We start from the raw sequence: 71,895 nt of genomic DNA on the forward strand, positions 1-71,895 counted from the left end.
CATGACAATTTCAAGAAATGTCATGTTGATTGCTACTGTTTTTTATGTCAGATATCTAACTCCTCTGATACCGCGAACACTTTCTAAGTATTTCAATCCTTGCTATGCCATTGCTAGATTAAAACCAACTTGTGTCAGCAAGGTAAACACAGCAGTCCAGTTAATTAATCTTGGTGGCAACTTGTTTGGCAGCTCCGGTTGTCGGCAAAGTCATGCCGACAGCGTTTATCTTCACAGACTGTGGTGTTTCACAGCTTTCACCACAGCTGCATCAGCTACAGTTACTATCATGGAAAACTGTTCAGGTGATAAAGGCAGATGAAGGTCGTCCATCATCGTTAGCAAGGAAGCAATATACATCATTGGCAGTGGGGCCAGTGGAAATCCACAGGAGTTTCCCTATTCTGGTATTCAGCTTGAAAAAGGACTTGTCAGAACAAACCATAATATCAAAATTTAAGTAATGTGCATTGAAAATAAGCTTGATCATGAGCATATGCAGAATTTCCAATGTATTTTTAAATACAAATAAAACTATTATTTAGAATTTTGTATCTTAGGTTTCTTAATTAACTTATAAGGAACCAATTATTCCAATTATTGCCAGTCATTTTTAAAATTAAAAAAAATAAATCAGAGCATGGAAACTAGAGAATTGCCACTTCTCTTTAATAGAATTTAGATTGCTCACAAAGCACTAGGGAATTTCCTGGTTTTAAATATACCATATTTTGCAGTGTATAATGAGCACTTTTTTGCCCAAATTTGTGAGGGAAAAATAAGGATCCCCATTTTACATGGGTAGTACTGACTCCATATCTATATAAATGTTTTTAATTATTTTATTTATGCTTATGAGTTAAAAGTGTAAAAATAAATGAATAAGTAAATAAATGCTAAAATTCCTTTATAATAGAAAAAAAGTACATAAAGATAAACAAATACAAATTTGAATTAAAAAATTAAAACGAAAGATTTTTTTCCCCCTGAAAGTTTGGGCCAAAAACGTGGATGCGCCTTATATATGGCAAAATATGGTATATCCTACACAACTTGGCTGCACAGTTTTTATTTTGTTTGTTTGTTTTTTTAAAGATTTTATTGGGGAAGGGGAACAGGACTTTATTGGGGAACAGTGTGTACTTTCAGGATTTTTTTTTTTCCAAGTCAAGTTGTTGTCCTTTCAGTCTTAGTTGTGGAGGGCGCAGCTCAGCTCCAGGTCCAGTTGTTGTTGCTAGTTGCAGGGGGGCAGCCCACCATCCCTTGTGGGAGTCGAACCGGCAACCTTGTGGTTGAGAGGACATGCTTCAACCAACAACTGAGCCATCCAGGAGGCAGCTCAGCTCAAGGTGCTGTGTTCAAGCTTAGTTGGTGTTCAAGCTTAGTTGCAGGGGCGGAGCCCACCATCCCTTGCTGGACTGAGGAATTGAACTGGCAACCTTGTGGTTGAGAGCCCACTGGCCCATGTGGGAATCGAACCGGCAACCTTCCGAGTTAGGAACATGGAGGCTAACCGCCTGAGCCACTGGCCCGCCCGGCTGCACAGTTTTATGTTTAATTTGATTGGTGTACATATTAATAGTCCATATGGTTAATATTTGATCATTTAGGATAATGACAATAAAAGTAGCTTAGTTGTGAATGAAGTAAACTAGTAAAGAGATGATAAATGCCCTAAGTTTTGAAAATAGTAAGATCAAAATAGAAAGTATTGAAGTTCATGTTCAGTAGTCCTCCAAGCTCTCAGGTACCTAATAGTTTATGTATCAGGATAACAAGTAACAGAGGTAGTTGGACTATGAAAACATATCCATGAGCCTACACCATCCAGCAGGCCTTCCTAGTGTATTTCTAACATAGCAATATTTGTGCAATATTGGAACCTGTACTTATGTTATTGTAAATAATACGAAACTGTATATTTTTCAAAGTTTTTTTTAAACTTTGGGGAATATTCTTTTATTAAGATATTAAAGGAATAAAAAAACTGGGGGGGGGGAAGAAGCATTTGATTTACAAAATCCTGAAACAATATTTAATTTTAATTTTAATTTTTATATGTATGTAAATTCTGACATTCCTCCCTTCCAGAGATGGAGTAATTCCTTCTTTCTTGAGTGTGGGCTGGACTTAATGACTCACTTCTCATCAGGTTGATGTAATGGTGTGAGACTGAGTCTAGGACATAACTCACTGCAGCTTTCCTCTCCCCTCCCCTCCTGTCCTCTTCCTTCCCTTCCCCTCTTCTTCCCTCCCCTCTCTGCCCTTAGGGTAGAAGTTACCTAGTCATTAGTCACCTTATGGAAAAGTCCCCATAGCTAGGAACAGAGGAATCCTGGGACCATCCAGGAAGGAAATGAGGCCCCTTCCAGCAGCCCTATGAGTGAGCCATGTTTCCTGTGAGTCCTCCAGCCCCAGTCAAGCCTTCAGATGAGGCAGCCCTAGCTGACAACCTGACTGCAACCTTAAGAGAGGCCTGAGCCAGAAGCATCAGGGAAACCTCTCCTGGATTCCTGTCCCTGGGAAACTTGGAGAAAGTACACATTTGTTGTTTTGAGCTGTTAATTTTTGGGTAATTTGTGATGCTGCTGTATGTGACTAATATGTCCAAAGAGAGAATGAATTATCGGACTTTAGTTTTGATTTGCTCTAAATTAACTGTAAGCTATAAAACATATCATCATTTAGTTTTAAGATATAGGAATTTCCATGGCTATGTGGACGAATACATGTCATTAACATTCACAACAACCTATTTGAACTTCAATTTCCAACTGTGACCCAATTAAAAACAAAAAGAAGAAATAGGCTGTGCTAGGCAGATTCTAAGATGGCCTGCAATAACCAATCACTGGTTATTCACCTTTTCCCAGATATTTAATCAAACATGAATCCAGGTGTCACTGTGAAGTGATTTTGCACATGTAATTAAGGTCCATATCAGTTGAATTGAAAATAGGGACTGTCCTCGGTAATTCTGACCTAATCAGATGAACCCTTAACAGGATTAGATTTTTCTGAACAAAGAGATTGGAAGAATGAGTGGGATTCAACATGAGGGAAGGCTTGAAAGGGGAGTGGGTGTCATTGTAAGAAATACTGGTGATCACAGGAGGTGGGAGTAGCTTCCAGAGACCAAGCACGGGCAGGGGTACCTCAGTCCTACAACTACAGAAAACGGCGTTCTGCCCACAGTTGTGTGTAGCCTTGGAGGAGGACCTGAGGCTCCAGTTGCAAACACAGCCTTGTGACACACAGGGCAGCACAACTCCACACCGTGCCTGGACTTGCAGAACTGTGAGCAGATAAATGGGTGTGTGTGTGTTTTTAAAGCCACTGTGTTTGTGATTTTATGCAGCAATAGAAAAGTAATACACAGACTACTGTGCAACACAAGCACAAGACATTTTCTCCATTGCAATGAATTTATGAACTGTCACATGCACTAGTTATATGAAATAAAACCTTTCCCAATTCTTGTTTATGCATATATTTTTCATTTTATGATTTTTATGTGATGCAATTAAACTTTACTACAATCAGATTTATTATTCACTTATTCAACAACAATTAGTTTAGTGCTCACTCTGTCCCAGGCATGGCTCTAAGTGCTGGGGACACAACTTTGACCTAAACAGTCCAAAGCCCCCGTGCTTATGTGCCTGACATTCTAAAACCTTCCCAGAGTGAGACGGAGCCACTGGAATGTGTTTAGTGAAGAAATGACACAGTCTGACTCACATTAGCAGGGTGGCTGATCTCTGTGGGGACAGTCTGTGGGTGGCACGGAGGGGGTGATGCTAGTGCCACAATTCAGGAGACTAAAGGGAGAAGAGGGCCTGAGGGGTTAGAGAGACAGAGAAGGGCTGGAGAAGCAGGAGGTGAGGAAAAGAAACAAAGGTAAAGAATTCTAAAGCAGTGGAACTCTCAGATTTAAATTAGTTGTAATATAGAGTTTTAATACATATCTGTCTATAGGGTTAAGCACGATATTCTCTGCGTTCTGTGGGTCCTCCTAAAAACCAGTTGCCTCCTTATGTTAATGAGAGTAAAGAAACAATACCAAGTGCCCCAATAAAATATGCACCCCTCCCCCCTTTAGGTGTTAATTCATAAACAGGTAGTGTGAGCACTGGTGAAGGGCATTTGGACTGCATCAAATACTTGCAATTTGAGGTGATTAAAGCTTGTACATTCTGGTGGAAATATATTGTATTAAGAATATTTTCTTTTTGTTTATTCCAGAGAAGTTTATATTTGGGCCTTAAACTTTTGAAAATAAAGTTGAGACATAGCATATGAATACTACTGTAATACACAGGAAATATTTTTATCAGACCCTAAAATTTAACATACACTTTCTCATAGTCAACAAACAATAGTGGCCAGGTGCCAATTTTATTAGATAAGTTGGTTACAGTGTTTTAATTATCATTTTACGTCTATCTAGGTGTAGCTGAAATTCAAAATGCACATCACAGTAAAACTATATCACAACTCAGTGGCATACTAAATGTATTTGGCCTCTGCAGAATTCTCGTCGGATTTCATTCTGACTCCCTTCTCACGGCCCAAGTGGCTCTGATGGGAATGCGGCCTTAGTGCTGCCCATCACACATACCACTTTCTTTTTATAACTAATACAAAACTTTAAGGGGAGATGGTGGCATTAGCCCTGTGCTTCTCTTTTGATACAGATCGCCTTCGTCTAGACTTGGATCTTGACCTGCTGCTCCTTCTGCGTCTTGAACGTGACTATGAACACGTTTGAGAGCAACGAGACTTAGACTTAGATGGTCTCTTCCTGGCCCTAGAACGAGATTCACTGGTACGCTTCCGTGACTTGTGTGCAGAAGATTTGGACCGCTTGCTTCGAGATCTTAATGAACAGTCTTGTTTTTTCTCTTTCTCACCTTTATCACGGTTCTTATTTTTCTTGCTTTTTTCATGTTTGTCTTTAACTTTTACAAAATTTCACAATCATCTTTTTCCTCCGAAGAACACTCTGAAGCTCTTTCTGGTATACTAACTACAACTGGACTGGCAGCAGATTTATCACGTTCAGCTTCACTTGCAAGGCTTGTAAGACGTTTCATGTCCTTAGGAAGTAATGGTCTTACTAAATCTGCTTCGTTAATATCATCAATACTGGCAGAAAATTCTGAACCAGATAGTTTCTCTTTAGTGGAAAGAGGTACTTCTTTACCTGCAGTACTTTCTTTAGGGCTGAGAGCAACTGCTCATGTCTGGTCACTCTCTTTCACAGGTAATGGTTCTTCTGCATCATTACTAATAAAGTTATTAGACAGTAAGTCAAGATGAATGTCTTTAGCAGGCAAAGGTCTATTGCAGCCTCACTACCACCACTGGGGCTTGTGGAAATTACCATGTTATGTTTTGTATCTTGAGTATTTAAAGATTCTTCAACATCTTATTTACTAACTGAACTGAGAGCAGATACTGTAGCAAATTCAATACCCTTACTACTTCCCAGAGTCCGGTTCAAGAGCAAGGGGGCCAGTAGAAGAGAGAGTTCCTCCTACGTCAGCTTCACTAACACTCGGGCAGGTATCCAATACTGTGCATTGTTTAGCCTCACTGATGAGCAAAATTTTCTCGTCACCAACTTCACCAACAGCACCAGCCCTGGCAGCAGGTGCTGTGCTATGTTCCGTCTCATTAACAATTAAATGATTCTTTATATTAAGGTACATATTTATGTCATGTTCACTTTCATAAGAGTTGTTCTTCAGGTGTCCTTCAGCATGTGGCTGTACATCTGAATGCACAGGAATCTTCTGCATGCCAGTCTCTGGAGCGTGATTTTCATCACCAGACAGTAAATTTATTCCTTTTAGAACACTAGACTCAAGCATCACTGGTGTCCACTCTAAAACCATCTCAGAAGGTGATTCTTGAGTCTACTCTGAGACAGTGACAGCAGGCTCTGAAATTGTCACAGTAAATTCTTGGACAGAAACATATGGTTCTGAAACAATTATGTTAAGCTGAAGGAGCGACACTGCTCCTTTAGGCACAGCAGTTTCCAGGGCAGAAACTGGCACAGGAATGGCAACACGCTCTGGCTCAACCACGACCAGGGGCTCTGGGACAGTCTCAGCCAATGGCCCCGGGACAGCCATGGCTGGTGGCCCTACGACAGCCACAGCCAGAAGTTCTGGGACAGCCTCAGCTGGTAACTCTGAGACAGCCATGGCTGAAAGCTCTAGAGTGCTCTGTGATGGGTCTGGAATAGTTACTGCAGACTCTAGCATAGACATAGATACCGCTGAGGCAACATGTCCTGAACCTCTCCTGGAAGCAAAGTTTTCTGCTGTCTTTGACATAATAGAAATCTCTGATGTTAACACAGTTGGTTCTGCTGACATGGGACTTTCAGATACCATATAAGCCATAGGTTTTTCTGGAACAATTTCATATCCTTCTGCTACTGCAGCAGACTCTATAGGTGTAGATGTGACAGAAGACTCTGGCTCTAGTCGTGGCTCAGGAACAGTCACGGCAGCCTCTGATGCTAACACTCAAGGCTCTGATGCTGACACTGAATAATTAGCAGGTACTACTGAGGCAGGTCAGTTAGCATGTTGTTAGGTAGACAGGGGGGTCCCTGGTGGAATGAACAAAAGGCAGCCATCTCCTGAAACTGTAGATTCTGAAATGTCTCCTTCTTCCAGGACAAAGATTTGAGAATGCGCCTTGAGGTTAATAAATTATCTCATAAATCCCTTTTGGCCTGACAAAGGAGAAGATCTGATAGATAGGAATGGGTTATTTTATTAATCCCTTAAAGATGGGCAAACAGGACAAACCTGATAGACAAGTTTCATTAGAAGGCAACAGCCCCCTTCCCCAAGCAGGCAAGGGAAGGTATAAAAGTAAAAACTTTTGCCTCAGTCACTGGGCAACCCGGTTGGGACTCTCTCTTGTTCTGAGAAATGCGGCTCTTTACTCTTTACTTTTAATAAACTATCCTCTTTTAAAGGACTCTCTGCTCATCACGCAGAACAGCTAAGAGACTCGTTCAAGGATTACTTGAAGGTGGGCAAACTGGGCGAGCAGGGGAAGAGGGACGGGAGCAGAGTGGAGACATGGTCTGCATCTGTGGCGGTGGAAATGCTTGAAACACAGCTGGCATCTGCAGCTGCAGAGACACAGGGGCTCCCAGGATGGAAAAGAGAACACAAAAGCCAGGAGGTGGGCTCTTTCCCTGCGTCCCACAGCTGATCTCTCCCGCCGAGGGGGCAGCATATACAGCATTTGAGGCAATAACCTCAGCTGAGACCTTCAGCTGGGCCCTAGGTGGGACAAAGGACACCAATTCCCCTGCTCTTCCAATCCTACACCCGCCCTTCCAGAGACTTAAACTGGCCCCTGAACTGAGGAGTAGTCTCAGATTACAGAGGAGCCTTAGTGCTCAGGTTCTGGGAAAACCGGCCTGCGGCTCTGACCCAGAGAAGAGGCTGGGAAGAGTGTGATTTTTGCTGCGCTAGGAGAGAAGAGACTCCTCCAACCCCCAGCCACCACCTTTTCTGGCCTGCAGAAAAAGTGTGACATGGCTGGGCTGAGAGAGAGAAGACCCCTCCATCCCCAGCCCTACCTTTTCTGGCCTGCCTAGGGCGGGGCAATTACAACTGCGGAGGCACTCCCAGGGATCAGCAGTAGGCGGCAGACACAGCTCGGGGCTTTCATCAGCTTAAAAATCTCCCGCCCGCCACACACACACACACACACACACACACACACACACACACACACATACACACACACAGAAGAAGTGCCCTAAGACTCAGGAGAACTGGACATAGGGCTGGTGGTGCTACTCTCAGTGTGCATATGTGCAGGTAAGGGCAGAAACTACACTGACTTTGTAGAAACTACCATCCAGACCCCTCAGCCCCACGCATGTAAATCTGCAGTCCCAACGTCACTCTGGGGACCAGGTGACCGGCTCTGCCTGCACAATACACAGATGCCTCTTTGGTACAACAGAGGACAACCTGGAGATTACTTGGTGGGCTTAAGCCAAGAATGGCACTGCTTTTTTTTTTTTTGCTTTGTTTTGTTTTGTCTTTATATCTTTGATTTCTTTGCCTGTGTTGAGTGGGGTTGTCGGTTGTTTTTACATGTGAATGTATCTGATTTTTTTCTTTATTGTTGTTGTTGTTGTGTTTGGTGATTTGCTTTCTTCTGAAATTGCCCTACCAGGGCTCAACTTGAGAGGCACAAGATTCAACATATCCAGAGGCCAACTCCAGACCAAACCACAGTACTACCAGGTTTGACCTACAAGTTACACACCCAGAGGGAATTCTCTACAGGCATAAGAGCCCATAGAGGCCAAACCACATTTAAGTGATCAACCCTCACGCAGCAGAACATCCTGGGGTGGGCAGAGCCAAGTCTCATAGTAGTTAACCCCACCTACTCACAAGCAAAAAGCAATTAAAGATCTTCTTTAACAGGACAATATACACAACACAAGAGTCACCTTTGGAGCACACGCAGAGGAGAAGAATGAAGAAGTGCAAGTCAAATATAAAGGACACATACTATATAAGATAACCCAGCAAGAACTAAGAACTCTAGGGGATCTACCTAATACATCAAAGCAAACACAGAGAGTCAGCCAGAATGGGGAAACAAAGAAACATGTCCCAAATAAAAGAACAGAAGAAACCTCCAGAAATGGAACCAAATGAAACAGAGGTAACCAACCTATCAGAGACAGAGTTCAGAACACCGATGATAAGAATGTTTAAGGAGCTTAGAGATGACATAAAGAAGGATATAGAAATCATAAAGAACAACCAGTTAGAACTAAAGAACACAATTACCGAAATAAAGAACTCACTTGAAGGAATTAACAGCAGGTTACATGAAGCAGAGGATCGAATCAGCAACTTAGAAGACAAGTTAGCAGAGATCACCCATCAGAAAGAAAAAAGAATAAAAAACAAAGAAGATGGTTTAAGAGACCTCTGGGATAACATCAAGCGCAACAACATGCGCATCATAGGAATACCAGAAGGTGAAGAGAGGAAGCAAGGGATTGAGAACATATTTGAAGTAATAATGTCTGAAAACTTCTCTAACCTGATGAAGGAAACCAGCATACAAGCCCAGAAAGTGCAGAGAGTTCCAACAAGGATAAACCCAAACAGGTCCATACCAAGACATATTATAGTTAAAATGGCAAAGCTTTAAGACAAAGAGAGAATCCTAAAAGCAGCAAGAGAAAGACAGAGGGTTACATACAAGGGAACTCCCATAAGACTATGAAATGACTTTTCTACAGAAACATTGAGGCCAGGAGGGAGTGGCAGGAGATACTCAAAGTGATGGAAAACAAAGGCCTACACCCTAGATGCTTTATCCAGCAAGGCTATCATTTAAAGTTGATGGAGAGATAAAGCGATTCCCAGAAAAGAATAAGCTGAAGGAATTTATTAGCACCAAGCCAGCATTGCAAGAAATACTAAAAAGACTTCTGTACATAGAAGAAAAATGAAAACAATCTAACTATAAATTTAAAAATGCCAAGAACTATGTACCTATCAATAATCACTTTAAATGTAAACGGATTAAATGCTCCAATCAAGAGACTGATTGGATAATGAAGAGACTGATTGGATAAGGTGGCTGAGTGGATAAGAAAGCAAGACCCTTGTATATGCCGTATACAAGAGACTCACCTCAGATCAAAAGACACACACAGGTTGAAAGTGAAGGGTTGGAGTAAGATATTTCATGCAAATGGAAATGAGAAAAAAGCTGGAGGTGCAATACTTATATCTGACAAAATAGACTTTAAAATGAAGAACTTATTAAAAGACAAAGATGGGCACTATATAATAATAAAGGAATCAATCTGACAAGAGGACATAACCCTAGTAAACATCTACATTTACTAATAGAAGCACCTAAATATATAAAACAGATATTGACTGACATAAAGCACCTAAATATATAAAACAGATATTGACTGACATAAAGACAGAAATCAACAGTAACACTGTCATAGTAGGGGACTTCAATACATCTCTGACAACAAGGGACAGGTCTTCCAGACAGAAAATCAATATGGAAACAACAGCCTTAAATGACACATTGGATTACTTGGATTTAATTGGTATTTTCAGAGCATTTCACCCCAAAGCTGCAGAATACACGTTCTTTTCAAGCGCACATGGAACATTTTGCAATATAGACCATATGTTAGGCCACAAAACAAGTCTTGATAAATTTAAGAAAATTGAAATCATACCAATTGTCTTCTCTGACCACAGTGCTATGAAATTAGAAATGAAATACAGGAAAAAATCTGGAAGACACACTAATTCATGGAGGCTGAATAACATGTTATTAAATAATGAATGGGTCAACCAGAAGATCTAGGAAGAAATCAAAAGATATTTTGACACAAACGAAAATGAAAACACGACAACCCAAAATCTATGGGATGCTGCAAAAGCAGTCCTAAGAGGGAAATTCATAGCATTGCAGGCCTACCTAAAGAAACAAGAAACATCACTAATCAACAGTTTATCTTCACACTTAAGGGACCTGGAAAAAGAACAGCAAAATAAGCCCAAAGGGAACACAAGGAAGGAGATAATAAGGATCAGAGCAGAAATAAATGAAATAGAAACCAGAAAAACAATACAAAAGATCAATGAATCCAAGAGTTGGTTCTTAGAGAAGATAAACAAAATTGATAAACCTTTAGCCAGACTCATTAAAAAAAGAGAGGACCCAAATTAATAAAATCAGAAATGAAAGAGGAGAAGTGACAACAGACACCGCAGAAATACAAAATATTTTATGAAATTACTATGAGCAACTATATGCCAACAAATTTGACAATCTGGAAGAAATGGACAATTTTCTAGAGGCATACAACCTTCCAAGGCTAACTTAAGAAGAAACAGAAAACCTGAATAGACTGATTACCACCGGGAAATTGAATCAGTAATCAACAATCTCCCAGCAAACAAAAGCCCTGGACCTGATGGCTTTACAGGTGAACTTTATAAAACGTTCAAAAAAGAATTATCACCTATTCTCCTCAAGCTCTTCCAAAAAATCCAGAAGGAGGGAAGGCTCCAAAACACTGTTTACAAAGCCACTATCACCCTGATGCCAAAATCAGACAAAGACACCACAAAAAAAGAAAACTACAGGCTGATATATCTAATGAACATAGATGCAAAAATCCTCAACAAAATATTAGTGAACAGAATTCAGCAATACATTAAAAAGAGCATACACCATGATCAAGTGGGATTCATCCCTGGTATGCAAGGCTGGTTCAACATCCGCAAATCAATTAATGTGATACACCACATTAACAAAACAAAAAATAAAAATCACATGATCATGTCAATAGATGCAGAAAAAGCATTTGATAAAATCCAGCAGCGATTTATGATAAAAACCATTAAGAAAGTGGGAATAGAGGGATCATATCTCAACATAATAAAGGCCATATATGATAAACTCACAGCTAACATCATACTCAATTGGGAAAAGCTAAATCATTCCCCTTAGCATCAGGAACAAGAGAAAGTTGCCCACTTTCTCCATAGTGCTGGAAGTTCTAGCCACAGCAATCAGACAAGAAAAAGAAATAAAAGGCATCCAAATCGGTAAGGAGGAAGTAAAATTGTCATTATATGCAGATGATATGAAACTATATATAGAGAACCCTAAAGACTCCACCAAGAAACTATTAGAACTGATAGATGAATTTAGTAAAGTAGCAGGATACAAAATTAATATTCAGAAATCAGTTGCATTTGTATATACCAATAATAAAACATCAGAAAGAGAAATTAAAAAAAAAAAATCTCATTTACAGTCGCTTCAAAGACTATAAAATACCTGGGAATAAGTTTCACCAAAGAAGTAAAAGATGTGTACTCAGAAAATTATAAGACACTGAAGAAAGAAATGAAAGAAGATACAAATAGATAGAAACACATACCATGTTCATGGATAGGAAGAATTAATATAGTTAAAATGTCCATACTGCTTAAAGCAATATACATATTCAACACAATTCCTATCAAACTGCCAACGACGCTTTTCACAGAAATAAAACATATAATCCTAAATTTATATGGAACCATTAAAGACCCCGGATAGCCTCAGCAATCTGGAGAAATAAGAACAAAGTGGAAGGTATAACAATACCTGACATCAAATTATACTACAATTCTACGGTAATCAAAACAGCATGGTACTGGCATAAAAACAGACACATAGATCAATGGAACAGAATAGAGAGTCCAGAAATAAATCCATGCCTATATGGCCATTTAATCTATGACAGTGGAAGCAAGAATGTACGGTGGGGTAAAGACAGTCTATTCAATAAATGGTGCTGGGAAACCTGGACAGACACATGCAAAAAAATGAAGCTGGACCACCTCCTTACCCCATATACAAAAATAAATTCAAAATGGCTTAAAGAGTTAAATGTAAGATCTGAAACCATAAAATTCCTAGAAGAAAATATAGGAAGAAACTTCACAGACATTACCCGGAGTAAGATTTTTACTGATATATTCCCTCACACGAGGGAAGTAAGAGAAAAAATAAACATGTGGGATTATATCAAACTAAAAAGTTTTTTCACAGCAAAGGAAACCATCAATAAAACAAAACAGGATCCTACTGAATGGGAAAAGATATGTGCCAATGATATATCTGATAAGGGGTTAATATCACAAATTTATAAAAAGGTCACTCAACTCAACTCCAAAAAACAAACAACCCAATTAAAAAATGGGCAGAGGATATGAAGAGATATTTTTCTAAAAGGGACATACAGATGGCAAACAGACATATGAAGAAATGCTCAACCTCACTAACCATCAGAGAAATGCAAATAAAAACCACAATGAGATACCACCTCACCCCAGTCAAAATGGCTATCGTCAATAAATCAACAATCAACAAGTGCTGGCGCAGATGTGGAGAAAAGGGAATGCTTATGCACTGTTGATGGGATTGCAGATTGGTGGAGCCACTAAGGAAAACAGTATGGAGGTATCTCAAAAATCTGAAAATGGAACTACCTTATGATCCAGCAATTCCACTCCTAGGTATCTATCTGGAAAAATCCAAAACTCTAATTCAAAAAACTTTGTGCACTCCTATGTTTATTGTAGCACTATACACAATAGTCAAGACGTGCAAACAAATGAAATGCCCATCGGTTGATGACTGGATTAAGAAACTGTGGTACATTTATACAACGGAGAATTACGCAACCATAAAGAAGAAGGAAAACTTACCTTTTGCAACAATATGGATGGACCTAGAGAACATTATATTAAGTGAAATAAGTCAGACAGAGAAAGACAAATACCATATGAGCTCACTTATATGTGGAATCTAAAGAAAAGAATAAGTGAATGAACTAATCAGAAACAGTTTTGGAGACATAGAGGAAAAACTGAGGGTTGCTAGATGGAAGGAAGGTGGGGATAAGGGCGAAAGTGAGGGGATTAGAAAACAGTTGGTAACCTCAAGATGGCTACGGGGTTTTGAAAATTAATTTGGGGAATGTAATCAATAATGTTGTAAAGATTTTGTAGGGTATCCTACGGACACTTGTTTCATTTGGGAGAGCACTTCAGGGATGGTGTAGATGCCTGATCACTGCACTGTACACCTGAAGCTGAAGCTCAACATTAATGAATGTCAGCCATAATTATATATACATATGTATATGTATGTATGTATATAGTTACAAGAAGCGGAGTACAGCATTAGGAATAGAGACAGTGGAAATGTAATAGCTCTGTGCGATGTCAGAGGGATAGTGGATGGGGGGAGGAGGGTTCACACAGTGTGAGGGATATAAATGATAAACGTCTAAGTATTACTTTGTCTTGTGCACCTGAAACTAATAAGAAAAAAAGACAGGAAAAACAACAACAACTATCCTCTTTTACAACTCTTTCACCTCTCCTTGGTCTGTGATTTCATTCTTCAGTTTCACAAGATAGGATCCCGGCACAAAGAAAATATCCTACATCACTACTACAGAAGGCTCTGAAATCTCACTTTAATTCACAGGAGATTCAGGCAGTGGTGCAGACTCTTCAGGAGGTAATGTTGGCTCCTCAGTAGGCCAAGCATTTTCAGCGACTGTTAATGCTGACTGCTCAGTGGATAATGCTGGATCCTCCAGTGGTTCCTTAGGAGACAATGGTGGTGTCATTGGTGGCTCCTCAGGTGGAAATGGCAGCATTGTTGGAGGCTCTTCAGGAAGCAAAGGTGGCATCATATATGCCTCTGTGTATGTATCAGTATAAGAATCGATGTAAGAATCAGAGCCATAGACATCACTGAATAATCAGCAGTATAAGATGACATCACAGACTGGTCAGCAACAGAGTATGATGACATCATAGACTGGTTGGCACCCATGGACATCATGGAGCACTTGTAAGCTGACATCATAGAGCGCTCAGCCCTAAGGGTCATCACAGACTACTCATAAGACATTATAGTGTTCATAAGATGACATCAATCATAGACCATCTAGATGCTAGCATCAAGGGTCTAGGTGCTAATCTATATGGTCTGGTAGCTATTCTATAGGACCTGGGTGCTATCCTTTAAGGTCTACATGACATGCTATAGGGATCGGCAGTTAGTCTGTAGGGATCATGGCCTAATCTATGGGGATCTTGCCCTAACCTATAGGCATCATGACCTATCCTGTAAGGGTCGTGACCTAACCTAGAGGGATCCTGAGCTAACCTGTAGGGATCAGGAGATTTTGAACCCAACATAGCAGAACCTTGGGTACTAGATGCTAACATCTGGGTATCCATGGTGCCGTAAGCTAACATTTGAGAGTCCATAGCGCCAGATGCTAACACCTGGGAATCCAAAGAGCTGATTGCTAACATCTGGGAGTCAATGGAACTGGTTGCTAACATCTGGGAGTCCATGGATCTGGTAGCAAACATCTGGGAGTCCATGGTGTTGAATGCTAACATATGGGTCTCCATGGTGTTAGAGACTAACATATGAGATTCTTGGGCCATCAAGGGATGCATCTTACTGTTATAGAAGTCTCTTCCACTAATGTAGTAAGCAGCTCCTATGCTACTACCTAACTGGAAATAAGCTCTAGCATAATTGTTTAGGATTCTCCTAATATAAGCCCTACCCCAAATATAAGCCCCAGTTAAGCTTGTCAGCCGGACGGATGCATTTAGTATGTCTGTTGCAACACACGATGGACATATTGAATTATAAATTAATAATAATATATAATTAAATATAAATAAATAATATTATTGACATGAATACTTAAAATAAATGATAATATAAATTATAATTAAGTATTTGTAAATACCCAAGCGAGCACCTTTGGACGAGAGGTAAATGCCTATGTAAACAGATGAACTCGAGACTTCTTGCCAAATGACCAATTGGAGTACAGATACAATGCATGAACAATGTGTACACTTGATAATGAAAGGATGTGTTTATGTCTAATATGAATCTTCATAATTCAATATGTCATGCATTGTAACAGATGTACTTAATGCACTCGTGTGAAATAAAGAAACGTTTTCTGAATTTTGGTGCCTGCAATTTTTTGTCGCTTTTGTGTGGACCATCATTCTTAGCTCTATTGCTGGACATGAGAGATTGGGGCCACTGGTTCTACAGGAAATGGAGTCGCCAGAAATTCAGAATTCAGAATTCGGGGTTTGGAGAGTTTTGATGATGTTCCAGAAGGAGATGACATGACTGTATTTGAATAAATGTAGATTTTTGTACACGAATGAATGAATAGATGTATATTGTTGTACATGAATAAATGTAGATTGTTGTACATGAAAAAATAAGACCTCCCCTGAAAATAAGCCCTACTGCGTCTTTTGGAATTAATCAAAAATTAATATAAGATCTGGTCTTCGGGGAAATACAGTATAGGATTCCAGCACTGTCATCAAGGGCACCTCCAGGGACTAAAACATGGTCGTCAGCGTTGACAGCTCCGTTGTCACCACACACTGAACAGGGATCTCCAGCACCACAGCTGCCACAGGTTGCCCAGGCAACTCCAGCACCATTGCTGCCTCAGGCTGCCCCAGCAACCCTTTTGCCATTGTCACCTCAGGCTACCCAGGATGTTCCATCGTTGTCATCCCCACAGGTTGCTCTAACTCTCGTCGTCACAGGTTGCTCGGTCAACTCCGTTGCTACTCTTACAGCTGCTGTCACCACAGGCAGCCCTGGCAACTCCTGTGCCAACACAGGTGGCTCTGGTACCTCCTGTGGTGGCTTGAACAGCCCTGGAGGTGCTGGAAGCCTTGGTAATTCCTGTGAAAACTGTGGCACTGATGTCACAGAGGGCCCTGGCAACTCAGGCACTGGGGTAGAAAGGGGCCCTGGTAACTCCATCGCTGAGGCCACTGATGAATCGAGCAGCTCCAATGCTGTGGTCTTGGGCAGCTCCAGAAACTCCTGTGATCTTGTCATGGATGAATGTGCAATCTCCGATGGTACTTCTACAGGCTGCTCTGGTAATCTTAGTACTTCAGTTGCAGATGACTCTGGAAAATCCATTGTTGTTGATGTGCTTGGCTCAGGGTATGCCTCAGGAGGTGTCTCTGATGATACCGCAACGGTTTCTGATGGCTCCTGCACTTCTGCTGCTGGAGGCTCTACCATGATCTTTGATGGCTCTGGAGGTGTGCTCTCTGAAGATTTCAGACTTCATCTGATACGCCACTGACACTGGTACAGCTGGTTCAGATGACGTTAGCGTAGATGGAGTAGGCACTGGTGCTGTTGCAAAAGAATCCAGGGTTTTTGTCACGGATGGTTCCAGCGTTACTGCCACAGACTGCGCTGACTGGGCTCAGATGCCTGGTGAAGATGCAACTGACGGCTCTGCAGTTTTCGTAGCTTCAGAATTCCTCAAGTGTGTGGCTGTGATTCCTCCACTGACACTTGTCGCGTCCCGCGCAACACAGGCAGTGGGATGCGAGAAGGGGCGGCTTTGGGTTAAGTTTTAAGAAAGAAACAAACAGACTTAATGTAGCTTAAATCTCCGAAGGCCAGGAGTCTCTCAGTCTCAGAGGCCTGGAGCCCAGAATAAAGCCGACTGGGGGTTTTATTGAGAGGTCTACAAATACAAGAAAATAACATTGTTTCTTACACGGTCTGTGAGGCTCATACATCATAGCAGAAAAATGTTTATTCCAATCACCCTTTGTCTGTAACAGCCGAAGCACAAGGTCCCAGGATGTCTTACCTAAGGTATGTACCCTCTCAGGGTCAAGTCTCTCATGTTGTAACAGTTCCGTTGAGATAAGTGAAGAGAACTAATCTTTATTGTCCTCATGACTCCTCTCACAATCAGGTGAGAGAGGAAAGCCAGAGTCAGCAATGCTTTTCCCAGGCAAAGGAGAAGGGCAGGCAAGGCTCCTTTTTGGATCTTCCAAGGCAGCTCATTGGGGGTTCCCACTTGGTTCTGCCTGGCTTGGGTTGTTCCCCCTGTGGGGAATCTTACTCATCATTGGCTGCAAACCATCTTTTGGGAACCAGAGAGAGAGACATAAGGTGTAAAACATAAAGATAAGCAAAGTCTCAAAGAGGCACAGTCTTACAGACTTTTCTTTCCTTAAGGAAAGACACGGGGGACAGTCGGCTAGGCTGTTGTGTGACTACAGATACTGTAGGAGGTTCCAGCACAACTGCAGGAGATTCACTGATCTCAGACAGGCCAAATACTCTTACAGGATGCTACAGAGCCATAGCTGAAGATTCAGAATCAAATTTCAAAAAAGAATCCAGGGCCGGCCCGGTGGCTCAGGTGGTTAGAGCTCCGTGCTCCTAACTCCGAAGGCTGCCAGTTCGATTCCCACATGGGCCAGTGGGCTCTCAACCACAAGGTTGCCAGTTTGATTCCTCAAGTCCTGCAAGGGATGGTGGGCTCTCTCCCCTGCAACTAAGATTGAACACGGCACCTTGAGCTGAGCTGCCGCTGAGCTCCCAGATGGCTCAGTTGGTTGGAGCACATCCTCTCAACCACGATGTTGCCGGTTTGACTCCCGCAAGGGTGGGCTGTGCCCCCTGCAACTAACAATGGCAACTGGACCTGGAGCTGAGCTGCTCCCTCCACAACTAAGACTGAAAGGACAACAACTTGACGTGGAAAAAAGTCCTGGAAGTACACACTGTTCCCCAATAAAAGTCCTGTTCCCCTTCCCCAATAAAAAAGAAAAAAATCTAAAAAAAAAAAAAGAATCCAATTTTAAATCCACATTCCCATCATGATGTGATTTGGGATTTGATTCAGATTATTCTGGCTGTCTTTTATATTTTGTTTCCTTTTCTTCATCCTTTTTATTTTCGTGCATTTTATGCTTGACTTTTGGTGGGAATTTCATCAGTAGGATCTGTTTGTACAGATTCACATCTACTTTTTCTGGGGACCTCCCTGAAGTCTGGCTTATATCGTAGTTCTGTACCTTAGGCTCCAGAAAGTACTTCCTCTATCTTCTGAACTATTTCTCCATTTGGTAGACTCCTGGCAGGGGCAGCTGCATCACCTGACTGGTTTCCTTCAACAGATGTATTTGTTTCACCATTGAGCTGGCCTTCACTCCTTCCACTTGAAAGCTCCTTTTGAATTTCCCAGAATTTACTAACCCAAAAAGATCTAAAAATCTACTCGATGTTGATTGCCATGGAGCCCACCAATAATATTTTCTTATTTTCTGCATTCCTAATGCTCTGGTATTTGTGTCCTTGAAAATGGGAGGAGACTGCTCCTTCCAGGATTAGCCATTCTTAGAGACAACAAAGGGCTTTTCCAGGAGCATGACTTTCCTTTGAAAACTAAACAGTCGAGAGCTCATATTCTGACCACCTCTTCTCTCAGGCTCTCTTCCACTCCAGGAGGCAATATTCCTCTGTTTGACTACCAGAGAGCTAGAGACAACCCTTATCATGCAGAGCCTGCCAATGACGTTTTTTCAGACTAGTCAATCCTCTTTCCCCAGCCCCACCTTTCTCCAGGAAATCACAATAAAGGATCGGAGCCATGCTTTTTTCCCTCCCCTTCCGCCCCCTGACCAGCCTTGGTGTTTCCCCACGTGGTCCTGTGTGGTGTGCCACCCCCTCCTCTCAGGAGATGTAAGTAATTAAAAAAAAAAACAAACTTCTTTCAATGGCATTAGCCTCTCCAGGCATCACTCAGTCACTTTTATAAATAAAGGCCCAGGCATAGATAATACCCAGTAACAAACTACTTCAATATGCTGTTTTGTATTGAGGATATATATGTCTGGACTCACACAAACTCCGGGCTACAGAATGAAGATAGTTTTAAAATATGAAAACCTGGAGCCACAGTTTGGGAAAGTGAAAATTAGGAGCTTGGTTTGGTCATTGCAAGGCTGTTTAGACACATTTATATATGTAGGGTGAAATCACTACTTTTACAGATTTCTGATGTTCAAGGGTTATCACAATGGTGTTACCTACTGTGGTTAATAAACAAGGAAACTGGTCTCTATGGGAATCTCTAGTGGTGACCCCAGGCACTACTGCCCCAGCCAGATATATTGTTTCTTCACCAACTTTCCCAAGGACAGCTTCATGTTGACGTCATATTCCCTGAATGTTCTATGAGAGTCCAGGGGGAGAGTTAAGGAGTAGGAGTACAGTTCAGGTAGAGAGAATCCGGGAAGAGAAGAGGAAAGAGGGCTGGGCTCAGCCTGGGGGGTCTCTCCCTGGTTTCCTCAGACAGCCCTTGGACCAAGACTCAGGGAGACAGTGTGACAAAGAGCTCTCCATGCCGGAGGAGGGGTCAGAGCAAAGTCTCCGAGCCTGATGGCTCTCAGGATCTCAGGCCCCAGGGCGATGTCGGAGGCTGGCAACCAAGAATTGGGGATTCCCCATCTCCCCATGGTTTCACTTCCCCGTCTCACAACCTGTGTCAGGTCGTTCTTCCTGGACACAAATGATGCTTCTCTAGGTCTCGGTCCCATTGGTTTCTAGAGAAGCCAATCAGCTTCACCGCAGTTCCGGATTTTAAAGTCTTAACCGACCAGCGGAACTCATTTTCACCAGACCCTCAGGGTCTGGGTCATGGGGCTCCGAACGCTGCTCTTGCTGTTCTCTGCGGCCCTGACCCTGACCGAAACCTGGGCGGGTGAGTACGAGGTCGGGAGGGAACGACATCTGCGGGGGAGGAACGAGAGGGCCGTCGAGTGGGGACGCAGGACCCCGGGGAAGGCGCGTCACCTCTGTGTCGCCTCGCCCCTTTTCCGTGGGACGAGCCCCCTCGCCCCTTCCGTCTTCCCGGCCCATCGCCCTCGGACCCGGGACCCGCGCCGGGATGAGGGTCGCCTGGGTCTCAGCCCCTCCCTGTCCCCAGGCTCCCACTCCCTGAGGTATCTCCACTCCGCCGTGTCCCGGCCCGGCCGCGGGGAGGCCCTCTATATCTCCGTGGGCTACGTGGACGACACGCAGTTCCTGCGGTTCGATAGCGACGCCGCGCGTCCGAAGGTGGAGCCGCGCGCGCCGTGGGTGGAGCAGGAGGGGCCGCAGTTTTGGGAAGCTCAGACTGAGATCGCCAAGGTCCACGCCCAGACTTCGCGGTCGAACCTGGAGACGGCCCGTGGCTACTACAACCAGAGCGAGTCCGGTGAGCGACGCGGGCCTGGGTCGCAGGTCACGACCCGTATCCCCCTTGGAGGAGCCAAGGTCTCCCCGACTTTCAGGGCCCGAGATTCACCCCCAGGCCAGGAAGAGCCCGCGGGAATTTACTCGGATTTTGTTTTCAATTTAGGCAGAAAAGGGATCTGACCTAAAGAGCGATTGCTCTCGGGTTTTAAACTACGTGGGCGGGGCGGGGCTAAGTGGGCGGGGCTGACCGCGGGGGCGGGGTCAGGGTCTCACACTTTCCAGTGGACTTCTGGCTGCGACGTGGGGTCGGATGGGCGCTTCCTGCGCGGTTATGAGCAGTTCGCCTACGACGGCGCCGACTACATCGCATTGAACGAGGACCTGCGCTCCTGGACCGCGGCGGACGAGGTGGCACACATCACCCGGCGCAAGTGGGAGGCGGCCGGATTAGCTGAGCGCTACCGGGCATACCTGGAGAGGGAGTGCGTGGAGTGGCTCCGCAGGTACCTGGAGAACGGGAAGGAGACGCTGCAGCGCGCAGGTACCAGGGGCTGGGGGGAAACCTCCGATCTCCCCTCAGGCTGGCTCTGTACCTCCAGCTGGCCCAACCCAAAGGGGAGAAAAATGGGATTGATACCAGAATTTTCCCCCTCCCCTAGAATCTGAGGATGAGGATTTCGATGGGTTTTCAGATCCTGTACCTTGAGTAGCACGCCCCAAAGGCCCATCGTCCTCTCAGGACATTGAAGGAATCCAGTCTCTCCAGAGATGGAACAGGAGATCTCTGAAATAATGATTTTTTTGACCCTGGCCTTGGGCAGTACTAGGTGACTTGTGCTCTCTGCCCCACGCCCAACTTCACTGGAGGTCTGACTCCATGTTTTTTTCATCACTCTGCCTCCACGAAAGTCAGGATCAAAAGTTTCTGTTATCCCACTCAGAGACCTGGAACCTCCTACCTAGGTAGGCTGTGTTACCCTGACTCTAGAATTTTATGTCGACTGGACAAAATAATTTTCTAGGTAGTCCGCTAAAAAGAGGGTTTATTGGGGGGGGGGGGAAGGAAAAAGCAAAACTATCCCAGCTGTGTGAGAACGTGCACCCCGCCCCCCCCAGCCAGCCGCCGATGTGCAACTTTCCACCCCTCTGCCAAAATGGCCCCTATATTTATATCCCCCATCCCTGGGAAGTTAGAACCATAAAGTTTTAACAGGAGGTCAGGACTTCAGGACTAGAGAGTAACATAAAGACCAGCTCCATCCATAGACCTCTTAAAGCGCCAGTTTCCTTTTATCATTTCCAAGGAGTAGAGAGGGTTATCTCAGATCCCAGAGTCCAGTCTGAGGTGAGCTTTGCACACTTTGGTGCCCCCCATCAACTGTCCTCTCCATCCTCAGGATTGTCACATGAATGCTGTTTCAGTAGTCCATAGGAGGTAATACAAAGTTCCTAAAATTTCTCACCCTTCTCAGATCCCCCAAAGACACACGTGACCCACCACCGCACCTCTGACCGTGACGTCACCCTGAGGTGCTGGGCGCTGGGCTTCTACCCTGCGGAGATCACCGTGACCTGGCAGCGCGATGGGGAGGACCTGACCCAGGACACGGAGCTCGTGGAGACCAGGCCCGCGGGGGACGGGACCTTCCAGAAGTGGGCAGCCGTGGGGGTGCCTTCTGGAGAGGAGCAGAGATACACGTGCCATGTGCAGCACGAGGGGCTGCCCGAGCCCCTGACCCTGAGATGGGGTACGGAGGGGGCCGTGGGCACAGGGCCTCTTCTCAGGGAAAGCAGGGGCCTCTGGAGGACGTCAGGTGGGGGCTGAGGCCTGGGGTCAGGGCCCTCACCTGCCCTTCCCTTCCAGAGCCGCCTCCTCAGGCCGCCATCCCCCCTGGCATGGTGATGGGCGTCATTGCTGGGCTGGTCGTCCTTGGAGCTGCGGTCACTGGAGCTGTGCTGTGGAGCAGGAAGCGCTCAGGTAGGGAAGGGACGGGGACTGAGGTGTCCATGACTAGGGTGTTCCTTTAGGACCTCATGGTCCTGCCTCCTTCCTGGCTTCTCACGTGATGTTTTCTTCCCACAGGTGTCTTGTCCCACTGGGGGTTTCAAGCCCCAGGTGGACGTGTGTTCTGCCTTGTTAGTGGGAAGGACCATCCACACACGTGTGCTTTCCCTGTATGGGGCCCTATTTGCTAACACTCACTCTTTGTTAACGCACGTGTGAAAATGAGGGATAGATTTATCACCTTGATGATTCTGGTGATGGCGACCTGATTCTCAATAGTCACAGGTCAGAGCGGAAGGTCCCTGCTGAGGACAGACCTCCAGGAGTGCAGTTGGTCCAGTCCCACACATGTACTTTCCTCATGTTTCCTTATCCTGTTGTGGGTCTGTAGTCACAGTTCTAGAAACTTCTCTGGGGTCCATGACTAGGGTGTTCCTTTAGGACCTCATGGTCCTGCCTCCTTCCTGGCTTCTCACGTGATGTTTTCTTCCCACAGGTGGAAAAGGAGGGAGCTACGCTCAGGCTGCAGGTAAATATGGGGGGTTGGTGATCCTTGAGACCCTTGGGATAATACAGACAGGAGCCCATGGGGGGAGCTCACCAATCCCCATAGTTCCTCCGTTAACCACATCCTCTGTGGGCTGTGACCACATCCTGTTTTGTTCTCCCCAGGCAGTGACAGTCCCTAGGGCTCTGATGTGTCCCTCATGGCTTGTAGAGGTGAGACCTGGAGGGCCTGAAGTGGGGGGGGGATTGGGGTAGAGGGGACAGGACTGGGTGCTGGGGATTCTTTGGGACAGTTTGAGAATGTGGTGGTCTGTTGAGAATGTCATCACTTATGTGATTGACCTGAATTTATTCGTAACTATTTTCTTTGCCAGTGTGAGACAGCTGCCTTGTGTGGGACTGAGTGATGCAAGATTTGTTCAGGCCCCCACTTTGTGACTTCAGGATTCCCTGACTTTCTTTCTGCAGCTGGTATCTGAATGTGTTCCATTTATTCTAATATGAGGCGGTCGAGCGACTGGCCCACCCCCATCTGCCATGACCTGATCTTCTCACACACACCATCATACACATTGTACACATGAAGTAAGTACATTCTTTGTATATCAGTGATATCTCAGTAACGCTATTTAGAAAATAGTTTCATTTTAAAAAACGTGTTTTGAAATTGGCTGGTTGCTTCTTAATTTAACTGTTACCATTTGAGATCATATGTTCGATTGGCAAAGTGCTTGTAATTGTTATGTATTTTATTTTTTCAAAATAAATGATTCATTCTACTTTCTGATAAAATGTAACGTTAAAATCATCGTGTGAGCAGTTCAGCATTCAATTCATTATGTGTAACCCTGTCTTACAGAAGCTGTGTGTGTACAATGAAGCTTACAGCGTATCAATAAAAAGTGAACGCTAATCTTGAGTTCCTAAATTACAAACTAAAAGGACATTTTACCAACTGTAACAATCTTCTCCTTTCATGCTAAACTAGCTTGTGGTAGAATGAATGACATGTGTACAGGTTTGGGTTTGGACATAAGTTTTCAACTCCTTTGGGTAAAGAGCAAGAAACAGTTGCTGAATCAAATGCTAAGAGGATGTTTAGTTTTGCAAGAAACTGCTAAGCTGTCCTCCAGAGTCGCTGGACCATTTTGCACTCCCATCAGCAATGAAGGAGAGTTCCTGTTGCTCCACATCCTCTTGGCATTTGGTGTCAGTGTTCTGGATTTGGGCCATTCTAATAGCTGTGACGATAACTCATTTTAATTTACACTTCCCTGATGACATATGTGATGTAGAGCATTTTTCATATGCTTACTTAACATTTGTAGGTCATCTTTGGTGAGGTGTCAAGGTCTTTGACCCATTTTGTGTGTGTGTGTGTGTGTGTGTGTGTGTGTGTATGTGATTTTATTTTTTCTTATTTTTAAAAATAATTAAAATTTTCAATTGCAGTTGACATACGATATTAGTTTCAGGTGTACAACGTAGTGATTACACATTTATATAACTTATGAAGTAAGTGATCACCCTGATAAATCTAGTACACATTTGACACGATACATAGTTATTACAATATTATTGACTATATTCCTTATGCTGTACCCTACATCTGCATGACTATTTTGTAACTACCGATTTGTACTTCTTAATCCCTTCCCCCTTTCACCCATTTTCCCAACTCCCTCCCACTTGGAACCTTTGGCATTTTAATTATGATGTGTGAAGTGTGGAGCCTCTTTGGGTTCGTCTTGTTTGAGACTCTGCTTCCTGGGCTTGTATATCTATTTCCTTCACCAGATTAGGGGAGTTTTCAGTCATTATTTCTTTAAATAAGTTTTCAATTTCTTGCTCTCCTCTTCTCCTTCTGGTACCCCTATGATGCGAGTGTTGTTACGTTTGATGTTCTCCGAGAGGCCACTTAAACTATCCTTATTTTTTTGGATACTTTTCACTTTTTGCTGTTTTGATTGGGTGTTTTCTGCTACCCTATCTTTCAAATTGCTAATTCAATCCTATGTTTCATCTAATCTGTTGTTGATTCCCTCTAATATACAGAGGGTACCAAAAACTGTATACACATTTTAAGAAAGGAAAAAACTATTAAAATTGTAATACTTAGTATATACCGATAACAAAAGATGAATACAAGTCATGTGTATACATTTTTTTTGGCACCCCCAGTAGTCTTTATTTCAGTTATTGTATTCTTCATTTCTTACTGGTTCTTTTTTATGTTTCCTATCTCCATCTTTATGTTTTCTATCTCTTTGTTGAAGTTCTCTCTGAGATCACTGAACATCCTTATAACCAGTGTTTGGAACTCTGGGCCTGGTAGATTGTCTCCATTTTGTTTAGTTCTATTTCTGGAGTTTTGTTCTGTTCTTTCATTTGCAACAGATTTGTCTTCTTTTTTGGCTGCTTCCTTGTGTTTGTTTCTGTGTCTTAGGTAGGCCTGCTCTGTCTCCTGGTCTTGGTAGAGTGGCCTTAGGTAATAGGTGGCCTGTGAAGCCCAGTGGCACAGTCTCGCTTGTTACCTGAGCCAGGTGCTACAGGTATATCCCCTGTGGGTTGTGTGTGCCCTCTTGTTATAGTTGAGCCTTGGTTGGTGTTTTCATGTTGATGGGAGGAATTAACCTTTGGGCTGATTGTGAGGACTGCCTGTGCCTACAATGGAGGAGCTCTTGTGCAGGGGCTGACCCTATGGAGCAGGATTTACTTTACCAGGGCTCTGGGGGTCTGCTCTGTGTGCCACATGTCATCCACAGAGGCAGCTGGGTAGTGCTCCGGCTTCGTCCACCTCTTGGGAGGGGCCCTTCTGCAGGGCAAGTTCAGCCATAGGCAGTGCCCTGCCTGGGGGCACCTGAAATGAGCCACAAAGCAATCTGTAAATGGCTATCTGTGCTGGGCTTGGAGGTGCCTACAAGGTGCCAAGCCTTGAACCGAGGCTGGCTGTCACCAATGCCAGGTTTGGGGCTGCTCAGCAAGAAGTATGGGGCATGCTGAGCCCAGATGCTCTTGTTTGGGGTTGAGATTTTAAGAAAGTACATAGCATGAGCCAAGACAGGTAGTTTGTGTGGAAAAGCAATGGATGTGGCTTGGGTGGGCCCACAATTTGGGTGGGGCGGGTTCTCAGGGAATCACTTGGGTGGGTGAAAGTTGTTAGCCAGATTGATGGACTAAGATATGGCATCCTATTAAGTAAGCACACTGGAAGGTAGACGGGCTCAGGAAGAAAGTTTCCCCTCCAGCCCTCATCCTGAAGCCAGAAATCTCACTTTCTCTCTATCTCCCTGGCACCTTTTGAGCTGCTGCCCCAATGCTGGAGCTCAGAGAGAGTAAGTCCATCAGTGAGTAAGTCCATGCACAGTCCCTTTAAGAGGAATGCCTGGGCCAGCAGCCACCTTCTGTCTCACTCAGCCACAATCTTTGCTGGTTTTCACAGCCAGAAGTTATGGGGACTTTTCTCTCTAGCTTTGGAACCCTGGGCTGTGGAGGCTGGTGTGGGGTTGGGACTCCTCACTCCTCAAAGAAGACCTCCGCAGCCAAGATATCCCTCCCAATTTTTAAATACCACACATGGATGTTGGACCTGCCCTTTCTGTGTCTCCACCCCTCCTACCAGTCTGGAGGTAGCTTCTTCTGTATATCCTTAGTTGTAAGGCTTCTGTTCAGTTAGACTTCAGGTAATTTTCAGAGATGGTTGTTTTATAGTTTAGTTGTAATTTTAATGTGGTCGTGAGAGGATGCAAGCATAGTGTTTACCTACTCAGCCATCTTGACTGGAAATCTCATTTTTGACATTCTTAATGAAATAAATTTGAAAATTCTAAGAAAAAATATAGTTATTGTAAAGGTATTTTGTCATGGTGCTCAGTCTTTAAACTATTTGATCTAGCTACTATGTGTTTTCAACTTTGTTGTCGTTTATTGTAGGGAACATGGTTAATAAATGTATCTGTAATAAAAAACTTACAAATATGGTTGTATTTCTTTTCTCTGGCTCAAATTTTTAATCATGACTTTCCAAAAGTGAACTTTAAAGCATGAAAAAAAATCACATAAAAGCATTTGATTTACAATATCCTGAAATAATATTTAATTGTAATTTTTATATGTATGTAAATTCTCTGACACTCCTCGTTTCCAGAGTTGGAGTAATGTCCTTTTGAGTGTGGGCTGCACTTAGTGACTCACTTCTAACTGATGTAAGGCTCTTGTAATGGTGTGTAACTCAGTCTAGGACATAAAATGCACTGCAGCTTCCATCTTGGTGTCTCTTTCTCTTCTATCACTTGCTCTTAGGGAATAAGCTGCCTTATGGAAAAGTCCCCACGGCTAGGAACAGGCCTCCTGGGACCATCCAGGAAGGAAATGAGGCCTCTTCCAACAGCCCTATGAGTGAGCCGTGTTTCACGCAAGTCCTCCATCCCTAGTCAAGCCTTCAGATGATGTCCTGGCTGACAACTTGACTGCGACCTTGAGAGAGGCCTGAGCCAGAAGCGCTCAGGGAAACCTCTCCTGGATTCCTGACCCTGGGAAAGTGTGGGAGATAACACACATTTGCTGCTTTGAGCTGCTAACTTTTGGGTAATTTGTCATGCTGCCATACATGACAAATAGTGTCCAAAGAGAGAATGAATTATTGTACTTTAATTTTCACTTGCTCTAAAATGACATTAAACATGTTACTTGGTTTTAAGATTTAAGAAGAATTTTCATGGCTAATAGACAAGATTTATTGTATTACCATATACAACAATCTATTTGAACTTCAATTTCCAACAATGCCCCAATTAAACTTAGAAGGTAGAACAGGTTGTGCTAGGCTGACTCTATGCTTGCTCATAATAACCACCCTTGTTATTTACTTTCCAATTATTCAGAGAAACACTAAAGTAGGTGGTACCAGGAAGGGATTTTGCAGAGGTATCTAAAGTCCCAAATCAGTTGACCTTAAGGTAAGAGGGCTATTTTGGGTGCAATTGCCTTAATCAGGTGAGTGCTGATTGGGGTTTCTCCTGGGCAAAGATTCAAAGTGTGAGAGGGGTTCAATGTGAGGCATTTCTCTACTAGGGGCTTTGAAAATGAAGGGCCACCTGGGAAAGCTGCTGGTGGACAGTAGGGGTTGGGAGCATCCTTCCCATGGCTCATCACTGAAAGCTGTCAAAGAAACGGACCTCCGTCCTACAACTGGAAGAAACTGAATTCTGTTAACAGCTCTATGTAAGGTTGGAGGAAGATCCTGAGCTCAGGAGGGGAAAAAACTTTGTGACACCCTGGCCAGAGAACCCATCCACACTGAGCCTGAATTTCTGACTAAGGAACTGTGAGCAAATAAGTGGGTGTTCTTTTGAGCCACTCAGTTGTGATAATTTGTTATGCAGCAATAGAAAACTAACACACAGGCTCAACTGTGCAACAAAAAAGCACACAGCATTTTTTCCACTGGAATGAATTTATAAACTGACATGTATACTAGTTGTATGAAATAAAATTCTAACATTTTTGTTTTTTAGTTTATGGTTTTTACATGATGTAATTAAATTTTAATGCAATCATCATTATTTCATTCATTCATCCATTCAACAATTAATACCTACCATGAATCAGGAATGGCTTTATGTACTTGAGATACAATTTTGACCTAAGTAGCCCAAAGCACCTGTGCGTATGTGCTTTATATTCTAGAAGTTTCCCAGAGTGAGATGGAGCACTGGAGTATTTTAAGTGAAGAAATGACACATCCTACTCACATTAGCAATATCGCTGACCTCTGTGGGAGAAAATCCCATGGGTGGCACTAGTGCCACAATCAGGAGTGAGAAAGTGGTGGGGACTAAGGGGGGAAGAGGGCCTGAGGGGTGAGAGAGACAGAGAAGGGCTGGAGAAGCAGGGGGAGGGAAAGAGGCACAGGCGAAGAGTTCTAAAGCAGTGGAACTCTCGGATTGAAATATGCTGTGTGCTGGTAACCATAAGATGGCCTCAGGGTTTTTTGAAAATTAATTTGGGGAAGGTATTCAATAATGTTGTAAAGATTTTGTTGGGTATCCGATGGACATGCGTCCTATTTGGGAGACCACCTCAGGGATACTGTGGATGCCTGATCATGGTATTGTACACCAGAAGCTAAACATTAATGAATGCCAACTATAATCTTATAATGTGACGGCTCAGTGTGAGGTCGGAGGGATAGTGGATGGGGAGAGGAGGGTTCACAGTGTGAGGGATATAAATGACGAACGTCTAAGTATTACCTTGTCTTGTACACCTGAAACTAATAAATTTAAAAAATTAAAAAAGAAAAAAAAGAAAAGGTAATTGCAATGGAATAATGTAGGGAATAATAATTGAATCAGAAAAATGATTCTTATCTTGGGTTAAAAGACAGACTAATTATGTCTCAAGAAATAAATTTCTCTGTAGTTGGTGTCAAAAAAAAAAAAAAAGAAATATGCTGTGTTATAGATCTTTAGTAAATTATCTAAGGCCCAGCGGGGTGCTCTGTGGAGCTGCCTAAAAACTAATCACCTCCTTATGCTAATCAGTTTAAAAACAATGTGCGGATAAAATATACACACAGCTTAGATGTGAATTATTCATAAAAATAGGCAATGCAAGAGCATTTTAACTGCATTGAGCTCTTGCAGCTTTGAGGTTGTACATGCTCCTGGTTGAAATACACAGTAACAAACTGCTTCCACTGCTTCTTTGTATGGAGGAGGCGGGGACTCAACAGACAACTCAGGGCTGTGGAACGAAGACCATTTTACAGTAGAAACATCCGGAGTCACAGGTGTACCCTCTGGGAAAGTGAGACTTAGGAGCTTTGAGAGTCCGACTGCAGTGCTGTTTACACACATTTCTGCACCAAGGGGGACAGATCACGGTTTTACAGATTAGCTTCCTGGTGATCAGGGGTTTCCAAGGTTGTTCCCCACTGTAGTTAATAAGCAACAAGGAGGCTGGTGTCTATGAGAATCTCCAGCTGGTGTTTTCAGGCACAATCTCTCCAGGATTAAAGAGAAAAGCCCTGTCCTTCCTCTATTCCCAGGGCGAGCTCACTCTGGGGCACCAAGTTCCCTGGGGGTGTCTTCTTCCAGGAGAGTCCGGGGGAGACATACAGGGTGGGAGGCAGGGCGTGCATTTCAGGGAGAGGGATTCCGGGAAGAGAAGAGGAGGGAAAGAGGCTGAGCCCTGGTTCCTCAGACAGACCCTGGGCCAGGACTCAGGGTGACAGCGTGACACAGAGCGCTCCGTTCAGGAGGACGGGTCAGGGCGAGTCCAAGGTCCCCTGAGAGCGGAGTCTGGGGCGGGGAAGCTCAGTGTCGGGGAGTCCCCAGTTCCCCGCAGTTTCACTTCTCCTTCTCACAACCTGTGTCGGGTCTTCCTGTTTGGAAACTCCTGACGCGGCCCCAGTTCTCACTCCCATTGCGCGTCCGGTTTCTAGAGAAGCCAATCAGCGTCACCGCTTTTCGGTTATCAAGTGTCCCCGGACCCGCCCGCACGCAGACTGTCCCCAGAGCTGGAGACTGCGGGTTATGGGCCCCCGAACCCTCCTCCTGCTGCTCTCGGGGGCCCTGGGCCTGACGGGGACCCGGGCGGGTGAGCGCGGGGTCGGGAGGGAACGGCCTCCGCGGGTGGAAGCGAGGGGACCGCCCGGTGGGGGCGCAGGACCCCGGGGAGGAAGTGTCCCCACCGCCGTGTCCAGACCCCAGACCCTCCGGCCCCGCCCCGCCCTGACCCCGCCCCGTGCCCCGCCCACTCCTGTCACCAACTGGGGTCTCCCGCCCCCTCCCCTACGTCTCCCCCTTTGCCGTCTCCCGGGCCCCAACCCCTCCCGGCCCATCGCCCTCGGACCCGGGACCCGCGCCGGGAAGAGGGTCCCCTGGGTCTCAACCCCCCTGTCCCCAGGCTCCCACTCCCTGACGTATTTCATCACCACCTGGTCCCGGCCCGGCCGCGGGGAGCCCCGGTACATCACCGTCGGCTACGTGGACGACACGCAGTTCGTGCGGTTCGACAGCGACGGGGCGAGTCCGAGGATGGAGCCGCGAGCGGCGTGGATGGAGGGGCCATGGGTGGAGCAGGTGGAGCCAGGGTACTGGGACCGGAACACACAGGTCTGCGACGACAACGCACAGACTGCCCGAGTGAACCTGAACATCCTGCGCGGCTACTACAACCAGAGCGAGGCCGGTGAGCGACGCGGCCCGGGTCCCCGTCACGATCCCCTCCCCCACGGACGGGCCGGGGTCCCCCCGAGTCTCCGGGTCCCGGCTTCACCCCGAAGCTGCGGGACCCGCCCGACCCCTCAATCCGGGAAGAGCCCGCGGGGCCTTTGACCTGGTTTCGTTTTCTGTTCAGGCTCCATCACTGCTGGGTGGGCGGGGTCGGGGCTGCCCGCGGGGCGGGGTTAAAGGGGCGGGGCTGTCCCCCCGCGGGGCGGGGCTAAAGGGCGAGGGCTGGTCGTGGATGGGGTTGAAGGTCGGGGTTAAAGGTCGGAGCTGACGGCGGGTCGGGGTCAGGGTCTCACACCATTCAGAGGATGTTTGGTTGCGACGTGGGGCCGGACGGGCGCCTCCTCCGCGGGTACAGGCAGGACGCCTACGACGGCGCCGACTACCTCGCCCTGAACGAGGACCTGCGCTCCTGGACCGCGGCGGACACGGCGGCTCAGATCTCCAAGAGGAAATTTGAGGTGGCACATGAGGCGGAGCGCCTGAGGGGCTACTTCGACGGCTCGTGCGCGGACTGGCTCCGCAGATACCTGGAGATGGGGAGGGAGACGCTGCTGCGCGCAGGTGAGCGGGGCGCGGAGCTCCTGCGGGAAGGGGAGGACATGGGACCCACACCCGGGCCCCCCTCCCCGACCCCGGGGGATGGAGTCCGCCCGGGTGTTCAGATCCGGTACCAGAGAGCGACCCAGGGGCCCCTTCTCTCAGGGATGGTTAGGGGTGCAGTCTCTCAGGATGGAGGGGGGACCATCTCGGAAATAACCGATCAGCGGTTCCCTGTGACCCTGGCAGCTGCTCTGGGAACCCGGGGGACTTTCTCAGGGTTTGTTCGCTCCCTCACAATGTGACTGAGCTCTGACCCCAGCTTTTCTGAGTCATTTAGCCTCCACCCAGGTCTAAGCAAGAAATCCCTTTGCCTCCATCACAGACCTGTCTGTGACCCTGGGCTGTATCAATCTGATTCTAGAACTTTCTAGAACCCTGGGGGACTCTCTCTCAGGCCTTGTTCGCTGCCCCAAACACAGTGTGACTGAGGTCTGACCCCTGCTTTTATGAGTCATTTGCCTCCACACAGGGAACAACCAAGAATCCCCCATCAGAGACCTGTCTTTAACCTTGGGCTGTCTCACCCTGATTCTAGAACTTTCTAAAGACTAGAGATTATCCCGGATGCCTGTGTCCAGCCTGGTGTCTGGGTTTTGTGCTCCCTTCCCCCACCCCAGTTGTCCTGACCGCTCTCAGGACGGTCACGTGACCACTGCTGGAGTGTCCCCTGAGGGGTGCAAAGGTCCTGAATATTCTGACCCTTCTCCTCAGACCCCCCAAAGGCACACGTGACCCACCACCGCACCTCTGACCGTGACGTCACCCTGAGGTGCTGGGCGCTGGGCTTCTACCCTGCGGAGATCACCGTGACCTGGCAGCGCGACGGGGAGGACCTGACCCAGGACACGGAGCTCGTGGAGACCAGGCCTGCGGGGGATGGGACCTTCCAGAAGTGGGCAGCCGTGGGGGTGCCTTCTGGAGAGGAGCAGAGATACACGTGCCATGTGCAGCACGAGGGGCTGCCCGAGCCCCTGACCCTGAGATGGGGTACGGAGGGGCCGTGGGCACAGGGCCTCTTCTCAGGGAAAGCAGGGGCCTCTGGAGGACGTCAGGTGGGGGCTGAGGCCTGGGGTCAGAGCCCTCACCTGCCCTTCCCTTCCAGAGCCGCCTCCTCAGGCCGCCATCCCCCCTGGCATGGTGGTGGGCGTCATTGCTGGGCTGGTCCTCCTTGGAGCTGCGGTCACTGGAGCTGTGCTGTGGAGCAGGAAGCGCTCAGGTAGGGAAGGGACGGGGACTGAGGTGTCTTGTCCCACTGGGGGTTTCAAGCCCCAGGTGGACGTGTGTCCTGCCTCGTTAGTGGGAAGGACCATCCACACACGTGTGCTTTCCCTGTCTGGGGCCCTATTTGATAACACTCACTCTTTGTTAACGCACGTGTGAAAATGAGGGATAGATTTATCACCTTGATGATTCTGGTGATGGGGACCTGATTCTCAACAGTCACAGGACAGAGCGGACGGTCCCCGCTGAGGACAGACCTCCAGGAGGGTGGTTGGTCCAGTCCCCACACATGTACTTTCCTCAGGTTTCCTGATCCTGCTCTGGGTTTGTAGTCAAAGTTCTGGAAACTTCTCTGGGGTCCAGGACTAGGGGGTTTCTTTAGGATCTCATGGTCCTACCTCCTTCCTGGCTTCTCAAGTAATGTTTTCTTCCCACAGGTGGAAAAGGAGGGAGCTACGCTCGGGCTGCAGGTGAGTATGGAGGGGGAGTGATACCTGAAACCCTTGGGATAGTGTAGATGGAAGCCCTTGGGGGAGCTCACCCACCCCCATAATTCCTCCTTTAGCCACATCTGCTGTGAGCTGTTTTGTGAGCACATCCTGTTTTGTTCTCCCCCAGGCAGTGACAGTACCCAGGGCTCTGATGTGTCCCTCATGGCTTCTAAAGGTGAGACCTGGAGGCCTGAAGTGGGAGGGGTGGGGCAGAGGGGACAGGACTGAGTCCTGGGGATTCTTTGGGACAGTTTGAGCAGCAGTGAACTGTTGAGAATGTCACCACTTACAGCCACTAACCTGAATTTGTTCATGATTATTTTCTTCTACAGCGTGAGACAGCTGCCTTGTGGGGACTGAGTGATGTGAGATTTGTTCATGCCCCCACTTTGTGCCACAGGAACCTCTGAGCTCTCTTTCTGCAAAGGGCATCTGAATGTGTCTGCATTCCTCTCGCATCATGTGAGGAGCTGGGAGACTGCCCACCCCTGCCCTCCATGCTCCCTCCCCACACTGACTGAGTCTCTTTCCTGACCCTATCTTCTGTTCCAGCAGAGGCTGTTTCCATCCCCTCCTTTGCTTCATGTTACACTGAGCGGCAACTTTTATTTTCTTTGGAAGTAAGAATCTGGTTTTTCAATTCTTGCCATGAGGGGTTGATGGGTTAATTGAAGGAGAAAATGCTAAAGGTTGAGAGGAAATAAATGGAAGACCTGAGAACCTTCCAGAATCCGTGTGTTTGCTCTGCTGAGTCTGTTGCAGGTGGAGACAGGAGAGGCTGTGAGGACCGAGGGTGGACGCGGCCTAAGCCCAGTCGGGACTCAGTGCATCGTGGGCTCTGACGTGGTCACTCCTCGGCGGGGTCACCTCTCTGCCCCTTTGTCCTCGTCCCTTCAGCAGAACCTTGTCCCACTATGACCTGTGATGTCAGGGACTCAAACATCACCCAGGTCTGGTCTTGTCAGTGAGGGCTCATGTGGCCGGGTCACCAAGGCTCTGCCTGCTCCGGCCCTCAGCCCCCATCTTCCAGCTGTTTATTTGTTGTTTCTATAGAGGAATATGACTTTTTGTTCTTGTTACAAGTCCTAGTCTCATTCTCCTCTGGGTGTCCCCTGTCTGTCAGCAGCACGAGGTGTTTTGCCTGTCATTGTCCCCACAAGACCACGGGGACCCTGCACACAGGAAGGAGTCCGTGGCTTGAGAGATGAACTTGAGATTAATCCAGCTCTTGCCTCCTTCTAGGGCTTGATTGTTATTTCCATCTTTTCCCAAACTATCAGAGGAACCAGATTCGGGAATGAGCAGACAAGGGATCCTGTAATTTCTTATCTTACCTAAGTTCCTGCTGGAATTCTGCTCTGCTCGCTGCCTGCTCTCCCTGCCCTGAGCTAGTGCTGGCTCCAGTCCAGACTCAGGGGTTTATGAAGCAGAGTCCGCTTTAGATTTGTATTTGGGTGAAGAATAGGACCCATAAGTAGGGACTCATTGTTTCCTGAAGAGGGAAATATCACTGTATTGTGATGTGCAGGTGGGCAGGTGTGGGAGAAAGAAGGGGGTAGGGGGGAGGAGCACGTGTGAGAAAAGTGGAGGTGGCACTGATGCCAGTGAGGGGAGTTTGTGCTGTAGCTGCCACACAACAGAATTTGACCTGAGGCTGCATTAATAAAGACACTGTCTCTAAAACAGAGAGGCGCTGTCACTGATCATTCAATGACATTGGGCATGTGCCAGATGTGAGACAGTGTCTGCCTCTGGGAAATATCACTGAAGTAAAGTAAAAAAAATGGCTGCCCTCCGGGAGGTTCTGTTTCAGTGAGAAGAGATAGACTGCATCCTTATAAGCACAGTAAACGAGGAAGGTGTGTATGTGAGAAGGAGATAAGTGTTCCGGGAAAATGCAGTGGGGAAGGGGATCCACAGTGTGGGGTGTGGGACCAGGGAAGATGGCTGTTTTGATTGGGGTGGTCAGTGGGCCTTACAGGGAAGCTGACCTTGAAGGAAGATGTGAAAGACACGAGGAATTACCCACGAGGACATCTGGGCACGTTCTTTCCAGGCAGGGAACCTGCAGTGGGAATGCCCTGGGGCAGGAGTGTGTCTGGGTTCTGGGAAGAGCGGGGAGGCCGGTGTGGCTGCAGCAGAGAGTGATGAGAAGAGACAGGTGCGGCCAGGCCACGTGGCCGGGAGGGTGGTGGAGGGTGGTGAGCTGTGCTCTGAGGGAGGGGGGGTACAGGAGAGTTAGGAGCAGAAGGGGACATGGTGGGGCCTCCTTTCAGAGGACGGCTGGGGCTGCGGTGCTGAGTACATACTTGGGGCAAGGGAGGCCGTGGGGAGCTGGAGGAATCTGCAGGGTTGGACATGCTGCTACTGGGAGTGAGTGGTGGAAATAGTGGGAGTGGGGATCTGGGTACGTCCTGAAGGGGGACATTACAGCATTTCCTAATGGGTCAGTCTGGGGCGTGAGAGTCAGGGACACCCAGAATCTCAGAGGATACAAGTAGAAAGATGGAGGTGCTGTCAGCAGAGATGGGGAAGGCTCTGGAAGGAGCATATCTGAGGGGTGGAGGGCATCACAGACATTCATTTTAAAGATGCTGGGGCTGAGATGTATGTCAGAAATACAAGTGAGGTCATTGGACTGGCAGCTGGACAAATAAGTTTGGAGATTAGGGGAAATGTCTGGGCTGGAGAAAGACTAGGGAGGTGACACATATAAATGATATTTGAAGCCTTGAGCACAGATGATGTCACCAAGGGAGTGATGGCCGCAGAAGAGAAAGGAACAGGACTGAACCCTGGACCCCCAGTGCTATGATCTGCTCAGACCACACACCCTGCAGACGGCACAGTTCTGGCCCCACGTCGATAAGACACGTAGACCAGGGGGTCCCCAAACTTCCCTTGGCGGAAATCACCTGGACATATTGTTAAGACCCAGAATATCTAAAGCAGAGCAGAGACTCTGGATTTATAATGAGGTGAGAGCTGCTGCTGGCCTTCAGATCACACTTAGTAGCAAGACTTTCACCAGGATTCCCACAGGGCTGTGCGTCAGCTTCACCTGCAGGGCTTGTTACACAAGTGGATCCTGGTCTTGTGTCTGATTCTCTGAGACGGTGGGTCTGGGAGAGGACTGAGTGTCTGTAAAGCCCACAAGCTGTCCTGGGGCTCAGCCAGTTTGGGACCCTCTGAGGTCAGTGATGGAGCTCAGGGTGGAGAATGGTCTTATATACACTTTTTAAAAAAAATTTATTGGGGTGCCAATTTTAAATACACTTTTAAAGGTGTTTTTCCTCAGAAAGGGGAGGACATACATCGTCAATTATGAGACGTGATGTTGGGAGTTACATGTCCTCTCTACCAGGGGGCAGTCAGGTGGGAGATTTAGGAGTGGGTCACAGGTCAGTATAATAAAATCTCTGAAGGCTCGCTCCTGAAACTATTCCCCAGATTGATTTCTGGGAGCAAACAATGGAATCTAAATTTTTTCTAACTTAGATATAAAGTAGTTATCTATCTATCTATCATCTATCTATGATATTGGGGTCTAGCACTATTTCAGGGAGGCCAGAGAACAGCCTTGAGCCCACACACCAGGAACTGACCCACAGCCCCCCCAGGTCGGGTCCCACGTGGCAACCACGGCCCCTGCTGCTGGGCACACGTGTCACTGCTCACACCACTGACATCCATGTGGACCCCGGACCCTGCGGCCATGACTGCTGTCACTGCTGCTCCTGGCAGCTGGTGTTACTGCCAAATGCGTTCTGCACAGTTCCAGCCTTTGTGTCACCACGTCCTGAGTCAGAGACTGGCATGGGGTCACCTGATGGGGGAGCCTTGTGCCATGTCCAGCTGCAAGAGTGTTGGGGACAGTGGGTTTCCCTCTTTTATGGAGTGAAGTGGTCTCTGCCTCCCACCAAGACTCTATGTGTGGAATTTTCCTAATGTAGGAAGAGAGTTTAGGTGTTCAAGGTGAGGGATGTGAAAAGAATGACTAATTTCAATTCTCAGACCAAAGATCTGAGACTAGAACTTTCTCTGGTACTTTGTAGGCACTCAGGTTTGGCTGGAAGAACAGGGACTAATAAATGACATCGTTCAACTTAATCTCTTGATAATCAGTTCTGGGATGCAAATTTTGACTGCTCCAGTTTATACTTACAAATAAGTGGAGTGGCTTTGTAGGATGGTGAGACGATTACTCAAAACATCTCCCTGCCTCTGTCTCTTACTAGGATTAGAGCCCCCAGATCTGGAACAGCGGGCCAATGTGTGCCCTGATGTGTTATGTTCATATTTGTATTACCTTGTATATGGTGGTAATTTCTGGGGAGGGGATCTAACATCATTTATTATTAAACCACCACAAAGGACTGAAAAACAAACACTGTCCTAGCTTTCAGGCTTATATGCAGTTCCATTCAAAGTCTGGACCATAAGCAGCTGATAGCAGACCCGAGGACCTGATACAAATGTTTATATTTGCTGATCTTTTGCTCTGGGATAACATAAGGTAGAGGTTTCCTTGCTTATTCTTCCTCTCCATTTCTCTTTGTGGGATGGTGAGGGTTTTTTCCCTTCACCCAACCAATTCTCTGATGCTCTGCCACCACCCGAGTGTCCCCCAATCAGGGAATCCTGCCACTATCTGGAGTTATAATAGCATCAGACCCCACAGTGTATGGGCTCCGTCCCACAGCTGCCCTCACTTAGGATGCAAGTCATAAGTTTCAGGTCCCCATGTTACCTGCACTTCTAAGTTTGGTTACTAAGTTTGGGTCTGTAATGACGAGCAGGGAAAAGAAAGAGGAGGGACACCGGCTAGAGTGGGACTAATGAATTTATTTAGCAATGTCTAATCAATGTATTTAGCAATATGCAATAGCAAAAGACAAAGGCAATTAATAGAATGTGCTAATGACAGAAAAGAAAGGTGGTTAAGACTAAACTATATACAATGATACCAATGTCACGTCAAAGGAGTACACACACTTATAAGTTTAGGAGATGCCAACATATGTTTACTATTGATCAAAGATCACTTGGCTAGGGCTGGCCTGGTGGCTCAGGTGGTTGGAGCTCTGTGCTCCTAACTCCGAAGGCTGCCGGTTTGATTCCCACCTGGGCCAGTGGGCTCTCAACCACAAGGTTGCCAGTTCAACTCTCGCAAGGGATGGTGGGCTGCGCCTCCTGCAACTAAGACTGAAAGGAGAACAACTTGAAGCTGAATGGCACATTGAAAGGACAACAACTTGACTTGGGAAAAAAAAAGTACTGGAAGTACACACTGTTCCCCAATAAAGTCCTGTTCCCCTTCCCCAATAAAATCTTAAAAAAAAAAAAATCACTTGGCTAAACACACAAATAACATCACTAAGGAGTATCCAAAAGCAGTAATAAGCTCTATAGGATAGCAACTATTACAGTAGATGCCACAAGCTCACCAAACCGGGGTGGAGAACAGCACTGGAAAAGTCATAAATCAAAACCTTGCCACGTCTGTAGTTGAGAGAAACTCAGGCATCTCCCACACCGCTGCTTGTTAGTTCCCAAGAATGTTGTTGTTTTGTTGGAAGTCAAGGCTTCTTCTAATGCTATAAGCTGCAAGCTGCATGCAAGTTTTCTAGATGCTAACAAGTTCTCAAGAAGGCTAACCATGGGAAACAAAACTAGAGAGGTGGGGAACCAGCCAGCCCTCACCAGGTTCGTGGCTGCAAATCTGGACATCCCCTGGTGTTGTAAGCTGCATGTTGCTGGACGTCTTCAAAATGTTAGAACGATGAAAAATCACCAATGACAAATGACCAAATGACAATAATAATAATTATACTGCCAACTGAGGTCTGTCTTATATATTTTCTCAGATATACCTTAGAGCAAAGTTTTTGTCCCTGCGTCCCCCTCCAGGAATGGCCAGTTCTGGGAGGGTCCAGCAGTTACTCATATACTGCCCATCCGGCCGAAGGGCCAATTCATCCTCCGGATAAGCAACAAGGGCTGGCAATGTGGTTATCACGTTGTCCTGATATAACTTAGCTACTTCTTTACTTCATCTGCTGATGTGGGCAAAACAGACAGAACAGAGGGAATTCTCTCAACCCCTGATCAAAAATGTCTTTAACCCTAAGTTAACCATCACCTCACAACACGGACAGAACAACAAACATCATCTCATGTTTCCCCTGCTCGGGAGAGTGAGACCAAAGGGAGAATTTAATCAACCCCTGATCACAGCACAGAAATCACCTCTACATGCAGGAACACATAAAAGCTAATAGACAAAAGCTCACATCAACCAATGAAGGCAAATTTTCTTCAACATCTTCCCTACAGGGTCCCCCCCTTTCAAGTTCGATAATTTGCTAGAATAACTCATATAAGGTGTGACAATTAAGTTTGAGAACCCATCCTAGAAAAAGTGCTACATACCTCATTGCTCAATATCACTATGGTCACCTTCAAAGTACTCTCCTTGGGAAGCTATGCACCGATGCCAGCACCTAGTCCACCCCTCAAAGCAATTTTGAAACTCTTTCTGGAATGGCCATCAGAGCTGTCATCATATTAGCCTTGATGTCCTGAATATCATCAAAATGTGTTCCTTTCAATATTTCCTTCATCTTCAGGTAAAGAAAGAAGTCATTGGGGGCCAGATCAGGTGAGTAGGGAGGGTGTTCCAATACAGTTATTTACTGGCTAAAAACTCCCTCACAGACTGTGCTGTGTGAGGTGGTGCATTGTCGTGATGCAGGAACCATGAATTGTTGGTGAAAAGTTTAGTTTGTCTAAGTTTTTCACGCAGCCTTTTCAGCACTTCCAAGTTGTAAACTTGCATATCTGTTTGCCAGTTAGTACAAATTCATGATGAATAATCCCTCTGATATCAAAAAAGATTAGCAACATCATTGTATGGATGGAAAAGGGACCACATATTAAACCTGACAAGCTCAGGAAACTGAAAATAACCACATAAGATGGCGTGAGCGTAAAAAAAATTTCATAATTAAGTGTGCCATGGCGGGAAGTCATATCTTTAGCCAAAAGCTTCCTTCATAAAGTTAATCTGTCCCTTTAAGTGAGTCTGTCGGTTGTCTTTTTGCACCTAAAATGACATCCTTGGAATGTCAGTAATCCCTTTTTTCCGGACCACAGCAGGAAAGTACAGAATCCCTCATTATTCTTCTTGTCCCTTGATTAACATCTCTATGAGAACTGTTAACTATCCTGTACCCACCTATGTGACAGAAGGACCTGTCTCTCCAATTTACTTTTATCCAATCCCAGAGATTTCCCCGCTTTGCTTTCTCACCCCCTTAATCTATCACCAGTGGATTTCATGTAACCCTCCTCCTTTGATTCTATGTATAAAATAAGCTGCAAACCGCCATTTCACAGAGCATTTTCTCAATTCATTGAGATTTTGCTTCCCAGCAATTGTCATCAGTTTGGCTCAAATAAACTCTCATAAGATTTCTCTTAGACTGGATGTTTTTCATCGACACTTGCAACAAGTTTGTGAATTTAATTGTGAGATCTTCTAGAACTCAGGAAAATGCTACGCTTACTGTTGTAGTTGGTTATAAAGGATACAAGTGAGCAGCCAGGTGAAGAGGTCCGTAGGGCGAGAGGTCTGAAAGGGTCACTAGCACAGGAGCCTCTGTCACTGTGTCATTGGCGCATGTAGGACCACCCCTCCCAACCAGCATGTGATGTGTTCACCAATTCAGAAGCTCCCTGAACCCCATCGTTAAGGGCTATTTTTTTTTTTGGAAGTTTCACTATGTAGCATGATTGATTAAGTCACTGTCCATTGGTGATTGAACTAAACCTTCAGCCCCTCTTCCCAGAGTTTGGATGAGGCTGAAGTTCCAACCCTCTAATCACAGCTTGGTCTTTCTGGTGACCATCCCCATCCTGAAGCTGTCCAGGACCCCTCAGCCAAGAGTCATCTCATGAGCATCCCAAAGACACTCTTGTTGATGTAATTGATGTTGGATCTGTTGGCAGTTTCTGGATGTGGGCTGGGATTGTGTCTTGTGAAGCCAAAGAATGGACACACTGACCAGGGAGAGGCAAAGAGTTGTAAAGGAAGATATGTAGTTTATTAGAGGCAGAAGAGGTTGCAGCTCCCGAGCGGGAGGGGGTACCCGAAACTGGGAAGCCCAGTGACAGAGGCAAAAGCTCTTACTTTTATACCTTCCCTTGCCTGCTTGGGGAAAGGGGCTGAAACCTTCTAATGGAATTCGTCTATCAGGTTTGTCTTGTTTGTCCATTCTGAACAGACTAACGAAATAATCTATTCCTATCTATCAGATTTGCTCCTTTGTCCGGCCAAATAGGATTTGAGATAATTCATTAACCTCAAGGCATATTCTCATTTCTTTGTCCTGGAGTGAAGGAGACATTCCAGGGCCTGGAGTTGCAGGATGTGGCTGTTTTTTGTTTATTTCACCAGGGACCCTCGTCTACCTAGCAACATGCTAACAAACCTCACTGTCACTGTTACCGGAGAGTGAGCCCTCCTCAGTCCAGTGTCCAGGTTCTTGGCATCTCGAGCAAAGAGTTGAACGAGACACAAAAATAAAGTAGTGAAAGAGCGGTTTATTAGAAGAAAAAAGTACACTCCAAAGAAATAGGAGTGGACCCGAGCAGTAGAGAGTGGCTCAAGGGCCATTATTAGAAGAGAACGTACACTCCAAAGAGATTGGACTGAGCCCCAAGCAAAGGCAAGGCTCAAGATGCACTGACTGCCCAGGACTTGGAATTTTTATCCCTTTTTTTCCTCTGGAATTGGTCGTTCCTTTCTGGGCATGGAACCACTTGATTGACACCTGTGATGGACAAGAGGCTATTACCTCATGTTTTCAACTGTGCATGTTCCTTCCCAGAATTCAGTCTGTTATAATGATATTAATGAACTTCTGGTAGTTGTGGCCTTTGCTGCGCAGGTGTGAGTGACAGTTTAATCTAATTGGATATTGTGTACCCATTTGTTTCCTCATAGGGCTAGATAATTACAACGAGAAGGGGGAGTTTTGGGCCAAGAGGGGAGATCTTTTGGGCGGTTGCATTCTGTGGGTGATGTTGGATGTGCAGGAATGCAGACACCCGATGTCTATCTCTGACTGCCTGCCTTGTTTTCTCCTTGAGAGACATGATCCCCATAAAATCTCTATAGGAAGTTGAGGGACAGAAGGTCTTTTCTTCTGTATCTGCTTCCTGCTGGGCAGGGCCATAGAGCTGTCCCTACCTATTGGGGGATTCATGGAACTCTCACCCTACCAGATCTAGACGAGAGGAAGGGGTCTTGAGATCCACCTGGAAGATCGTGTTGGCTTCTTTGGTTGGGACTGGCAATCTTGCTGGGGTATCCTCTGTATTCCCAAGGCCCCTAGATGAGGAGAGACAGATTTTGGTTAAGCAGAGTTAAAAGTATTGACCCAAGAAGCAGGACCCAAAGCCATCGATGCAAGGTGGCTGTGTGATAGAAATTCTGTTTAGCTTCAGGGAGCCTGTGATCTTTTCCTCTGGTTAATCCGGTCATTCAGGTGGTGTTCACCCAGGTGCTGGACCTGGGATGGCCTGGAGCAGAGGGCAGGGGACTTCCTAAGTTAGGGCTGTTCAACCAGAGGAATAGGACACGCTCAATCCAGATGCTATTTGTCTGGGTTCTGTGAACGCTTGAGAGTCTAGGAAAGTATGCAGCTTGAGCTGAGGCAGGCAGTCTACACGAAAAAGCCCCTAAAAGCAGCCTGGGTGTGCCTGAAAGTAGGGCAGGGCCAGGTCTCTAATCACCAGCACATGAGGGAGGAACGCTGGAGACTTCACTGGAGATATGGCGGCTGCCTGCATCAGCAAGTGGGGAAGGGGGAAAGCTCAGCAAAGAAACAATGGCCTCTGTCAGCTTCCCCCTCCAGGAGAAAGCCACGTCTGCAGCCCCTGTTCCAAGCCAGACGACTCAATTCTCTACCATTTATCCCTGCCTCCTTTTCAGCTGCTGCCCCAGTGCTGGAGCTCAGAGCCAGTGATTCCATTGGTGGGTAAGTCCATGGATGGTCCCTTTAAGAGGAGTGCCTCTGAGTGCAGCTGCATTCAGTCTCACTCTGTCACAATCTCCGCTGGTTTTCAGAAACAAAAATTATGGAGACTTCTCTCCCTGGCACTGGAACTCTGGGCTATAGTGGGGCTGGGATCTCTCGCCCTTCTAGGTATGGGGAGGGACCCCTACTGCTGAAATAGCCCTCCCAATCTTTAATGGTCACAAGCGGGAGTTGGGCCAGCCTGTTTTGTGTCTCTGATCTCCCTACCAGTCTGGAGGTGGCTTCTTCTGTACATCTTAGTTGAAAGGCTTCAGTTCAGCTTGATTTTAGGAGATTCTCAATAATGGTTATTTTGTAGATTGGTTGTAATTTTGATCTGGTTGTGAGAGAAGGTAAACAGTGTTTACCTACTACACCATCTTGGTTGTCCAGCAAGGATTTTTATAATATATTATTTTTTTTTGACTCCTACTGTTGAAAGAAATCTCTGTACAATTGCTAACTGACCATTGAGCTAATGGAATAGAGATTGTAGTGACCACACATGACAAAGAACAGTCTACAAAAGTAATTTAGAAAAGTCATTAAGCCAAGAAGCAGCTATAGAGTTCCAGTCAAGATGTCAGAGTAAGTAAACTCTATGCTTGCCTCCTCTAATGACCACATAAAAATTACACCTAAATTATATTAGTAGAATAACCATCATTGAGAACCAGCAGAAGACTAACTGAACAGAAGTCCTTTAACTAAGGATATAAAGAGGAAGTCACCATGAAACTAGTAGGAGAGGCTGAGACAGAACAGGCAGGCCCCACATTCATGCTGTGGCAATTAAGAATCAGGAGGGATGTCTTGGCTGTGGAGGACCCCCCCGAGGAGTGAGGGGTACCAGCCCCACACTGGGTTCCCCATTCTAGGGCATCAGTGCCAGGAAGAGGACTCCCCATAACATCTGGCCACCTTGCCAGCAGGCACAAGGGGGCTCCAAATCTGGGATCTCTATTAACCTGGCTAACACCAGGCTGATCCTCTTTCACCAACTTTTCCACACAAGTGACCTGCCTTGGCTCACTGGCTATGGACTTTTCTAAACTCTCTCAAAGGTCCATCGTCGCGTCCCGCGCAACAAGGGCAGTGAGGGTGCAAGGAGGGGTGGTTTGGGTTAAGTTTTTAAGAAAGAAACAAACAGAGACTTAATGCTGTTAAATCTCTCCGAAGGCCAGGGGTCTCTCAGTCTCAGAGGACTGGAGCCCCGAACAAAGCCGACTGGAGGCTTTTATTGATCAGCATGGAAGGGAGTAACAGTGTTTTATGGCACGGTCTGTGAGACTCATAAACATCCCAAGCCAATTTATCTTAGTCTTTAAACAGCCGAAGTATAAGGTCCCACTATATCTTACTTAAGGTAAATATCTTCTCAGTGTTAAGTCTCTCAGATATAAGAGATAACTAGTCTTCGTTCTCCTCATTACTTTTCTAACTGACAGCTGTGAGGGAAAAGCCAGAGCCGGCAACAGACTTTCCCAAGCAGGGGGAAGGGGAGGCAAGGCCTTTTCCCATATTTGTTTAAGGCAGCTCATTGGGGTCCCCACTTGGTTCCGCCTGACTTAGGTAGTATCTCCCGTGAGATATCTTACCCATCTTTGGCTGCAAACCATCTTTTGGGGACCAGACAGAGAGATACAAGGTGTAAACACAAGGATGGAACAGAGTCCCAGAAAGGCACAATCTCACAGACTCTTCTTTCCTTAAGGAAAGACATGGAGGGACATTTGGCTAGGCTGTTGTGTGACTATATCTCCCTCTTTTTTGTTTTTAAAGTATGAGAGACACAGACCGTGCAGTTTCTTCATTTATAGCCAGTCCGAGGGCTATTTGTCCACATCTGAGGACTAAACAAAATGAACAAAGAATAATAAACAGAACAGCAATAACCCCAGCAAACCCTCCACCCAGAATTTTTATCCATTTAACAGGGTTTAAATTGGAAAGTCCTTCTGCAGCCGCAGAAAGTGTCTCTTCTCCAGGGAGGAGCCGAAGCTTGGCGCTGGACATTTGATCCACTTCTTGGTGTAATTGTGTAATGTCCACAGTGAGATTAGGCATATGTCCCAGGAGATGGGCTTGCACCTTAGACCAAGGGATACGAGTTTGATTATAAGAAAATGGGGTTACACAATAAGTGGATACATTCCAATCACATTTTAAGGTAATCATAGCGTGAAGATTTTTTACTTGATCACCAAGAAATACAACAGTGGTTTCTAAATCTGCTAATCTAACATTAATTCCTTGATCTATCTTGATTTGTTGATTCCAAGATTTACTAGCATTTTCATGCCATTTTTGTACAAATTCTGTAGTTTGAACAGTTTGATGTAGAGCAACATCAGAAACAGCAGCGACAGTGGTTATAGCAATAATATCCATAATAGCAGCAATCAGCAATCCTACAAATCTTTTAGTTCTATGTAAAATCTTATGAAGCAATTGAAGAACAATATGAACAGTGGGAGAGCCCTCCCACACTCGAGGGGCTTGGACAGGAATCCATAGACCCCGTCTCCTCCTCAAGATCATTATCCGATCCTGGGAGGAATTATAAATGGAAGAATCCATGCAAGTGAACAGACGACACTGATGGCATTCAGCTGTTTTTAAGGTTGAATCAATTGTGAGCTTTCCCACCAGAGAAACAAAAGGAGTTTTAAGACAAACTTGTAAATTAAACATCTGTGTTTTTTCAAACTTAAAGGTATATTGATTACCATTATCTTTAGTATAATTTCCATTCCAAATTTGATTTTGACCTAACCCTAAAGCCACTTTCCACAGGGTCTTTTGTACAGGACCCCGAATAGGAGTAATCATTTTTAACTGAGGTGGTGCTAGAAGCTTATTTTTCCAAACAATAGAAATATTATACGGTGATCTAATGGTCTTTGGGAAATTAAGTTTTGACAGTTGACCTCTTAGGGATTGAGGTTCATAGCATTTTACTCTGAAACATACATGCACAGCAATCCCATAAGGTCCCCAATCGACTGTAATACCAAAGGAATTGCTAAATAACACTCGATCTAAGCTTCCTCTACATTCTTCCCAATGAATGTGGGAGTGTGTGTCAACAACACACACGGATGAAGAAAAGGAGGAAAAAGATGAGTGCTGAACTCTTGAGTCTGAAATCCTCGACCTGAAAGCATAAACAATTTCTCATAAGTGTCATTTCCTTCTCCCTTGGGAATTACCCAAGCTTGATCAGAGAGAGGAAGACATGGAGGAATAGGGCCAATGCAGATAGGTAGATGTTCAAAACCTAAGGCAGTGTGACCAGAGAGTATAAACTCTCGGCCTTCTTCATCAGGGAACTCGGGGCCTCTTAGATCCTCAGGTCCCGGAATCCAGGAGCTATCATTAATGTAAATTAAAGGAGGATCATCATTCCAAGTCACAGGTGTTAACAATGGAGGGTTAGGAACATAAGCCCAATAGGTAAAATTATCAGCATAAACACTCATTGGAAGACAACTCACAATGAAAAGAATAGCCACCCTGGAAATCAACATTTGGTATCTGTTTTTGGGAATATTTTTTTCAATTAAATTTTTATTAGTCTCTCGGGACAACTTTCCACGTTGTCTCCAAGTAAGGAGTGTGGTAGCACTCAGGTTAGGAGCCATAGTTGAAGATGAAGCAGCAGGCACCGGAGCAGGACGGCTACAGGTGTCGCGCTGTTTCATATCAGGTGATGGAAGTGGAGTCACCACAGGCGGCTGCCGACGGGGCTGGCGCGGCATCTTGGGAACTGGTGGCTGACAACGGGGTCCCATGAAGCGATGAGGCCAGTGGTACCGGTCCCTCTGTAGACTCACACTGGTGGTCGGTGACGATTTTGTCCGGCGAGTGATTATCACTCTGGACTGGGTGCGAGGTCCACAGCATGGCTTGATGCCCCGACTGGGCACCCACAAAGCACGTTCTTTTGGTCCTGGAGAGACGCAGGCAAAACCTCGTCCCCATGTAATAAAGTCCCTAACTGCCATTGATTAGTCTGAATGTCCTACCACCAAATGGGCACGTCTTCCAAAGCCTTAGGACTATGGATGTTGTTAAAATGTCTTTCTGCAGCTGTGCGCCCAAGGTGTGGCTCTGCATTACTGCTAGAGCCAGAAGAATTCAAAAAATTTAAAGTAAACATGGCTTTGGCCAGTTGTGTTTGTGGAGGATTGTCTCCCCTGTTTTGTTTTTGAAGTTGTTTTTGAGAGTACAATTAGCACGTTCTACAATAGCTTGTCCTTGGGCATTATAAGGAATCCCTGTGGTATGATTAATTTTTCACTGTTCACAACATTTTTAAAACTTGTTACTAGTGTAAGCTGGGCCGTTGTCTGTTTTAATGGCTTGAGGGAGGTCCATAATGGAGAAGCAGAAGTAAATGTCTGCAACAGTGGCTAGCATTTTCGCCACTTTGGGCGGTGGCCGAGATGAAACCAGAAGATGTACCGACCGTGACATGAACAAAAGATAAACGTCCAAACGAAGGGACATGAGTTACATCCATTTGCCAGTTTAGGTAGTAGAGTTGACCAGATGGAGGAAAGAATCAGTGACATCGAAGAGAGAAATCTGGAAATGACATGAATGGAAGAAGAAAGAGACTTGAGACTGAAAAGAAGTGAAAGAACTCTAAAAGAACTTTCTGACTCCATCAGAAAGAGCAATATAAGAATAATGGGCATACCAGAAGGCAAAGAAAGAGAGAGTATATTCAAACAAATAGTCGATCAGACCTTCCCAAACGTGTGGAAAGAATTGGATTTTCGAATCCAAGAAGCAAATAGAACAACTAATTACCTCAACTCCAACAGGCCTTCTCCAAGACACATTGTATTGAAGCTGTCAAAAATTAATGACAAAGAAAGAATCTTCAAGACAGGCAGAGAAAAGAAGACTGTAACCTACAAAGGAAAGCCCATTAGGTTATCATCAGATTTTTCAGCAGAAACTCTACAAGCCAGGAGGGAGTGGAACCAAATATTCAAACTATTGAAAGAGAGAAATAATGAGCCAAGAATAATATATCCAGCAAAGATATCCTTTAGATATGAAGGAGGAATAAAGACCTTTGCAGACATACAGAAGCTGAGGGAATTTTCTAATACACGAATTGCACTACAAGAAATACTAAAGGAGGCTATTCGACCACCATCACCAGGGACAATTTGTGGCAACCAAAACATAAAAAGGGGGAGAGTAAAGGCCTGAACTGGAATATGGGAATGGAGAAAGTAAACGTGCTGAAGAAAATGGAATACTCTAAATATCAAACTTTCTTTTACATAAACCTAATGGTAACCACTCAAAAAAATCCAGAACTGAAATATATAACATAATAAAGAAGAAACAGAGGGAAACATCATAGAATACCACCACACAGAAATAATAGACAAAAACAAAAAGGCAAAGAAACAATGGAGACACAGACTTGCCAGAAAACCAAAGATAGAATGATAGGAAATCCTCACATGTCAATAATCACCCTAAATGTAAATGGACTGAACTCACCTATAAAAAGGCACAGAGTAGCAGATTGGATAAAAAAACTAAACCCAACCATGTGCTGCCTCTAAGAGACAGATCTCAGCTACAAGGACAAGCATAGACTCAAAGTGAAAGGGTGGATATTAACACTCCAAGCAAATGGTACCCAGAGAAAATCAGGTGTAGCCATACTGACATCAGATGAAACAGACTTCAGAATAAAAAAGGTGACAAGAGACAAAGACGGACATTTCATAATGCTAAAAGGGACTATACAACAATAAGATATAACAGTCATCAATATTTATGCCCCCTATCAGGAAGCACTGAAATATATCAAGCAACTACTAACAGAACTAAAGGGAGAAATTGACCAAAACACAATTATACTAGGGGACCTACCTACATCATTGACAGCTATGGATACATCATCCAAACAGAAGATAAATAACGAAATCGCAGCCCTAAATGACACATTAGATGAAATGGACATAATTGACATATATAGAGCACTTCATCCTAAAACATCAGACTATACATTTTTTTCTAGTGTACATGGAACATTCTCAAGGATAGACCATATATTGGGACATATGACTAACCTCAGCAAATTTAAGAAGATTGAAATCATACCAAGCATATTCTCTGATCACAAGACTTTGAAATTGGATATCAACTGCAAAAAGAAAGTAGAAAAAAAACTCATATATGTGGAGATTAAACAATATACTTTTAAAAAATGACCGGATCAAAGAAGAAACAAGAGGAGAGATCAAAAGATACATAGAAACAAACAAAAATGAAAATACATCGTATCAAAATTTTTGGGATGCAGTGAAAGCAGTTTTAAGAAGTAAATTCATATCATGACAGGCCTATCTCAAAAACAAGAAAAATCCCAGATAAGTTACCTCATGTTACACCTTTAAGAACTAGAAAAAGAAGAACAAATGAAACCCAAGGTCAGTAGAAGAAAGAAAATAATGAAAGTCAGCAGAACAAAATGAAATAGAGAACAAAAAGAGAATAGATAAAAATTAATGTGACAAAGAGCTGGTTCTTTGAAAAGACTAATAAAATTGAGAAGCCCTGGTCTAGACTCACTAAGATAAAAGACCATAATAAACAAAATCAGAAATGAAAGAGGGTAAGTTATCACGGATTCCACAGAAACAAAAAGGATCATCCAAGAATACTATGAAGGACTATATGCCACCAAATTCAATATCCTAGAAGAAATGAACACGTTCTTAGAAACATATAGCCTTCCTAGGCTGAATCACAGAGAATTGGAAAATCTAAATAGACCGATCAGCAGTAAGGAAATTGAATCAGTCATCCAAAACCTTCCCAAAAGCAAAAGTCCGGGACCAGATGGCTTCACTAGTGAATTCTACCAAACCTTCAAAGAGGATCTAATACCTGTTCTACTCAAAGTCTTCCAAAAAACTGAAGAAGAGACAATACTCCCTAATTCATTTTATAAGGCCAACATTACCCTGATGACAACACCTGGTAAAGATAACACACGAAAAAAGAAAATTACAGACCAATATCTCTGATGAATACAGATACAAAAATCCTAAACAAAATTCTAGCAAATCGAATGCAAAATACATTAAAACAATTATCCATGACGACCAAGTGGGGTTCTTCCCAGGGGCACAAGGATGGTTCAATCTACTCAAATCCACCAATGTAATACTTCACATAAACAAAATAAAGGACAAAAATAATATGATTATATCAATAGATGCAGAAAAAGCATTTGACCAGATACAACATCCATTTATGATTAAAACACTTAATAAAATAGGTGTAGAAGGGAAATACCTTAACATAATAAAGGCCATATATGACAAACCCTCAGCTAATCTCATAATTAATGGTGAAAAAATAAGGCCCTTTGCTCTACGTTCAGGAACACGACAGGGTTGTCCCTATCACCTCTGCTTTCCAACATAGTGTTAGAAGTCCTCACCAGATGAATCAGGCAAGAGAAATAAATAAAAGGCATCCACATTGGGAATGAAGAAGTTAAATTGTCATTCTTTGCAGATGTCATGATGCTATACATAGAAAACCCGAAAGACTCCACCAAAAAGCTCTTAGAAACAATCAACTAGCACAGTAAAGTTGCTGGCTACAAAATTAACGTACAAAAGTCTGTTGCATTCCTATATACTAACAATGAAATCTCAAAAAAGAAATTAAAAAACATCCTTTTGCAATTGCAACAAAAAGAATAAAATATCTAGGAATAAACTTAACAAAGGATGTGAAAGACCTATATGTTGAAAACTGTAAGACATTTTTTAATGAAATTGAAAAGACTCAAAGAAATGAAAAGACATTCCGTGCTCATGGATTGGAAGAATCAACATAGTTAAAATGGCCGTATTACACAAAGCAATATACAGATTTAATGCAGTCCCCATCAAAATTCCAATGGCATTTTTTAAAGAAATAGAACAAAACATCATCAGATTTGTGTGGAACCACAAAAGACCCTGAATAGCCAAAGCAATCCTAAGAAAAAAGAAAAATGCTGGAGGTATCACACTCCTTGACTTTAGCTTGTTCTACAGGGCTACAATAATCAAAACAGCATGGTATTGGCAGAAAAACAGACACATAGACCAGTGGAATAGAATTGAGAACCCAGAAATAAAACCACATAAATATGGACAGATAATTTTTGACAAAGAAGCTAAAAACATACAATGGAGAAAAGACAGCCTCTTCAATAAATGATGCTGGCAGAATTGGAAAGCCACATGCAAAAGAACGAAAAAGACTGCTATCTGTCACCATGTACCAAAATTAATTCAAAATGGATCAAAGACTTAAGCATAAGACCTGAAACAATAAACTGCATAGAAGAAAACATAGGTACTAAACTTATGGACCTTGGGTTCAAAGAGCATTTTATGAATTTGACTCCAAAGGCAAGGGAAGTTAAAGCTGAAATAAATGAAAGGGACTATATGAAACTTAAAAGCTTCTGCACAGCAAAAGAAACCATCGACAAAATAAAGAGTCAACTGACTGAATGGGAGAAGATTTTTGCAAACAGTGCCTCCGATAAGGGGCTAATATCCAAAATATAAAAGGAACTCATGAAACTCAACAATGAAAAAACAAACAACCCAATTGAAAAATGGGCAGAGGACCTGAAGAGACATTTCTCCAAAGAGGACATACAAATGGCAAATAGACATATGAAAAAATGCTCAACATCACTAATCATCAGAGAAATGCAAATAAAAACCACAATGAGATATCACCTCACCCCAGTCAGAATGGCTTTCATCAACAAGACAAATAGTAACAAGTGTTGGAGAGACTGTGGAGAAAAAGGAACCCTCATACACTGTTGGTGGGAATGCAGACTGGTGCAGCCGCTATGGAAGGCAGTGTGGAGGTTCCTCAAAAAATTACGAATAGAATTACCTTATGACCCAACAATCCCTCTCCTGGGTATCTACCCAAAAAATCTGAAAACATTTATACATAAAGATACATGTGCTCCAATGTTCATTGCAGCTTTGTTTACGATGGCCAAGACATGGAAACAACCAAAATGTCCTTCGATAGATGAATGGATAAAGAAGTTGTGGTATATATACACCATGGAATACTATTCGGCGGTAAGAAAAGATGATATAGGAACATTTGTGACAACATGGATGGATCTTGAGAGTATAATGCTAAGCGAAATAAGTCAGGAAAAGTGGAGAACCATATGATTTCACTGATATGTGGTGTATACAACTGAAAACAACAAAAGAACAAGACAAACAATTGAAAGAACAAAAACTCATAGACATTGAGTTTTTAGTAGTTTAGAGGTTACCAGAAGGTAAGGGGGGTGGGGGCTGGTAGAAGAGGGTAAACAGGGTCAAATATACGGTGATGGAAAAAGAACTGACTCTGGGTGGTGAACCCACAATGTGAGATATAGATGATGTAATACGGAATTGTACACCTTAATCTATGTAACTTTACTAACAATTGTCACCCCCCAAAAGTTTAATTTTTAAAAAGAGGAAAGAAAGAAACACAATCTCATGCTATACCATTCATACCCAATACAGGTAGAAGCTTAAGGACCAGCATATCTTCTTATATTATATGTGAAAATAGAACCAACATTTGTCAGAATACACCTTATCTTATGCTTAATCACTCTAACTCAACTTTATGGCACAAGCTTCTAATACCCCTAGGGTATATCCACTTAGGAACTTTACATATATTAATGATACATCAGACACGGAGAGATACATTTTATAGAAAAAGTTTACATTACATGTTTTAATGTCACATTGAAAACATTCAAAGCCACTGGTTGGGAGAAATATGGTCTTTGGATCCCTTTCCTTCCGCCTAACGCCCCAGTGCAGAAGCTGCCTTTTAACTTCACAGAGTGTGGCTACCCTTTACAACAGCCTTATAAAGAAACGGTTCAAAGACGGTTGTTTGCAGACACACAGAGGGATAGCTGTTGGCCAGCTATTCAAAAAACTATTGGCTCCTCTATGGTTCTTTCTTGCTCACACAAGCCGGAGATGGTAACCGCTATGCAGCACTATTCACCCATAGCTGCAGGCCCATATTTTCCTTTAGGGACTAAAAGGAATATTGCTGACATTTGGACAGAGTTATTACATAACACTTCCTTTATCTATAGCATTGCTGTCATGCAGGGTGTCATGCAGGGGCTCTGGTCCCACTCCCCGCATAAGAATGCAGGATATGGTGAGGCCAAAAAGGAACACCCATGGAGCCATAGATAAGGGAATCATACCACTATATTCTCGCTGGTGGCTGTGTTGGAGACACAGGAAACAGGAGCCACATGATTCGCAACCTGCTGTCCTGTTCTCTGCCAACCTACCTCACTTGCTAACTGCAATCTGCACCCCTGTGCAATCTGCGCTTGCTAGCTCAGCCCTCATTTGCTGCAAGTGTAACCACAGCCGTTATATTAGTGGCCAGTGGCTCACTGGTTACAGCTGATGGCCAACTAGCCACAGCTGATGGCCATCCAATCGCAGTTGATGGCCATTTACTACCCGAGCCAGCACCTTTCTATGTGAGGCCGAGAGCCTGGAAACTGCACTCCTGGCTCTGTCCCCACAATTACCAAACATTATAATCCCACAAACGTCAGGGTAATGTCTATTACTGGATCTGCTCGAGCAGATATTCTCCAGAGACGGTCTCCAACTTTTGTTTTTTGTCAACCGCACGCCTTTTCAGATCTTCTTTTTTATTTTCCACCCAATGTTCTGCACACCTCCAAGGACGCTCACCTGAGTGGTGGGAAACCTTGGGAGGTTCTTTACCAGACTTGCCAAGGGTAAGTACGCTACTAGATCCTTATTCTTTTCCGATGTTGCTTCCAATGCAAAGCAGCTGGAAGTATGCTACCATTGAAGGAATTAGAAACACCTTCAAAGTGTTTCTGAACAGAACCTTTTTCTTGCAATAATGACATGGAAGAAATGCCATGTTCCTGAGTATGTGCCAGGACCATGTATTACAGAGAGAGGTTGCTTCAAGGCAACACGTTACCTGAGAGCTGAACATTATAAACCAGAATGGACATCAGGTTTGGTGAAACCACCTCCAGTAATCTGTGCTGCATTCAGACCACTACCTATGTTGCAGCCTAAACCCCTGCTATACAGACCTACACCTAGAAGGGTACGTATTACCTTTAATTTAGATGATTTCAGGGTGTCATAGCTACTTCCTGAATGTAAGGCATACACAGATCCTAGATATCAGATGACAATTAATTTAGGCATAATGAAACCATTGGATGACTTTAAAGTTAGGAAATCATTACAGGTAATGTTAGCAGCTGTTCTAGTCACTAATTTCATCATTGCTGGAGTACAAGAAGCCGAAATACAGGAGATAAGAGGGAAACCATTGGAGGAACAAGTAACAAGACAACATTTTTTCAAGCAGACTCAGGACATTGTACATGAACTTTCTTCTTCTATAGGTGAAATTAATTCTTTACTAGATACACGTGACACACTTATCCATGCAGTTGTGAAAACTCGACAACTACAACAACATGAGCGGTTAGAACAAAATGTTTTCTTTCTTAGACCCCAATACTTAGAAAACCAGCTAAGAGGACACTGTGATAAAATGTACACTTTGCTGCAGCTTGCTTATGCTGGCATCCAGAGACTCCTTAGTTATGGTATATTGCATCTACTAATTCTTGGAGCCCTTCTTCTCTGTTAGAAATGGATTATTCCAGGCCATCTGGCTGCCCAGCCGATGGTGAATGTCAGATCAATCTAATAGAACGAATAGATAGAGCTTTAGTACTCTTCTATGACACTTATGCTACACCTGTCACAATTCAGGGATGAACTTTTGTTCCCCTTGAAAGACCCTTTTATCTACAAAGCTATTACCTTTCTAGAGATCTTGTTCGTCCTTTCACTCATCTATTTACTTCACTATGCAACCTGTGGAAGTTGCTTTTTCTGATATTAATAAGGTACAAATTGAAACCCCAACACTTGGGATTTGGGTGATGGCGCATGGATTTTGTATACATGCAACATATCTCAGTTATTCTATTTTAATCATACAGCCATGTCAAATAACAATTTAACCTTTACAGCTTGCATTCATGTTTTGAATGTTATTAATATTACTTTTAATGGTCATAGCTACATGACTTCTATGAATACACGTTTATCATACTGCTTCATTCCACCCACGGTGGCAGATACTAGCAAACCAATACCTTGGATTAATTCCACCACAGTCAAGGAAGCTATTCATCAAAATTTGGATGTACTAAAGACCTCTCATGATGACACCATTAAACACCTCCATGCATTGGAGACATACAACCTAAACAGTCATTGGTTTATAACATGAATGCAGGGTTATCTAAGGAAGAATGACCACTGAATTAAGTACACCTTGTTCCTTTCAGGGACTCATTAAGAGATCCCTGTGCATACACACTCGTTCTAGCTCATGGAGCACATATAACCCTCTGTATTTTTCACAATACCTGGAATTCTATTATTGGAAATGTTTGGAGTTGACTTAAAGAAATTTTGCTTTTTGTGATATGTATTGTTTTTGGATGGTATTTGCTGAAATATGTAATACGCACCTCTTGCACAGATAAAATTTTTGCTGGAACACAATAATTGTGATTTTCTCAATGTTTTCTTTGTAACATTTCAGAAATCAGGGGATGGCATGTATAGAGCATATAAAATGTGTTAAATATGTTGAATTGAGGTTTGTAAAACAAGTTGTTTACTAGTAGGGACAGGACCATGGCCACACATGTTTGAGACTGATAAGAGTGAAGTAAAAAACATGTTTTTGTGTGAAACTGAATATAACAAAATTTAGTGATAAACACATTTATCAAACAACTTCTGGTTATCACCTAAGAGGTAAAAACTCCTGGCAAACAACTTCTGGTTATCACCTAAGAGATAAACAACTCCTGGCAAACAACTTCTAGCTATCACCTAAGAAGTAAACAAGTCTAAGGAAAGGAGGATAAAAGCAGAACTCCAGAGCAATGCTGTGAGCAGTCTGACTGGGCGCTCTGGTTAAGCCCCTCAGCGAGGCTCTGAGTGAGACACTATTTGACAGAGTCCTCTGTTGCGTCCTGCACAACACAAGCCGTGGGAAGGTGAGGGAGGTGGCGAGGGTTAAACTCTCATAAAGAGACAGAGACTCAAATATAGTTAAATCACAGAGGACCAAGGGACTCACAGCCTCAAGGGACTGGAGCCCCACACCATGGGTATTTATTGATTTTTCACAATAGAGATCACATGATTAGGGGCAGTGTCTGCGATGCATACCATCCCCCAAATGACCAAGGTGTGGTGCATACAATCCCTGGGGGAACAAGTCTCACAAGATAAGATTATCCCATGAGCCAAACAGGAGGGGCCAGATGCTATTGTTCTAATGGGTCCATTACACCTGAGGGTAAAGGACAATAGTTGAGGCATGCGTCAGCAGCTTCTCAGAAGAGGAGGGGCACAGCTACCTCTTAACTTCAGCAGCTTCTCAGAAGAGGAGGGGCACAGCTACCTCCTAACTTCAGCAGCTTCTCAGAAGGAGGGGCACAGCTATCTCCTAACTTTACATTAGCTCCTGGGGGTCCTAGGAGGGTCCCGTCTGGCTTAGGTTGTTTCTCCTGTGAGAAATCTTACCCGTCCTTGACTGCAGACCCTGCTTACAAGGACCAAACATGGAGACTTAGGGTAGCATAAACTCAACCCCAATGAGGGACAATCCCGCAGGGTCAGCTTTCTCTAAGGAAAGATTGGAGGGGACAGACTGCTAGGTTGCTGTGTGACTACAGTCCTCTGTGAGATGTAAGCTGTGATATTCTGGGCCTCTCCGAAGTTCTTTTTTGTAAGACTAGCTTGCCTCAGATTCGTCAGGGGACACAGTTGTCTCTTCTGGACCAGGGACCTTCACCACCTCAATTGACTCTGGGACTTGGTTTGTTATTAAGTTCTATTCTATTCTGAACCTTCTGTGCTTACCAGAGCATTGGCCTCTGGAGGGACATTGGCTCCCAAATAAAGCTGTGTTACTCTATCTGAACCTGTGCTGGGACTTTGTTCCCCTCTCACATCACGAGTACCACGCAGGTACGTAGGGCCCTGCCGGGGGGGGGGGGAATATCCCCCTTACTTTCAGGAAGAGACTGAAATGTGGCGACTGCCCTTACAGGCGCTCAGAACAGCTGGTCCCTGGATGGAAAAGAGTAGTGTCAGATTACAGAGGAGCTGCAGCCCTGAAGAACTGGAAAAAACCAGCTTGCAGTTGTGACCTAGGGAACAGGCTGGGAAGAGTATGACACTGCTGAGCTGTCCAGGGAGACAAAGGCACCGACCTACCCAGCCCCCACCTGTTTTGGGCAGTTCCAGGCAGGACAATTAGAGCTGCTGAGACACATGCAGGTGTCAGCAGTGGGTGTCAGAGGAGGGTGGCAGAGGCAGCCCTGGGCTTTCAGAAACTCAGAAATCTCACACCCTCCACACCTCTCCCCCGCACCCCGTCCTCCTGATGGAAGATGTGCCCTAAGACCCAGGAAACCTGGGCACAGGGAAGAAGCCCACCTCCCGGTGGTTAGCTATGGTGCTCTCAGTGCAACTTTGTGCAGGTGACAGCAGAAACTGCATTGACTTTGTAAAAACTACCAGCCACACCCCATACCCTGCCCACCTAGAACTGCAGTGCCAGGGTCACTGTGGGTTCCAGGTGGCCGGCTCTGCCTCCACAAGAGGCGGAGGAGTTATTCTACAGCAGAGGACAACCACAAGATAGCTTGGTGGACTCAAGCCAAGACTGGCGCTGTTTTCTTCTTCTTATTATCCTCATTTTCAGTTACATATATCTATATCTATATACATACATATAACTATATATATAAAACTATATATATAACTATATATAAAACTATATATAAAACTACATATATATATATAACTATATATAAAACTATATATATATAGTTTTATTTATTTCCCCCCTCCCCTTCTTTTTCCCTTCTTGTCTTTCTTCTTTTCCTTGCTCTACTTTTCCTCCTTCTTTCCATTTTTCTGTATTAATTTTACTTGGGGTGTGTTGCTATATTTTATGTTGTTTTTTTTTAGCTTTGTGTTTTGTATTTTTGATATTTTTGTTTGTGTTGAGTGTTGGTTGTCAGTTGTTTTTACATGTGAGTGTATTTGTTATTTTTTGTTGTGGTGGTGGGGCTTGTTGGTTTGTTATGTCCTGAAATCACCCCAGACAAGGACCCAGCTCAAGAGTCACAAGAATCAACACACCCAGAAGCCAACTTCAGACCAAACCAGAGCATTGCCAGGTTTGACCTACAAGTGACACACCCAAAGGGATTTCTCTACAGGCACAAGAGCCCATAGGGGCCAAGCCTCATCTGAGGGGTCAACCCTCACACAGCAGCTCATACACTGTGGGTGTAGCCAATTCTCATAGCTAGTCAGCCTGGGAGTCAATCCCACACACTGACAGGCCAAAAACAATTAAAACTCAGCTTCAGCAGGAGAATGCACACAACACAAGGGACACCTCTGGAACACACGCACAGGAGAATAGGGAGATGGTGAAATTCAAATATAAAGTTCACATACTACATAAGATCACCCTGCAAAGAGACCTGAGGGATCTACTAATATATTGAAGCAAACAGAGAGAGTCAGCCAGAATGGGGAAACAAAGAAACATGTCCCAAATAAAAGAACAGAAGAAACCTCCAGAACTGGAACCAAATGAAATAGAGGTAACCAACCTATCAGAGACAGAGTTTAGAACACTGGTGATAAGAATGTTTAAGAAACTTAGTGAGAACATAAAGAAAGACACAGAAATAATATGAAAAACAACAACCAGTTAGAACTAAAGAATACAATAACTAAAATAAAGAACACACTTGAAGAAGTTACCAGCAGATTAGATGAAGCAGAGGATCGAGTCAGTAATTTGGAAGACAGGATAGTAGAGATCACCCAATTGGAACAACGAAAAGAAAAAATAATCAAAATAGTTTAAGAGACCTGTGGGATGACATCAAGTGCAACATGCACATCACAGTAATACCATAAGGTGAAGAGAGGGAGCAAAGGATAGAGAGCATATTTGAGGAACTAATGACCGAAAACTTCCCTAACCTGGTGAAGGAAATCGACATACAAGGCCAGGAAGTGCAGAGAGTTCCAACCAGGATAAACCCAAACAGGCCCACACCAAGACACGTTATAGTTAAAATGGCAAAGATTACAGACAAAGAGAGAATCCTAAAAGCAGCAAGAGACAGACAGCGAATTACTTACAAGATTTCTCCCATAAGACTATCAGCTGACTTTTTTATAGAAACTTTGCAGGCCACAAGGGAGTGCATGGAGGTATTCAAAATGATAAAAATCAAAGGCCTACCTACAACCTAGATTGTTTTATTCAGCAAGGCTATCATTTAAAATTGAAGGAGAGATAAAGAGCTTCCCAGAAAAGAATAAACTAAAGAAATTCATTACCACCAAGTCAGCATTTCAGGAAATGTTAAAAGTGTTTCTTTAAGCAGAAGAAAGATGAAAACCATCTAACTAATGAAGACCAGAAATACAAATAACAAAATGGCAATAACTATGTACCTATCAATAATCACAGTAATCACTTTAAATGTAAACGGATTAAATGATCCCATCAAAAGATATAAGGTGGCTGAGTGGAGAAGAAAAAAAGACCCTTGTACATGCTGTATACAAGAGACTCACCTCAGATCAAAAGACACACAGGCTGAAAGTAAAGGGATGGAGTAAGATATTTCATGCAAATGAAAATAAGAAAAAAGCTGGAGTTGCAATACTTATATCTGACAAAATGGACTTTAAAATGAAGAATATAATAAAATACAAAGAAGGGCACTACATAATAATAAAGGGATTTGATCCAACAAGAGGACATAACCCTAGTAAACATCTATGCACCTAACATAGGAGCACCTAAATATATAAAACAGATATTGACTGACATAAAGACAGAGATCAACAGTAACACTATCATAGAAGGGGACTTCAACACACCACTGACAACACAGGACAGATCCTCCAGACAGAAAATCAATATGGACTGACAGGTTGGCTCGGCTGATTGGAGCACCATGCTCCTATTGCTGAGGTCGCCGGTTTGGTTCCCACATGGTCCACTGAACTGCACTCTCTATAGCTAAGATTGTGAACAATAGCTCCAGGAGAGCTGGGCTGCTGAGAGCAGACGAAGGTTGGCGTGTGCTGCCGTGGGCTGCTGTGTGCTGCCATGAGTGTCCAATGGCCATTGTTAGCAGCCGGCAGCTGGCGAGAGCTGCCAAGAGCTGCTGTGAGCACCAGACCAATGACAGGCAACCGACTGCCTCACCAAGGGAGAAAGCAAGGCTCATAATACCAGCATGGGCCAGGAACTGTGTCCTACACAACCAGACTGAGAAACAATGGCTTGAACTGGGGTGGGGGTGGGGGAGGGAAAGAAAATCAATATGGAAACAGTAGCCTTAAGTTACACATTAGACTAGTTGGATATAATAGATATTTTTAGAGCATTTCACCTCAAAGCTGTAGAATATACATTCTTCTCAAGCACACATGGAACATTTTCCAAGATAGACCACATGTTAGGCCACAAAACATGTCTCAATAAATTTAAGAAAATTGAAATCATATCAAGTGTCTTCTCTGACCACAGTGCTATGAAATTAGAAATCAACTACAAGAATAAAACTGGAAAACACACAAACACATGGAGGATGAATAACATATTACTAAATAATGAATGGGTCAGCAATGAGATCAAGGAAGAAATCAAAAGACACCTCAAGACAAATGAAAATGAAAATACAATGACCCAAAATCTATGGGATGCAGCAAAAGCAGTCCTAAGAGAGAAATTCATAGTAATGCAGGCCTACCTAAAGAAACAAGAAAAGTCTCAAATCAGCAGTTTATCCTTACACCTAAGGGAACTGTAAAGAGAACAGCAAAATAAGTCCAAAGGGAGTACCAAGAAGGAGATAATAAAGTTCAGAGCAGAAATAAACAAAATAGAGACCAAGAAAAAAATATAATAATACAAAAGATCAATGAAACCAAGAGCTGGTTTTTTGAGAAGATAAAACAAAATTGACAAAACTTTAGCCAGACTCATCATAAAAAGAGAGGACTCAAATTAATAAAATCAAAAATGAAAGAGGAGAAGTGACAACAGACACTACAGAAATACAAAATATTTTAAGAAAGTACTATGACGTATGGTTATACGTCAACAAATTAAACAATCTGGAAGAAATGGATCATTTTTTAGAAGCATACAACCTTCCAAGTCTAATTCAAGAAGAAACGGAAAATCTGAATAGACTGATTATTAACAAAGAAATTGAATCAGTAATCAACAAAAACAAACAAACAAACAAACAAAAGCCCTGGACCAGATGGTTTTAAGGTGAATTTTACAAAACATTCACACAAAAAATGATCACCTATTCTCCTCAAACTATTCCCAAAAATCCAGAAGGAGGGAAGGCTCCCAAACTCTTTTCATGAGGCCACTATCACTCTGATCCCCAAATCAGACAAAGGCATTACAAAAAAAGAAAAGAAAAGAAAACTACAGGCTGATATCCCTAATGAGCATATATGCAAAAATCCTCAACAAAATATTAGCAAACAGAATTCAGCAATACATTAGGAAGATCATACACTATGATAAAGTGGGATTCATTCCTGGTATGCAAGGTTGGTTCAATATCTGCAAATCAATTAATGTGATAAATCACATTGACAAAATGAAAAATAAAAATCGTGTGTCATATCAATAGATGGAGAAAAAGCATTTGATAAAATCCAGCACCTGGCACTCAGCATGACCACTGGGTCCATGACCCCCCGGGGGGTGGTTGCCCCTTTTCCCAAGTACTGACCAGCACTGCTGCACTTGACAGTTGGAGGAACCCTCCCACGGGGTCCCTGTCTGTGGAACAGGGTCTCTCATTGTGCTAAAGGGCAGACAGAAAACTCTGAAACTGCCCCATCCCGGCCAGAAACGATACTGTGTGGCAGGGGCGGTGCCGTGGAGGGTTTTGCAGGCGCTGTAGGGTGAGCACCACCAGTAGAGACCTGAGGGAAGCAGGGCCGTGTTGGCGTTGTCTATTATCTCCATTAACCCAGCAACCTGTCCCTGCGGGAACCTGACGGGGTCTAAAGAAGGTGTGAGATTACCTCAGACCTGAGCAGGTACAGCCCTGCTGGCAGCTGCGCGCTGGATGCGGTACCACCGCTGGCGCCAGTGATAAGGCCGCAGGGACAGGGCGCGTGGGTGGGACTGTGGGAGTGAGTTCCCTTTATTCCCATCGGAAAGGTGGAGGTGAAATGATGAGCACGTGGAAGGAACAACATTTATTCATATTTGCCTCTGGGTGATTTGACCTCCCTGCCCTCTGTAATACAGTCTGAAGAGATCAGGCCTCCTGCACATCACATACACGTGACAGGTGACCCTTGAAGAACTCAGTTTTGAATTGAGTGGGTTAATAGAACTGAATAGGTCAGTAAAAACAATCCTCTTCCAAGGGGACCCACACAGTTCAAACCCCCGTTGCTCAAGTGTCAACTGTGGCTCACATCACTGACAGCGTCTTGCAGACTGGGACGCTGAGCAAGAGGTGGACAGGCGCCTCGGTAACACGGGCCCTGCAGAGGTGGGACTGAACCTTGCAGAGACTCCGGGAGTGGCCGCCTCAGTCCAGGCCTAGAGTCCAGCGGGGAGGGCCGTGCAGCCATATCCCCTCTACAGGAAGACACTGCATCCCGCCTCCCTCGCTGCAGAGAAGGAAGCACGCTGCCTGGTCGGCCTGTGGGTTCTCACACACACATTCCACACCTGGTATACTGCTGGGCCCACACTCTGGGTGACACAGAAGGACGCCAGCCTTGAGTGGGACCTGGACCTGGAAGGACACTCGGCAGCTCCAGGCCCTGGTGCATCTCCACCACCCAGCAGCCCCCGTGCTGTTCGAGGTATCAGTGGTGGGAGGGGATGCAGCGTGGGGCTGAACCGGGCCCAGTGGGAGGAGCACAGTGCCGGCCCCTGGGCTCTGGAGGAAGGCCATGCCATCCACAGCACAGACGGACCCCTTTGGGAAGGAACTCTGGGTGTGTTACTGGGCCTGATAGACAGAATGCTGACCTTGGACACCAAGCAGCCATGGGATTACAAACGTCCCCAGGACTCGGGGTCTGCGTAACCCAGTAAGTCATACATTGGACAGGCCCAGCAGTCCATCGTGAGGTGGAAATGGTCCATCTGTGGCTAAGCCTGAGTCACGTGCTAACATCCACCAGACAGCATCCCCCTGAAGAGGCCCCGAACAGCCAGGCAGACAAACTGACCTCAGCCAGCCTTCATCACTGGTCAGCCCAGGACCGGGAGGATGGGCACATGGATGCGGTGACCACGATGGCAGAGGTGGGGCTACATCAGGCCCAGAAGCTTTGACTCTCACATACCAAGGCTGTCCCAGCTGCTGCCACCTCGGAATGTCCAAGTGTCAGCATTAGACCCATACCAGGCCCTTATTTGGTCCTATTTCTGTAGGTGACCAACTAGCCACCAAGTGACAAGCTGACTACAGTGAACCTTCCATCCTGGAGCGTCAGAGGTTTGTCCCCACAGGGACAGACACCTATTCCACGTGTGAGTTTTCCTTTCCTGTCCTCAGAACGTCAGCGGCACCACCACCTGGGGGCTTCAAAACCCCTGACCCAGTCTTGGAACTGCTCTCGGCACAGCATCTGACCGGGGACCCACTTCACATGAAGGAGGTGCAGGCCGGGCGTGACGTGGGGTCCACTGGTCATGTCCCATCTGCACCGCCTGGGGCTGCTGGCCACACAGAGCACTGGACAGGCCTCCTGAAGGTGCCAGTGAAGTGCCAGCTTTGAGGACACGCCCTGAAGGGAGGGGGTGACATCGTCCAGGACACAGAGTATTTTCTGAATCAGAGACTTCTGTGTGCTGAGTTCTCAACAGGAAGAGAACGTGGGTCCAGGACCAGGGGGTGGGAGCAGGTATGGCCCTGGTCACCATCACTTAGAGTCACCCCCTGGGGGATGTGGCACTTCCTGTCTGCACAACTCTGGGCTCTCAAGGGCAGGAGGTCCAGGTTCCCAAAGTGGGGGGCACTCTTACCAGGGGACACGACAAACGTCCCACTGAACTTACATTATGTTTATCACCAGGGAAGTTGGACACCACGTGACTAGGGACAAGCAGGTGAGAAGACGAGTCCCCTCTTCTTGAGCCAGGAGTAATGTACCCTGATCCTCGGGGGGAGGAGGGGCTGCTGTCACATAATGGGGGTGGGAGGAGTATGTGGGGACCTGGGCACCTTGTAGTTCCCTCTCGTTCCCTGTAACTGTGAAGGGACATGTACAGGAAAGGAGTCTGAGAAGGCTTTGACTTCCAAGGGCCCAGGCCCCTGAGTAGGAAGGTTTAGGTCACATCCCCCAGGTAAACCACCAGGGTCCCCACTCCTGTGCCCTGAAATCCATGGCAGCATTTGTGCAGTGGCCCTGCTGCCCAGAGACTGTTCCCAGACAATGACTGCTCACAGGAGGGACACTGAGGCAGGCCATTCCCGGGACAGGGGCTCCTCTGAGGGCCTGTGAGGCTGGAGCACTCTCCCAGGGCCTGGCTCCACTTCACTTAGATTGCCCCGCAGGGACCTGAGATACTGCTGACGAACCTTCTCCCCCGACCATCAGACTGGCGACCCGTCTGCTGGCTCTCCCAGCATTTTCTGGCTCCTTCTCCATAGTCTCCGACAGGTGTTTCTCCTATAAAACACTGCTGAGTTTAATCCCATCTTCTTGGGGGACCCTGACCAACAAGATCATTTTCATCTGTATGCCAACGACCTATTGTAAAATCCTTCTCTTCACCCAGCTTCTCTCACCAGCATCTGCTCCATTTCGCTTGTCTTTGTATTGTCTCTTAGAGGTAGCAGATGTTTATTGTTTTAAACCATTAAATTTTGGGGTAGTTTGTTGCACAACAACAGATAACTAATAAAGCTCTCTTAAGTTTCTATTATTCTCCATTCCTATTTCCTTGCACTTTGAAAATGTTATCTGCACTCGCTGTTTCTAATTTCTCTCTGCCTGTTCTCTCTTTTATTTTCTTTTGTCTTTTCACCTCTCTTTCTTCCTTCTTTCCTTCCCTCCTTCCTTTATTCTCATTGTCATATATCTCAAATATAAAATAATACTATGTGGTTATGCTAAAAGGAAGCATTATCTGGGTGTATATGTTAAAATGGAATAAATGAAAAATGCCAAGTAAATGGAATAAATGAAAAAAAGAGGAAGTAATTAATTGTCAGAAAAGAAAATGCCTGGGTGATTCTGCAACCAAGGAAATGACCTCCAGCTCTTAATTCCTCTCCTTAAGCCGAGTGTGGTTTATTTTCAGAACAGACACATCAGCAATGTGAAGTCTTACACATGTAAGAGTTCATGGTAAAACTTTATGGTAAATTGGCACAAACACTTCAGAAATCAAATGCACATCATCTTACCTACTGTGCTTAAAGCTCACACCCCTGTAGCCCAGCCACCCCTCCTGACCGTCCTCTCCGGGGAATTCCTTGCCTTGTGCCCAGGAGACAAGCACACTCACGTTTACAGCTCTGGGATAACCACTTATGTATCAACAGGAAAACAGAGAAAGTGTGGTGTCATCATAAAATGTAAGACTTCAGCAGTAAAATGAGTGAAGGACACCCTCACACATGGGGGTAACTCCCCTACGCAATGCTGAGTCTCAGAAGAGCCCATGCAGTGAGTTCACTAGACAGGAAGTTCAAAAACAGGCAAAAGTAAATAATATTTGGTTTGGGGATATATATATACTTATTGTAAAATCCTCAGAGAATCTCCACTGAATAGTAAACAAAAGACTCAAGATAGAGGTTACATCTGAAGGACAGGTTTGGGGATGTGGCCACGGACAGGTGGCTTCTTCATAGATTCTGTTTCTGACACCAGTGGTGTGGGCCCAGGTATTTACTTGATCATAATTCCTAAACAGACATTTTGCAAACTGTGACTTGTGAACCATTCCTGGTTAATTTTTAAATAAGGAAATAGAAAAAGAAATACCAAAGTTTGTTGCAATGATCCTAAGAAAGAACTACCCACCTTGGAACAAGCCACAGCCAATTGTAATGAGCCATGTCAGAGAGAGGGTTGGGGTGTCACAGGAAACAGCACTGGCTAGAAATAGGTCATGTGACCACTGGCATCTCTACAGATTTTCTGGGATACAATGTTCACTGTGACGGGCAAGGGAATTCTATCTGTGAAGGATTTCATGTGTTACATTTAACCTCACAAACAACTGAATTGACTGCTCTTACATAAGTGGAAATACATGTTGTTGATCAATATAAGTTAAACTGGAAAACGCTATAAAGGGGAAACTGTTGACAGAATACAGACTGTGAATGAAGACACAACAGAGCTGCTTCAAGACAAACTCCAGTGGCACATATCAACTATTTAGAACCACATTGGTGTCCAAATCACTTCTACCAAATCTCATTCAAAACCAGTGAAAGATGTGACATTTATTCTAGGATGCCAACTGGACAGCCAGTTTTGAAACACTTTGTTTCTAGATTGGTGTTAACCATCCCTGCCCACTGCATCACACCAAAATTGTTGTCAGTATACCAAGGTGTATAGACTGAGACAGGGGATTCACATTTTTCTAACATTTTGAAAAGTGACTTCATCAGGCAAATATTTTTTTTTGTCATGTAAAATTTTTTATTGTTTATATCTTTGACAATTAACATGTATTATTCGTTTCTTCAATTAAAAATGTCCAGAAAATATTTTTTCTTTTGTTTTGTGGCTTAAAATAGTTTTTTTTATTAGTTTCAGGTGCACAAGACAAAGTAATACTTAGATGTTTATCATTTATATTCCTCACACTATGGACCTCCAAACCCCCATCCACTATCTCTCTGACATTGCATCGAGCCATCACATTTCCACTGTCTCCACTCCCAATGCTGTACTCCGCCTCTTGTAAGTATATACATACATATATATATATATATATATATAATTATAGTTGGCATTCATTATTGTTCAGCTTCAGGTGTACAGTGCAGTGATCAGGCATCTACATCATCTCTGAGGTGGTCTCCCAAATGGGACACGTGTCCATCGGATACCCTACAAAATCTTTACAACTTTATTGATTACGTTCCCCAAATTAATTTTCAAAACCCCGTGGCCATCTTGTGGTTACCGATGGTTTTCTAATCCCCTCACCTTTCCCCTTATCCCCACCTCCCCGCCCATCTAACAACCCTCAGTTTTTCATCTTTGTCTCCAAAACTGTTTCTGATTAGTTCATTCACTTATTCTTTTCTTTAGATTCCGCATATAAGTGAGATCATATGGTACTTGTCTTTCTCTGTCTGACTTATTTCACTTAACATAATGTTCTCTAGGTCCATTCATGTTGTTGCAAATGGTAAGATTTCTTTCTTCTTTATGGCTGCGTAATACTCCATTGTATAAATGTACCACAGCTTCTTAATCCAGTCATCTACCGATGGGCATTTCGGTTGTTTCCATGTCTTGGCTATTGCGTATAGTGCTGCAATAATCATAGGAGTGCATAAAGATTTTTGAATTGGAGTTTTGGATTTCTCTGGATAGATACCTAGGAGTGGAATTACTGGATCATAGGGTAGTTACATTTTCAGATTTATGAGATAACTCCATACTGTTTTCCATAGTGGCTGCACAAATCTGCAATCCCACCAACAGTGCACAAGTGTTCTCTTTTCTCCAAATCCTCGCCAGCACTTATTGTTTGTTGATTTATTGATGATATCCATTTTGACTGGGGTGAGGTGGTATCTCATTGTAGTTTTTATTTGCATTTCTCTGATGGTTAGTGAGGTTGAGCATTTCTTCATATGTCTGTTTGCCATCTGTATGTCCTTTTTAGAAAAATGTCTCTTCATGTCCTCTGCCCATTTTTTAATTGGGTTGTTTGTTTTTTTGGAGTTGAATTGAGTGAGTTTTTTATATATTTGTGATATTAACCCCTTATAAGATATATCATTGGCAAATATCCTTTCCCATTCAGTAGGATCCCTTTTTGTTTTATTGATGGTTTCCTTTGCTGTGAAAAACTTTTTAGCTTGACGTAATTTCACATGTTTATTTTTTCTCTTACTTCCCTCGCGCGAGGGGATATATCAATAAAAATCTTACTCTGGGTAATGTCTGTGAAGTTTCTTCCTATAAATTCTTCTAGGAATTTTATGGTTTCAGAATTACATTTAAGTCTTTAATCCATTTTCAATTTATTTTTGGATATGGTGTAAAGAGGTGGTCCAGCTTCATTTTTTTGCATTTGTCTGTCCAGGTTTTCCAGCACCACTTATGGAATAGACTGTCTTTACCCCATCGTACATTCTTGCTTCCATTGTCGTTCATTAAATGGCCATATAGGCATGGATTTATTTCTGGACTCTCTATTCTGTTCCATTGATCTATGTGTCTGTTTTTATGCCAGTACCATGCTGTTTTGATTACTGTAGAATTGTCGTATAATTTGAAGTCAGGTATTGTTATACCTCACAGTTTGTTCTTATTTCTCTAGATTACTGAGGCTATCCGGGGTCTTTTATGGTCCCATATAAATTTTAGGATTATATGTTCTATTTCTGTGAAAAGCGTCGTTGGCAGTTTGATAGGAATTGTGTTGAATATGTATATTGCCTTAAGCAGTATGGACATTTTAACTATATTAATTCTTCCTATCCATGAACATGGTATGTGTTTCTATCTATTTGTATCTTCTTTCATTTCTTTCTTCAGTGTCTTATAATTTTCTCAGTACAGATCTTTTCCTTCTTTGGTTAAATTTATTCCCAGATATTTTATAGTCTTTGGAGCAATTGTATATGGGATTGTTTTTTTAAATTTCTCCTTCTGAAGTTTTATTATTGGTATATACAAATGCAACTGATTTCTGAATATTAATTTTATATCCTGCTGCTTTACTAAATTCATCTATCAGCTCTAATAGTTTCTTGGTGGAGTCTTTATGGTTCTCTGTATATAGTATCATATCATCTGCATATAATGATAATTTTATTTCCTCCTTACCAATTTGGATGCCTTTTATTTCTTTTTCTTGTCTGATTGCTGTGGCTAGAACTTCCAGCACTATGTTGAATAGAAGTGGAGAAAGTGGGCAACCTTGCCTTGTTCCTGATCTTAGGGGGAATGGTTTTAGCTTTGCCCCATTGAGTATGATGTTAGCTGTGGGTTTGTCATATATGGCCTTTATTATGTTGAGATATGATCCCTCTGTTTCCACTTTCTTAAGAGTTTTTATCATAAATGGCTGCTGTATTTTATCAAATGCTTTTTCTGCATCTATTGATATGATCATGTGATTTTTATTTTTCATTTTGTTAACGTGGTGTATCACATTAATTGATTTGCGGATGTTGAACCAGCCTTGCATATCAGGGATGAATCCCACTTGATCATAGTGTATGATCTTTTTAATGTATTGCTGAATTCTGTTCACTAATATTTTGTTGAGGATTTTTGCATCTATGTTCATTAGAGATACCGGCCTGTAGTTTTCTTTTTTTGTGGTGTCTTTGTCTGATTTTGGGATCAGGGTGATAGTGGCTTCGTAAAAAGTGTTTGGGAGTCTTCCCTCCTTCTTGATTTTTTGGAAGAGCTTGAGGAGAATAGGTGATAATTCATTTTTGAATGTTTTGAAAAATTCAGCTGTAAGCCATCTGGTCCAGGGCTTTTGTTTGCTGGGAGATTATTGATTACTGATTCAATTTCCCTGGTGGTAATCAGTCTAGTCAGGCTTTCCGTTTCTTCTTGAGTTAGCCTTGGAAGGTTGTACGCCTCTAGAAAATTGTCCAATTCTTCCAGATTGTCAAATTTGTTGGCATATAGTTGCTCATAGTAATTTCTTAAAATGTTTTGTATTTCTGCGGTATCTGTTGTCACTTTTCCTCTTTCATTTCTGATTTTATTAATTTGGGTCCTCTCTCTCCTTTTTTAAATGAGTCTGGCTAAAGGTAATTTTGTTTATCTTCTCTAAGAACCAACTCTTGGATTCATTGATCTTTTGTATTGTTTTTCTGGTTTCTATTTCATTTATTTCTGCTCTGATCTTTATTATTTCCTTCCTTGTGCTCCCTTAGGGCTTATTTTGCTGTTCTTTTTCCAGATCCCATAAATGTGAAGATAAACTGTTGATTAGTGATGTGTCTTGTTTCTTTAGGTAGTCCTGTAATGCTATGAATTTCCCTCTTAGGACTGCTTTCACAATATGCAATAGATTTTGGGTCATCGTGTTTTCATTTTCATTTGCCTCGTGATATCTTTTGATTTCTTCCTTGATCTCCTGCTTGACACATTCATTATTTACTAACATGTTATTCAGCCTCCATGAATTGGTGTTTCTTCCAGTTTTTTTCTTGTAGTTCATTTCTAATTTCATAGCACTGTGACCAGAGAAGAAGATTGGTATGATTTCAATTTTCTTAAATTTATCAAGACTAGTTTTGTGCCCTAACATATGGTCTATCTTGGAAAATGTTCCATGTGCGCTTGAGAAAAACGTGTATTTTGCAGCATTGGGGTGAAATGCTCTGAAAATATCGATTAAATCCAAGTGGTCCAATGTATCATTTAAGGCTGTTGTTTCCATATTGTTTTCTGTCTGGAAGACCTGTCCCTTGTTGTCAGAGTTGTGTTGAAGTCCCCAACTGTGATAGTGTTACTGTTGATCTCTGTCTTTTTGTCAGTCAGTACCTGTTTTATATATTTAGGTGCGCCTATGTTAGGTGCATAGATGTTTACTAGGGTTATGTCCTCTTG

At 44.1% G+C, this 71,895-nt stretch overlaps 1 protein-coding gene, 1 long non-coding RNA gene and 4 pseudogenes across 14 annotated transcripts in view; 2 read left to right on the forward strand and 4 right to left on the reverse strand.

The window, feature by feature from the left end:
• The window catches only part of LOC308494750 (cardiolipin synthase (CMP-forming)-like), a 932-nt pseudogene extending 623 nt beyond the window's left edge, over positions 1-309 (forward strand). Inside the window, exon 1 of the transcript in view lies at positions 1-309. This exon is cut by the window's left edge and continues 623 nt beyond it. The product of the transcript in view is annotated as a cardiolipin synthase (CMP-forming)-like (transcript).
• Positions 310-4,650: 4,341 nt separating this feature from the next.
• Positions 4,651-5,804, reverse strand: LOC308494758 (protein SON-like; annotated as a pseudogene). The gene has a single exon. The product of its transcript is annotated as a protein SON-like (transcript).
• Positions 5,805-16,022: 10,218 nt separating this feature from the next.
• On the reverse strand, positions 16,023-17,350 carry LOC308494768 (annotated as a pseudogene). Its single transcript has 2 exons — positions 17,328-17,350; positions 16,023-17,009 (listed from the first exon to the last, which is right to left on the reverse strand). The product of its transcript is annotated as an uncharacterized misc_RNA (transcript).
• Positions 17,351-17,649: 299 nt separating this feature from the next.
• LOC308494778 (protein SON-like) lies at positions 17,650-19,667 on the reverse strand (annotated as a pseudogene). Its single transcript has 3 exons — positions 19,648-19,667; positions 18,327-18,724; positions 17,650-17,862 (listed from the first exon to the last, which is right to left on the reverse strand). The product of its transcript is annotated as a protein SON-like (transcript).
• A 377-nt stretch (positions 19,668-20,044) lies between these two features.
• On the forward strand, positions 20,045-35,440 carry LOC308495770 (patr class I histocompatibility antigen, A-2 alpha chain-like). Of its 9 annotated transcripts, none has more exons than XR_013993052.1 (9): positions 20,088-20,221; positions 20,447-20,716; positions 20,963-21,238; positions 22,170-22,445; positions 22,562-22,675; positions 23,199-23,231; positions 23,375-23,422; positions 23,678-23,794; positions 24,069-28,722. XR_013993052.1 is itself a non-coding variant. In XM_081044153.1 (8 exons), the coding sequence occupies exons 1-7, from the start codon at positions 20,158-20,160 to the stop codon at positions 23,389-23,391; spliced, it is 1,050 nt and encodes a 349-aa protein (XP_080900279.1). In that variant the 5' UTR covers positions 20,045-20,157; the 3' UTR covers positions 23,392-23,422; positions 23,678-27,194. The 9 variants fall into 9 exon arrangements, 4 of the variants coding, with proteins under 4 accessions (XP_080900279.1, XP_080900280.1, XP_080900278.1 ...); XR_013993053.1 differs by having other exon boundaries at positions 20,144-20,221; positions 27,512-28,772; XR_013993054.1 differs by having other exon boundaries at positions 20,155-20,221; positions 23,584-23,794; positions 27,512-28,772.
• Positions 27,926-31,587, reverse strand: LOC308495790. Its single transcript, XR_013993057.1, has 3 exons — positions 31,553-31,587; positions 31,152-31,385; positions 27,926-30,652 (listed from the first exon to the last, which is right to left on the reverse strand). It is a non-coding gene; the product is annotated as an uncharacterized lncRNA (long non-coding RNA).
• Positions 35,441-71,895: the final 36,455 nt, after the last annotated feature.

The sequence above is a fragment of the Rhinolophus hipposideros genome (assembly GCF_964194185.1).
Source record: "Rhinolophus hipposideros genome assembly, chromosome: 3".
Classification (NCBI taxonomy): Eukaryota; Metazoa; Chordata; class Mammalia; order Chiroptera; family Rhinolophidae; genus Rhinolophus; species Rhinolophus hipposideros.

Excerpts from the sequence above, each read along its gene's own strand:
- LOC308495770 (XM_081044151.1), top strand. The coding sequence starts at position 30,748 with ATGGGCCCCCGAACCCTCCTCCTGCTGCTCTCGGGGGCCCTGGGCCTG. Across the intron at positions 31,406-31,734 it reads CTACAACCAGAGCGAGGCCG|GGTCTCACACCATTCAGAGG; the intron begins GTGAGCGACGCG and ends GGTCGGGGTCAG. Across the intron at positions 33,266-33,707 it reads GTGGAGCAGGAAGCGCTCAG|GTGGAAAAGGAGGGAGCTAC; the intron begins GTAGGGAAGGGA and ends TTCTTCCCACAG.